Genomic DNA, 72,089 nt, shown 5'->3' with positions numbered 1-72,089 from the left:
GAGCATGAGCACCCTAGTGAGTCTATTGTAAAAAAACAAAAATCTCTGTGGGGGTTTGTCATTACCACTGTTGCCAATATGGGCAGCACGGTGGCTTAGTGGTTAGCACTGTTGCCTTGCAGCAAGAAGGTCATGTGATTTCTTCCCACCTGTGGCCTTTCTCTGTGGAGTTGGCATGTTCTCCAGGTGTTTGCATGGGTTCCCTTTGAATGCTCCAGTTTCCTCCCACATCCAAAGACATGCAGGTTAAGTGGATTGGAAACTTTAAACTGTCCGCAGGGGTGCATGCGGGAGTGAATGTGTTTGTCTGTCTATGTGTGGCCCTGTGAGAGACTGGCGTTCTGTCCAGGGTGTACCCCGCTTCATGCCCTATTACTGCTGGGATAGGCTCCTACCCCCGTGACCCTTAATTGGAGTAGAGAACATGGATAGATGTCTGCTGCCAATGTGGTTGCTCATGGTGTGGGTTAGGTCTCCACCTTACTCCTGGATAACGCTATGTACTGATATTATAACAAAATTAAATAAAAACAAAAACCTAAGTATTGAACAGAGAAGCAGCAATACCACGTTCTGTGTCACATTCAGCACAGAGAAGTCAGAGACAGAGATTGTGATTTAGTGTCAATTGATCTGAGGTTAGCGAGCAAATTTTTAGCCTAAATTACTCAGAGGCCCAGAGTGTCTGTTTGCTCCAGCTGTATATTTTTACCTGAAATTGACCGCAACTCTCTGTTCTGACCTTTGATGAAAATGAAATCACTTCCCCCCTCTATCTCAATAACCACTGAGGTTAGCGAGCATGTTTTAGCCATATGTGACTCAGCAAAACCAAATTTCACTTGCTGGTAGAATTTCTGATCAATTCAAATCAAATCAATTTTATTTATATAGCGCCAAATCACAACAAACAGTTGCCCCAAGGCGCCTTATATTGTAAGGCAAAGCCATACAATAATTACGGAAAAACCCCAACGGTCAAAACGACCCCCTGTGAGCAAGCACTTGGCAACAGTGGGAAGGAAAAACTCCCTTTTAACAGGATGAAACCTCCAGCAGAACCAGGCTCAGGGAGGGGCAGTCTTCTGCTGGGACTGGTTGGGGCTGAGGGAGAGAACCACGAAAAAGACATGCTGTGGAGGGGAGCAGAGATCAATCACTAATGATTAAATGCAGAGTGGTGCATACAGAGCAAAAAGAGAAAGAAACACTCAGTGCATCATGGGAACCCCCCAGCAGTCTAAGTCTATAGCAGCATAACTAAGGGATGGTTCAGGGTCACCTGATCCAGCCCTAACTATAAGCTTTAGCAAAAAGGAAAGTTTTAAGCCTAATCTTAAAAGTAGAGAGGGTGTCTGTCTCCCTGATCTGAATTGGGAGCTGGTTCCACAGGAGAGGAGCCTGAAAGCTGAAGGCTCTGTCTCCCATTCTACTCTTACAAACCCTAGGAACTACAAGTAAGCCTGCAGTTTGAGAGCGAAGCACTCTATTGGGGTGATATGGTACTATGAGGTCCCTAAGATAAGATGGGACCTGATTATGCAAAACCTTATAAGTAAGAAGAAGAATTTTAAATTCTATTCTAGAATTAACAGGAAGCCAATGAAGAGAGGCCAATATGGGTGAGATATGCTCTCTCCTTCTCGTCCCCGTCAGTACTCTAGCTGCAGCATTTTGAATTAACTGAAGGCTTTTCAGGGACTTTTAGGACAACCTGATAATAATGAATTACAATAGTCCAGCCTAGAGGAAATAAATGCATGAATTAGTTTTTCAGCATCACTCTGAGACAACACCTTTCTAATTTTAGAGATATTGTGCAAATGCAAAAAAGCAGTCCTACATATACTCAACAAAAGTATAAACGCAACACTTTTGGTTTTGCTCCCATTTGTATGAGATGAACTCAAAGATCTAAAACTTTTTCCACCATACACAATATCACCATTTCCCTCAAATATTGTTCACAAACCAGTCTAAATCTGTGATAGTGAGCACTTCTCCTTTGCTGAGATAATCCATCCCACCTCACAGGTGTGCCATATCAAGATGCTGATTAGACACCATGATTAGTGCACAGGTGTGCCTTAGACTGCCCACAATAAAAGGCCACTCTGAAAGGTGCAGTTTTGTTTTATTGGGGGGGGGATACCAGTCAGTATCTGGTGTGACCACCATTTGCCTCATGCAGTGCAACACATCTCCTTCGCATCATCCGTGAAGAGAACACCTCTCCAACGTGCCAAACGCCAGCGAATGTGAGCATTTTGCCCACTCAAGTCGGTTACGACGACGAACTGGAGTCAGGTCGAGACCCGATGAGGACGCCGAGCATGCAGATGAGCTCCCTGAGATCGTTTCTGACAGTTTGTGCAGAAATCTTTGGTTATGGCAAACCGATTGTGCCAGCAGCTGTCCGAGTGGCTGGTCTCAGACAATCTTGGAGGTGAACATGCTGGATGTGGAGTCCTGGGCTGGTGTGGTTACACGTGGTCTGTGGTTGTGAGGCTGGTTGGATGTACTGCCAAATTCTCTGAAACGCCTTTGGAGACGGCTTATGGTAGAGACATGAACATTCAATACACGAGCAACAGCTCTGGTGACATTCCTGCTGTCAGCATGCCAATTGCACGCTCCCTCAAATCTTGCGACATCTGTGGCATTGTGCTGTGTGATAAAACTGCACCTTCAGAGTGGCCTTTTATTGTGGACAGTCTAAGGCACACCTGTGCACTAATCATGGTGTCTAATCAGCATCTTGATATGGCACACCTGTGAGGTGGGATGGATTATCTCAGCAAAGGAGAAGTGCTCACTATCACAGATTTAGACTGGTTTGTGAACAATATTTGAGAGAAATGGTGATATTGTGTATGTGGAAAACGTTTTAGATCTTTGAGTCCATCTCATATAAAATGGGAGCAAAACCAAAAGGTGTTGCATTTATATTTTGTGAGTATTGTTTAATATGCGCATTGAATGACATATCCTGATCAAAAATGACTCCAAGATTTCTCACAGTATTACTAGAGGTCAGGGTAATGCCATCCAGAGTAAGGATCTGGTTAGACACCATGTTTCTAAGATTTGTGGGGCCAAGTACAATAACTTCAGTTTTTATCTGAGTTTAAAAGCAGGAAATAGAGGTCATCCATGTCTTTATGTCTGTAAGACAATCCTGCAGTTTAGCTAATTGGTGTGTGTCCTCTGGCTTCATGGATAGATAAAGCTGGGTATCATCTGCGTAACAATGAAATTTAAATAAATATAAATATGATTCAAACCACCGCAGCGCAGTGCCTTTAATACCTATGGCATGCTCTAATCTCTGTAATAAATTTTATGGTCAACAGTATCAAAAGCAGCACTGAGGTCTAACAGAACAAGCACAGAGATGAGTCCACTGTCTGAGCCATAAGAAGATCATTTGTAACCTCTCACGAATGCTGTTTCTGTACTATGATGAATTCCTAAAACCTGACTGAAACTCTTCAAATAGACCATTCCTCTGCAGATGATCAGTTAACATGTTTACAACTACCCTTTCAAGAATTTTTGAGAGAAAAGGAAGGTTGGAGATTGGCCTCTAATTAGCTAAGATAGCTGGGTTCAAGTGATGGCTTTTTAAGTACTGGTTTAATTACTGCCACCTTAAAAGCCTGTTGGTACATAGCCAACTAATAAAGATAGATTGATCATATTTAAGATCGACGCATTAATAATGGTAGGGCTTCCTTGAGCAGCCTGGTAGGAATGGGGTCTACTACACATGTTGATGGTTTGGAGGACAGTAACTAATGAAAATAACTCAGACAGAACAATCGGAGAGAAAGAGTCTAACCAAATACCGGCATCACTGAAAGCAGCCAAAGAGAACGAATGTCTTTGGATGGTTATGGAGTAATTTTTCTCCAAAAGTTTAAAATTTATTAGCAAAGAAAGTCATGAAGTCATTACTAGTTAAAGTTAAAGGAATACTTGGGTCAATAGAGCTCTGACTCGTTGTCAGCTGGCTACAGTGCTGAAAGAAAACCTGGGGTGTTCTTATTTTCTTCAATTAGTGATGAGTATTAAGATGTCCTAGCTTTATGGAGGGCTTTTTTTTTTCTAAGAGCAACAGACTCTTTTTCAGGCTAAGTGAAGATCTTTCTAAATTAGTGAGACGCAATTCCTCTCAACTCACGGGTTATCTGCTTTAAGCTGCGAGTTTGTGAGTTATACCATTGAGTCAGGCACTTCTGATTAAAGCTCTCTTTTTCAGAGGAGGCTACAGCATCCAAAGTTGTCTTCAATGAGGATGTAAACTACTGACGAGATACTCTATCTCACTCACAGAGTTTAGGTAGCTACTCGCACTGTGTTGGTATATGGCATTAGAGACCATAAAGAAGGAATATATCCTTAAAACTAGTTACAGTGCTTTCTGAAAGACTTCTAGTGTAATGAAACTTATTCCCCACTGCTGGGTAGTCCATCAGAGTAAATGTAAATGTTATTAAGAAATGATCAGACAGAAGGGAAGTTTTCAGGGAATACTGTTAAGTCTTCAATTCCATAGCATAAGTCAGACAAGATCTAAGATATGATTAAAGTGGTGGGTGGACTCGTTTACATTTGAGCAAAGCCAATTGAGTCTAATAATAGATTAAATGCAGTGTTGAGGCTGTCATTCTCAGCATCTGTGTGGATGTTAAAATTGCCCCACTATAATTATCTTATCTGAGCTAAGCACTAAGTCAGACAAAAGGTCTGAAAATTCACAGTGAAACTCACAGTAACGACCAGGTGGACGATAGATAATAACAAATAAAACTGTTTTTTGGGACTTCCAATTTGGATGGACAAGACTAAGAGACAAGCTTTCAAATGAATTAAAGCTCTGTCTGGATTTTTGATTAATTAATAAGCTGGAATGGAAGATTGCTGCTAATCCTCCACCCCGGCCCGTGCTACGAGCATTCTGGCAGTTAGTGTGACTCGGGGGTGTTGACTCATTTAAACTAACATATTCATCCTGCTGTAACAGGTTTCTGTAAGCAGAATAAATCAATATGTTGATCAATTATTATATCATTTACTAACAGGGACTTAGAAGAGAGAGACCTAATGTTTAATAGACCACATTTAACTGTTTTAGTCTGTGGTGCAGTTGAAGGTGCTATATTATTTTTTCTTTTTGAATTTTTATGCTTAAATAGATTTTTACTGGTTATTGGTGGTCTGGGAGCAGGCACCGTCTCTACGGGGATGGGGTAATGAGGGGATGGCAGGGGGAGAGAAGCTGCAGAGAGGTGTGTAAGACTACAACTCTGCTTCCTGGTCCCAACCCTGGATAGTCACGGTTTGGAGGATTTAAGAAAATTGGCCAGATTTCTAGATATGAGAGCTGCTCCATCCAAAGTGGGATCGATGCCGTCTCTCCTAACAAGACCAGGTTTTCCCCAGAAGCTTTGCCAATTATCTATGAAGCCCACCTCATTTTTTGGACACCACTCAGACAGCGAGCAATTCAAGGAGAACATGCGGCTAAACATGTCACTCCCGGTCCGATTGGGGAGGGACCCAGAGAATCTACAGAGTCCGACATTGTTTTTGCAAAGTTACACACCGATTCAATGTTAATTTTAGTGACCTCCGATTGGCGTAAACCGGGTGTCATTACTGCCGACGTGAATTACAATCTTACCAAATTTACGCTTAGCCTTAGCCAGCAGTTTCAAATTTCCTTCAATGTTGCCTGCTCTGGCTATGGTTGCTGGTGTCGCTAACTTCACATTTCTCAAAACAGAGTCGCCAATAACCAGAGTTTGATCCTCGGTGGGTGTGTCGCCGAGTAGGGAAAAACGGTTAGAAATGTGAACGGGTTGGCGGTGTACACGGGGCTTCTGTTTAGGGCTACGCTTCCTCCTCACAGTCACCCAGTCGGCCTGCTTTCCCGGCTGCTCGGGATCTGCTGGAAGGGAACTAACGGCGACTAAGCTACCTTGGTCCGCACCGACTACAGGGGCCTGGCTACCTGTAGAATTTTCCATGGTGCGGAGCTGAGTCTCCAATTCACCCAGCCTGGCCTCCAAAGCTACAAATAAGCTACACTTATTACAAGTACCATTACTGCTAAAGGAGGCCGAGGAATAACTAACACATTTCACACCCAGAGCAGAAAGTGCAGGAGAGACAGGAGAAGCCGCCATGCTAAATCGGCTAAGAGCTGCGGTAAGCTAGCGGATTCCTAAAAACACACAAAGTGAATAATGTGTAAATAATTTAGAGGTGATTCAGCAGAGGGAGTGCTTTAGTTAAGGCACGTAAAGATTACACTGTGAAACAAATCGCTATCTAGTTAACTAGATCAATCTAACTGCGCAGATTAAACAGCTAACAGATACAGCAAAACACCGCTGTGCTCCGGAACAGGAAGTGATACAATACTGCAGTGAGAGACAACCACCAGTAGAGGCAAGCAAGAGGCGGCAGGTCACACAGCTTAAGGTTTATCTTTGTAGTTATCTAACCTTTATTTTACCAAGATAATATCTTGGGATTAAAGCCCTGAATGTAAATGGACTGCATTTATATAGTGCTTTTCCATCCAATGTAGATGGTCAGAGTGCATTATAATGATGCCTCACAAACGCACACACACACACACACACACACACACACACACACACACACACACACACACACACACACACACACACACACACACACCACACGCGCACGCGCACACACACACACACACACACACACACACACACACACACACACACACACACACACACACACACACACACACACACACACACACGTTGTCAGTGTGCTAGCTCTCAACTGCACAACTTGGGGATTCAGGAGGACCTTGCTTCAGACAACATTCAGAGTGGGGTTGGCAATTCATCTTAATCCAGATTCGACCCAAATCCATTCTGAATCTGAATGGCACTATTCGGATTTAAACCATATTATTTTCTATCTGGCTCAACCCTTCTCTTGGAGGTGGGTTGAGCTGGATTTGTTGAGGTCTGAAAGCAAACGTGGCTTGAATCCGACTAGGTTGGGGATCATGACTTCATTCTTCTGGGTTCAGCATTTGGGTCATGTGCACAACCCCAGCCATATTTGGAAGTTAATTTTTTCACAAACCTTCATAGCATCTGTTTGTCTACTTGGTGATAGATGTGAAAAAAATCCACTTTGAGTGCATTCTGGTTGACAACACCTCGTTGTTGTGTTGTTTGGAGACTAGGAATGGAAAACAAGTTTGGTGAAATGTATCAGAATCAATACGCGTATTTGAGGACATCACTGCCACGCTAGCAATGCATGGGTATGAGAAGACAGTAAGCCCTTGCTGTGGTGAGAAAAAGAACCTCAAGGCTAAGTATAAAAAGGTGAAGGATCACAATGAAGTAGAAGAAACAGGATCAGCATGGACGACCCCAACGACATTTTTGATGCTTGTGTGTTCTCATATGATGCTGACATGCTGACAGGTTTTGGTGAAAACTGCAAAAAAAAAAAACAACAAAAAAAACAAAAACAAAAAACGGCTTGAACTGGATTGAGTTTGGATGAGTGGGATGAGTTTGAGTTTTGAGTCAAGCAACCCAGTGCAGTTGAAGATTCAAGCTTTATCTACTATGGAAACCACCTGGACAACTGAGAGCCTACACAGAAACCAAAAGGACTGAGTTGGATGCATGGGTAGGCTGAGCAGGATGGAGTTTGGATGCGTGTGTAGGATGAGTGGTATTGAGTTTGGATGAGTGGGAAACTGAGTGGGATTGAGTTTGGATGCGTGGGGTAAACTGAGCCGGGTTGAGTTTTGGATGTGTGGGTAGGGCTGAGCAGGACTGAGTTTAGATGCATGGGTAAACTGAGTGGATTGAGTTTCATTGCGTGGGTAGGCTGAGCCGGATTGAGTTTAGATGCATGGGTAAACTGAGTGGGATTGAGTTTGGATGTGTGGGTAAACTGAGCCGGGTGAGTTTGGATGTGTGTGTAAACTGAGTGGATTGAGTTTCGTTGCGTGGGTAGGCTGAGCGGGATTGAGTTTAGATGCGTGGGTAAACTGAGCGGGATTGAGTTTAGATGCATGGGTAAACTGAGTGGGATTGAGTTTAGAGCATGGGTAAACTGAGTGGGATTGAGTTTCGTTGAGGTGGTAGGCTGAGCGGGATTGAGTTTAGCTGCATGGGTAAACTGAGCGGGATTGAGTTTGGATGTGTGGGTAAACTGAGCCGGGTTGAGTTTGGATGTGTGTGTAGGATGAGCGGGATTGAGTTTAGATGCATGGGTAACTGAGCCGGATTGAGTTTGGATGAGTGGGATTGAGTTTGTATGAGTGGGTAGGCTGAGCCGGATTGAGTTTGGATGAGTCAGAAGTGCCTGACTCCGTGGTATAACTCACAAACTCGCAGCTTAAAGCAGATAACTCGTAAGTTGGAGAGGAAATGGCGTCTCACTAATTTAGAAGATCTTCACTTAGCAAGCAGATAACCCGTAAGTTGGAGAGGAAATGGCATCTCACTAATTAGAAGATCTTCACTTAGCCTGGAAAAAGAGTCTGTTGCTCTATAAAAAGCCCTCCGTAAAGCTAGGACATCTTACTACTCATCACTAATTGAAGAAAATAAGAACAACCCCAGGTTTCTTTCAGCACTGTAGCCAGGCTGACAAAGAGTCAGAGCTCTATTGAGCTGAGTATTCCTTTAACTTTAACTAGTAATGACTTCATGACTTTCTTTGCTAATAAATTTTAACTATTAGAGAAAAATACTTCATAACCATCCCAAAGATGTATCGTTATCTTTGGCTGCTTTCAGTGATGCCGGTATTTGGTTAGACTCTTTCTCTCAGATTGTTCTGTCTGAGTTATTTTCATTAGTTACTTCATCCAAACCATCAAACATGTCTATTAGACCCCATTCCTACCAGGCTGCTCAAGGAAGCCCTACCATTATTTAATGTTTCGATTTAAATATGATCAATCTATCTTTATAGTTGGCTATGTACCACAGGCTTTAAGGTGGCAGTAATTAAACCATTACTAAAACAGCCATCACTTGACCCAGCTATCTTAGCTAATTATAGGCCAATCTCCAACCTTCCTTTTCTCTCAAAAATTCGTGAAAGGGTAGTTGTAAAACAGCTAACTGATCATCTGCAGAGGAATGGTCTATTTGAAGAGTTTCAGTCAGGTTTTAGAATTCATCATAGTACAGAAACAGCATTAGTGAAGGTTACAAATGATCTTCTTATGGCCTCAGACAGTGGACTCATCTCTGTGCTTGTTCTGTTAGACCTCAGTGCTGCTTTTGATACTGTTGACCATAAAATTTTATTACAGAGATTAGGGCATGCCATAGGTATTAAAGGCACTGCGCTGCGGTGGTTTGAATCATATTTATCTAATAGATTACAATTTGTTCATGTAAATGGGGAATCGTCTTCACAGACTAAGGTTAATTATGGAGTTCCACAAGGTTCTGTGCTAGGACCAATTTTATTCACTTTATACATGCTTCCCTTAGGCAGTATTATTAGACGGCATTGCTTAAATTTTCATTGTTACGCAGATGATACCCAGCTTTATCTATCCATGAAGCCAGAGGACACACACCAATTAGCTAAACTGCAGGATTGTCTTACAGACATAAAGACATGGATGACCTCTAATTTCCTGCTTTTAAACTCAGATAAAATGAAGTTATTGTACTTGGCCCCACAAATCTTAGAAACATGGTGTCTAACCAGATCCTTACTCTAGATGGCATTACCTGACCTCTAGTAATACTGTGAGAAATCTTGGAGTCATTTTTGATCAGGATATGTCATTCAAAGCGCATATTAAACAATATGTAGGACTCCTTTTTTGCATTTACGCAATATCTCTAAATTAGAAAGGTCTTGTCTCAGAGTGATGCTGAAAAACTAATTCATGCATTTATTTTCCTCTAGGCTGGACTATTGTGATTCATTATTATCAGGTTGTCCTAAAGTTCCCTGAAAAGCCTTCAGTTAATTCAAATGCTGCAGGTAGAGTGCTAACAGGGACTAGAAGGAGAGAGCATATCTCACCCATATTGGCCTCTCTTCATTGGCTTCCTGTTAATTCTAGAATAGAATTTAAAATTCTTCTTCTTATTTATAAGGTTTTGAATAATGAGGTCCCATCTTATCTTAGGGACCTCATAATACCATATCACCCCAATAGAGCGCTTCGCTCTCAGACTGCAGGCTTACTTGTAGTTCCTAGGGTTTGTAAGAGTAGAATGGGAGGCAGAGCCTTCAGCTTTGAGGCTCCTCTCCTGTGGAACCAGCTCCCAATTCGGATCAGGGAGACAGACACCCTCTCTACTTTTAAGATTAGGCTTAAAACTTTCCTTTTTGCTAAAGCTTATGGTTAGGGCTGGATCAGGTGACCCTGAACCATCCCTTAGTTATGCTGCTGTAGACTTAGACTGCTGGGGGGTTCCCATGATGCACTGAGTGTTCTTTCTCTTTTTGCTCTGTATGCACCACTCTGCATTTAATCATTAGTGATTGATCTCTGCTCCCCTCCACAGCATGTCTTTTTCCTGGTTCTCTCCCTCAGCCCCAACCAGTCCCAGCAGAAGACTGCCCCTCCCTGAGCCTGGTTCTGCTGGAGGTTTCTTCCTGTTAAAAGGGATTTTTCCTTCCCACTGTCGCAAGTGCTTGCTCACAGGGGGTCGTTTTTGACCGTTGGGGTTTTTACGTAATTATTGTATGGCCTTTGCCTTACAATATAAAGCGCCTTGGGGCAACTGTTTGTTGTGATTTGGCGCTATGTAAATAAAATTGATTGATTGATTGAGGGAATTCAGTTGGATGAGTGGGTAGGCTGAGCAGGATTGAGTTTGGATGCGTGGGTAGGCTGAGCAGGATGGAGTTTGGATGTATGGGTAAACTGAGCCGGGTTGAGTTTGGATGCGTGTGTAGGATGAGTGGTATTGAGTTTGGATGAGTGGGTAACCTGAGTGGGATTGAGTTTGGATGAGTGGGTAAACAGAGCCGGGTTGAGTTTGGATGTGTGGGTAGGCTGAGCGGGGTTGAGTGTTTGGATGAGTGGGTATGCTGAGGGGTAGACTGAGCGGGATTGAGTTTAGATGCGTGGGTAAACTGAGAGGGATTGAGTTTGGATGCATGGGTAAATTGAGCCGGGTTGAGATTGGATGTGTGGGTAGGCTGAGCAGCATTGAGTTTAGATGCATGGGTAAACTGAGTGGGATTGAGTTTGGATGCGTGTGTAGGATGACTGTGTAGGCTGAGCGGGAATGAGTTTAGATGCGTGGGTAAACTGAGCTGGATTGAGTTTGGATGAGTGGGATTGAGTTTGGATGAATGGGTAGCCTGAGTGATATTGAGTTTGGATGCATGGGTAAACTGAGCTGGGTTGAATTTGGATGCATGTATAGGATGAGTGGTATTGAGTTTGGATGAGTGTGTAACCTCAGTGGGATTGAGTTTGGATGCGTGTGTAGGATGAGTGGTATTGAGTTTGGATGAGTGGGAAACTGAGTGGGATCGAGTTTGGATGCGTGGGTAAAGAGAGCCAGGTTGAGTTTGGATGCGTGGGTAAAGAGAGCCAGGTTGAGTTTGGATGCATGGGTAGGCTGAGTGGGTAGGCTTAGTGGAATTGAGTTTAGATGCGTGGGTAAACTGAGTGGGATTTAGTTTGGATGAGTGGGTAGGCTTGAGTGGAATTGAGTTTAGATGCATGGGTAAACTGAGCCGGGTTGAGTTTGGATGCGTGTGTAGGATGAGTGGTATTGAGTTTGGATGAGTGGGAAACTGAGTGGGATTGAGTTTGGATGAGTGGGAAACTGAGTGGGATTGAGTTTGGATGCATGGGTAAACTGAGCCGGGTTGAGTTTGGATGTGTGGGTAGGCTGAGCGGGATTGAGTTTAGATGCGTGGGTAAACTGAGCTGGATGAGTTTGGATGAGTGGGATTGAGTTTGGATGAATGGGTAGCCTGAGTGGTATTGAGTTTGGATGCGTGGGTAGGCTGAGCAGGATGGAGGTTGGATGCATGGGTAAACTGAGCTGGGTTGAATTTGGATGCATGTGTAGGATGAGTGGTATTGCGTTTGGATGAGTGGGTAACCTGAGTGGAATTGAGTTTGGATGAGTGGGTGAGGTGAGTGGTATGGAGTTTGGATGCGTGTGTAGGATGGGTGGTATTGAGTTTGGATGAGTGGGTAACCTGAGTGGAATTGAGTTTGGATGAGTGGGTGAGGTGAGTGGTATGGAGTTTGGATGCGTGTGTAGGATGGGTGGTATTGAGTTTGGATGAGTGGGAAACTGAGTGGGATCGAGTTTGGATGCCTGGGTAAACAGAGCCAGGTTGAGTTTGGATGCGTGGGTAGGCTGAGCGGGGTGGAGTTTGGATGAGTGGGTAGGCTGAGTGGGAATGAGTTTGGATGAGTGGGAAACTGAGTGGGATCGAGTTTGGATACGTGGGTAACCTGAGTGGGATTGAGTTTGGATGCATGGGTAGGCTGAGCAGGTTTGAGTTTGGATGCATGGGTAGGCTGAGCAGGATTGAGTTTGGATGAGTGGGTAGGCTGAGTGGGTAGGCTTAGCGGGATTGAGTTTGGATGCGTGGGTAACCTGAGTGGGATTGAGTTTGGATGCGTGGGTAGGCTGAGTGGGATTGAGTTTGGATGCGTGGGTAGGCTGAGCAGGAATGAGTTTGGATGCGTGGGTAGGCTGAGCCGAATTGAGTTTGGATGCATGACCGGATTTGAAAAATAGGTCTGAACCCTATCCAGATAGAAAGTCATCCGGATTCAATCGGGCTCAAGCTTGATTACCAACCCCAGGCTGAATGGGGTCTTTGAGACCTTTGTGATTTTCCTGTGTGGCAGGGAATTGAACCAAGAACCCTCTGGTCACAATCCTGCGTCTCTAACCTCTGACAAATGTGGACCTTGTAGCCATTTTTCTCCATTTCCTTGCAGTTCAGATGTGCACTTACTTCCTAGCAGAGGTCAAAATGCAGAATGAACTCTGCTGAGGGAGGCTGACTTTGTTTTGAGTCGACCACGAGCGGCGTGAACATGAAAAGGATCAGCCACAGTTGAACTACCTCACTGAGCAGCAGAGGGGAAATTCCCTCCAACTGCATAATGTAAACTTGGCTCCAATAAAAGTATCTGTTGGCATTTCAGTGGACAACAGGAAGTCTTTGTTTACTGAAAAACATCCTGTTGCAGAACTCTGGGAGCGCGGTTCCTCTTGGTGTTGGGCGGCAAAGCATCATATAGAAGCCACGGTGGAACCCCGTGTTTAAAAATGTAACTGTACCAAACAAAGCTACATATCTTTAATATAAACGAAGTCAGCATGAAACTTGCGTGAGCATGTGTGTGTGTGTGTGTGTGTGTGTGTGTGTGTGTGTGAACAGCAAAGGTACGTTCCACTCCAAGACTTCACAAAACAGCATCCGTGTGCAGAAAACACATTTGTTGACTGCTTTCCAGCTAAATTCCAGTAAAGCGTATGTATATCCACAATGACACAAGTGCCCAATCTGTCTAATTCACCCAGTCAATGGGTTTTTATTACATTTCCAGCAACAGATGCACTTCATTCACAGTGAGTTGAACAATTTTAACATTTTTCACCATGCCTTCACATACATATATATTATATTGTTTACCACAGATCAGTGTATTGTAAAAGAGCAAAGAAAGCCAGTGTAGCACTACTGTTAAATGAGTAAAAATATACAGTATGATGAACAGCAAATATCCTTATTGTTCTACAGGTTATTGTTCAGTCAGGCAACACACATAGCATAATTAGTTATTACCTCTACCCAGGAGATAATGCTTTCAGTCTTGTTTGTCAGTAGGATACATGGAACGGAGGACTGAAATTTGGTGGAAAGATAAAGTTAAAGCTGAGCTAGATGCTTCCATGGCTGAGTGATCCCACAACACTTAAATTAAGACAACACTAGCAAACACAGAATAGATCTGCAAATACATAAAAAATAAAACAAACCCTGCAGGAATTCTACAATAGGCAAATGCATGAAAAATGTCTTGCAAACTGAGAAAATGCATACAAACAAATATAGCCTACAACACGTGCAATCATTTCATTTGATAGCATGTCCACTGCAAGTTCATAGTGAGCAGGCAAAAGCATCCAGGGGTGCCCCAGTTCAGTCCTCGAGATCTACCTTCCTGACACTCTTGTCTCCCTCTTCCAACATACCTGAATCCAATGAAAGGCTCATTAAAAGCCTGCTAACGAGCCTTTCATTGGATTCAGGTGTGTTGGAACAGGGAGACAACTAAGAGTGTCAGGAAGGTGGATCTCAAGGACCGAACTTGGGCACCCCTGAGTACTGCAAAAAAGAGCGGTTCTCATTCAACAGAAGTATTGACAACACAAAAAGGTTCCTGCACTGAGGACTTTTACTGACTGTTCAATGCATTGCAACGCTGAATAAGTTGACTTTATTAATGATTTTAGTCTTAAGCTAGCAATATTTTCACATTTTACTATTTTATACACGATACATTGACTGGTCAATCATTAAAAGTCTTCCAGGCAGAAACCTCTTTTTGTGTTATTGGTAGTTCTGTTGCATTGTGGATCAGTGTTCGTGTTGTGAATATTTGCACCATGCCTATATTTTTGCATTTGCATTAGCAAGCATGCTATCAAATTAAATTGCTGCATGTGCTGTAGCCTACATTTGTTTGTTCTTCCTGTGGTTGCAAGAGGTTTCTCAATTTGCATTACATTTTTGATGCAACTACCTGTTGTAGAATTAATGGAAGTGGGTTTTATTTTTGTTCGATTTCTGCAGTTAGAGGGATTAATGCTCATATTGAGTTCCGTATTGTTTGTAAAGTTACAAAACAGCCAAGCAGGTTGTGATTTCTGTCGACATTTCTCTGTTTATTAGAGGATTATTCAAAAACTACTAAAGGGATTTTTAAGAAACGTTTAAGAAATATAGGTTATTCTACAACAAACAACCTATAACAATTTTAGAAATGAATTATAAATTGTATAATATTGAGATATGTGTCGTAGTTTAGGAGGTTGGTACAGAACCCAATGCTAATTGTAATACATTATGATGTGAATTACATGAGTGAATAAATTTTGTGGAGCGACTGCCTGGCATTTCAAACCTGTTATCACATGATGATGAGGCAGTATCATTTTATCTTTTATTTATTAGCACTTGGTAACTATTTATGCTGTCCCCACTAGGTGGCAATTTAGAATATATTCCTGAGTGACAGTTATTGAGAATACGGTGGTCGAAAATGCATCAAAAGTCCATGATTGTAAAAGTGAAGCTCTCCCAAATTGTATGACTTGTTCGTCATATAAATATCAACCTCATGCAAAATTGTATGTTCCTATATACATTTGCTTGAAATATATTCTTGCATTAAAATCTTCAATTGTTTTACTGCCAAACAAACTGTGGTTGTATGAGCTTTGTATGAGGTTGTATGAGAATATATTTGTTTTAATTGTTTTTGGCTGAAACTTAAAAACATATCCATATTTTTTTATTTTCATTAAAACAAGTTAACGCATGTCACATGACTAGTTGACCATAATTGTAATTCCTTTCCAGTTATGTCACATTGTTGGCAAAAGTATGAAACTTAATGAGTGGTGCTCTATTTTCTGAAATACTTTGAATGGGAAGAAAAAACAGTGATTACATTTCAGTTTAAAGATATTGTTTATCACATCCTTACTTCTGATGTTGATTCATTTAAACTACAAATCGTGATGATTTTTCACTGAAAATGATAGAGTATAACACGTGACAAATGTCACTAAGCGTGTACAGTATGAGCAGTACCTGAGGTCATGTATGTTTTTTTTTTTCCTTTCAAATGGTTTTGATATCACTGGTAATATTTGGTACAATCAGTTTGTTGTCAAGGTGCATGTTGTCAGTGTGTCTCCTCTGTGCATTGCATTGTTAGTTTTCTCTGTGATGTTTATTTGTGTCTTCCAAATTTTGTACATCAGCAGGTTTAGTTATTGATTTGACACTCGTCCTATGGTTTCGTCTCAGCCGGTGCTCTGAGAACCAGTTGGTGACGGTCATGGCGAGGCGAAGGAGACCCAGGCTGATGCAGTGCATCTCTGAGATGATGGGGATTTCGGAAAAGAGGGCGTGGTCCCGGGGCACGAGGGCTGCACTGCATTCAAAGTCTTTGACAATGTTTCAGGATCTCCTGACGCTCTGCTTGCCGTGTCATCCCCCTTACATTCAAAAGGGTGGCTACATGCTTCTTCCTGTGGAGAGGAAGAAGGAGAAGAGGGGACAGGGAGCCAGGTGTTAGTGAAAAATGTGCATTTTTAATGTTAATGTTACAATTAGTATGTGATTTAATTAAATAAAAGTTTGAATTTGTTGGTCTTTTCTTATGATTGTTGTATTTTTATATTTCCATTTTAACGTTTTGTTTTAATATGTAGAAAATGGATCTGAATGTGCTTTGCGAAAAATTATTATTAGTTTTTATCATTTTTTAAATTCTAACTATTACAGTCACTTCACACAAAGGGACCAGAAATCATTATCATAAACTAATCACTTGAGCGACATTTTATTTCCATCAGTACAAGAACCACTGGGTGGAGCATGAAAGATTGGATGCATCTGAGCCCATGTGAATAGCCATAATCAGCAACTACCCCATATAAAACAAAACTGCAACAAATCTGCATACGTAAAACAATACAACCATGGGACACAGAAACAGAAAATTCAACATGAAACTGTCCAATCAGAAATAGGTGTAAACCTTTATGCAGACGATGTTGAAAATGTTGAACCAGAGCTGAGAAGCAAATGAGATAGAACTTCATAAAAACATTTTTTAGTAATCAAGCTTAGTGTTCTACTCACTGGGGCCATCGTTTACATTAAAGATATGCTGATTAATTATTTTTCAGTTACTCGATCAATTGTTATGCCCTGTGACAGACTGGTGTCCTGTCTAGGGGGTACCCAGCTTCATGCCATAATGCCATATGGCTGCTGGGATAGGCTCCAGCCCCCCCTCCTCACCTGTGACCCTTAATAGGAATAAGCGGGTATAGAAAATGGATGGATGGATTAGTTGTTATGGCCAAACAATGTCAAGAAAATGTCAGTCAATGTTATCTGAAGCCCAAAATGATGCTTTCAAATGTCTTGTTTTTGTCTACAACCCAAAGATGGCTAACCTTGACCTATTTTAAGAGGTTAAAATGTCAATGCTTAGTTTGTTTTTGAGTGGCGGGGGTGACAGCCAATCAGAGTAGCACTGCACCATGATGTCAGTGGCTGGCCTCTCCAAAGCCACTTCTTTTTGTGTGTTATATACGTTTCTCATATATTATATCAAAGCTAGTGAGAAATAAACACTTCTGAAACTGAAAACGCTGTTTTTGGAGCCTAATAACACCCCTGAACTTATTTCATGGATGTTAGCATGGTGATGTCACAGGCTGTTAGCTAGCTGCAAAACTCTGTTTTGTTTGTGTGTAACCTCTTTGTCATATATTATGTAAAAGCTAGCGAGAAATAAACAATTCTAAAACTGAAAACCCTGTTTTTGTAACCTGATAACACCTCCAGAGTGATTGAGGTATTAACAGGCTCGCTAACTTCCGCTAACTCAAAGCTAACTTCCTATGGAGTTAAATTTGTCTCATTAAGACCAGCAAATGTACAGAGTTTGATCTACAAATATTCCTTGCACTCTTGTCAAAAGTTCATGTACACTGCAGATGCCGTTAAAATGTAAATATTGTTTTTGATTGATTGATTGATAGAGGGGCTTTATTGAACATATACAAATTGTATGTAAGACAATAGGATCTTAATATTTAATTGAACAACTGCAAATTATAAAGAACACATTGCTCATATGGCCAAGGTGATATTTTAGCATTGTGTTATAATGAATCATAATGCAGCTTAATTTTACTTGAGCCTCTATGTAGTGATTTCTGGACATGTGCAGTCTGTGTGCATGTAGAAGGTCACTGCACATGCACAGTGTGATACAAACAGCTGAAGATTATATTTGGAGGAATTTGCATACTCACAGATACAGAAAGCATCATTTGGATATACTTGTACAAGGATAAGGGTTCCATTTCTTTCATTTGCGTGGGACTGAGACATTAGAGAGCGCATGAGGAGACCTGACAAAAATGTTTGGGAATGACTCCCTTTGCCCAAAGCCAACAGCCTAGATTTCTAAATACCAGCAGGGGATGCTATAAGTAAACAAAGAGGGTGACTCGTTAAGAGGGTGAGTTAGCAAGTCTCCAGCCTCGAGCTGTTTTGCTCTCCTTGTCTACACCTCTCCCTCTCTCATTCCAGTCTCTTGGCACCAGACTGTCTCCTTCAGGGTGGCAGGAACAGGAGGTATTCGGCCATCGTTTCCTGTCTGCACCACAGTGGGTTATGCGTCACACGCGTTGTAAGCTGACAGCTGTCACCTGACTCTGGATGTGTGGACAAACAGTCTCGGAGGCCGAGGCTCCTCCTGAGGCCTCACACCCTCGTCCAGTCTTAAAATAGACGATCGAAACAGACCCAAAAATAGCACAGCTATGGTAGATATGTTTCCAGCTTCCTTTCCATCTCTTGATGCATTGGGTCAACGTATGTTAGCTAAGTGCCAAAAAGAGCACTTTGCATGTGTGCAGGAAGCATTACAGAACACAGGAGACATTACAGACAAACTGTGCTGTTAGAAACATTACTACCCCAATTCCAATGAAGTTGGGATGTTGTGTAAAATGTAAATAAAAACAGAATGCAATGATTTGCACATCCTCTTCAACCTATTCAATTGAATACACCACAAAGACGAGATCTTTAATGTTCAAACTGATAAACTTTATTGTTTTTGTGCAAATATTTGCTCATTTTGAAATGGATGCCTGCAACACGTTTCAAAAAAGCTGGGACAGTGGTATGTTTACCACTGTGTTACATCACCTTCTAACAACACTCAATAAGCATTTGGGAACTGAGGACACTCATGATTGGGCATGAAAGGAGCATCCCCAAAAGTCTCAGCCATTCACAAGCAAAGAAGTCCAGCAGTTTAACAACGTTTCTCAACATTCAACTGCAAGGAATTTAGGGATTCCATCATCTACAGTCCATAATATAATCAGAAAATTCAGAGAATCTGGAGAACTTTAGACACGTAAGCGGCAAGGCGCAAAACCAACATTGAATGCCCATGACCTTCGATTCCTCAGGCGGCACTGCATTAAGGAGCATCCCCAAAAGTCTCAGCCATTCACAAGCAAAGAAGTCCAGCAGTTTAACAACGTTTCTCAACATTCAACTGCAAGGAATTTAGGGATTCCATCATCTACAGTCCATAATATAATCAGAAAATTCAGAGAATCTGGAGAACTTTAGACACGTAAGCGGCAAGGCGCAAAACCAACATTGAATGCCCATGACCTTCGATTCCTCAGGCGGCACTGCATTAAAAACCAACATCATTGTGTAAAGGATCTTACCGCGTGGGCTCAGAAATCAGGATGTAGCGACAAACTGTGTTTGTCGCTACATCTACAAGTGCAAGTTAAAACTCTAATAGTAAATGGACTGCATTTATATAGCACTTTTCCATCTGCATCAGATGCTCAAAGCGCTTTACAATTATGCCTCACATTCACCCCGATGTCAGGGTGCTGCCATACAAGGTGCTCATACACACCGGGAGCAATAGGGGATGCCTTGCCCAAGGGCCCTGAGTGATTTTCCAGTCAGGCGGGGATTTGAACCCATGATCTTCTGGACTCAAGCCCAACACCTTAACCACTAGACCCCTTGCACCATCACTCTACCATGCAAAGCGAAAGCCATACATCAACAACATCCAGAAACGCCGCCACTTCTCTGGGCTCTGAGCGCATTTGAAATGGACAGACACAAGTGGAAAAGTGTGCTGTGGTCTTCAAAGCTTCAACAATAGTGTCCTCAGTTCCCAAACGCTTTTTGAGTGTTGTTAGAAGGAAAGGTGATGTAACACAGTGGCAAACATACCACTGTCCCAGCTTTTTTGAAACATGTTGCAGGCATCCATTTCAAAATTAGCAAATATTTGCACAAAAACAATAAAGTTTATCAGTTTGAACATTAAATATCTTGTTTCTGTGTTGTATTCAACTGAATATAGATTGAAGAGGATTTGCAAATCATTGTATTTTGTTTTTATTTACATTTTACACAACATCCCAACTTCATTGGAATTGGGATTTTTATTTATAAATCAAAACTCACCTTATGTCTGGAAATTCCTTCACCAGAACTGCCACCTCCATCTGGATGGAGGGCATGTCCTCCAGGAGAATGATATCTGCTAGGTGAGAGAGAACAGTGTCCAACCAGGATGACCCCGATTCCTAAAACACAGAGAAACACTCAACAGAATGCTTTAAAACAATCAGGAACCTGATCTGTCTGACACCTTTGGACAGATGTATAGTTATATATCCGTCCCACTAGACTCATTTAGCCCAGGTGGACAAAGGTGACGGGATATCTGTCCTTTTTTCATTTCAGAATTAGGTATAACATCAAGGCCTGCTGATAAAAAAAAAAAAAAAAAAATGGAGCACATTTCTCTTAGCACAATCCAACACAGAAATGCCTCATTGCTTAGGACCTAAGCAATTAGAAAGGACCAAAGTGTTTCCCTCGGTTCACCTGGCTGTGAGAGGATACATGGTGCTTGCCCCAATTCAGGGGCTACACCCTTCTAAGACTACATTTGTTGGCATCAAAAGTGGTGCGACAAGGCTGTCTCATTGGAAGGCTCCTTGAGATTGTGGTCAACGATTACAGCTTTATTTCCCCTGAAAGAACGGATACAATCTTTCACGGCCCAAATGACCCCATGAGTCATTGTGCAATTTTTTTTCTCCATGAAAAAATGGTTGGTAAATTTTAAAAACAAACAAAGGACAATCCCGGGCTCCATAATATGTACATTTTAAAATAAATCATCTTTATAAATAGAGTACAAATAAATATTAAAAATGATCACTAAACTACGGGTTATGCCCACTACTCTATTTGTTTTCATTTATATAGCGCCAAATCACAACAAAGTTGCCTCAAGGTGCTTCACACGAGTAAGGTCTAACCTTACCAACCACCAGAGCAAGTACACAGGCGGCTTTGGTAAGGAAAAACTCCCTCTGATGATTTGAGGAAGAAACCTCAAGCAGGCCAGACTCAATGGGGTGTGTGCGCCGCTTGGGCCATGCTACCAACACAATTTACAAAACAATTTAAAAATGAATAAACAGGAAATTTTGCCAGTGCATAGGACAGGAGGGTTGCAGAAACAGACACCACACCCATCTCTGGATTGAGTATAATTAGTCAGGATTAAGCAACCAGAAAAACAGAAGAAATACTAAGGTATTACTAATGCTCTGTCACGTGCAGCTGTTTAGTTTCCAGGTGTCAGGGGAGGTAGGGGCAGGAAAAGCTAATGATGCAATAGTAAATTAATCCCTGGTTTAGACTGTTTCACTTCAGACTCTTCAATCAGGAAAAAGGATGATTCCGTAGGGGTTTAAATGTGGCAATGCATAGCACCAGTGCATGGTCCCTTACTTGACGTGGTACTGACGAGATATGGTTTCTATCTGTCAGAGGCCAAGATTGAGTTGAAATACAGCTTAACTGTGCTCAAACTGCCAAATCTATTTGGGTCCTTATCCCTGGAAAAGATTACCAATCCAAACTTATGACACATGGGAGTGGACACCTGAAACATTTCTCTCAGGTCACACCAAGGTGTTTCACATGGGTAAGGTCTAACCTTACTAACCTCAATCTTCAAGGTCAGTCATCTGCTACTGCTGCTGAGTGACCTTGGAAACCTCTGCATTGTGGTGGCATCACTTGCTGAGACCCACAGACCTGGAAATAACCATATCTCAGTGGGAGAATACAGCTACTTTTGGTTGAGTGCTACGTATTTCTGGATCTTTTTTTTCAGCATCCACAGAAGTACCTCTGGGTTTGGTACTCCAGTACTGGCTGTACAACTAAGGAGGCTGGTCATGTTCTCATGGGAACACACTGGAGACTCCTGCCAAACTGTAGGGTCTATAGAAATTCCCAGTTTATGACCTCTGACCACAACTGAATCCTTCCTTTTGGCCCCTTAACACATAGTGTGAAGTTTGGACAGCGTTTGGATGAAAATGCTGAAACAGTGTGAAACAGTTCGAAATTAACGCACAAAACATCGCGCTGACGGGCAGGCATGCAGGAACCCGGTGCGAGAGTTTGTGCATGTGCCGGTGTACATCGAGCAGGAACAGTGCCAGGTGCACCACATGGCGCCGCTTATGTGGAATAATTAAAAAAAAAGAAAAAAACACACCAACCCAACCCGCGCCTTTCAAAACCTGACTCCCAGTCAGAGACTTTACCACTGAGTTACAGAGCTGTTCTTTGAAAGCTGCAGGAAGCTGCCTCATATCGGGAAGGACATGGAATAGTATTACAAAAAAAAAATTAAATCCCACATCATATAAAACACCCGCATTTATCAAGCAAGCAATACAATATGATCTGTCTGTTCCTCTGGTGAGACCCATGGTCACAGACACAGTCATGAAATGACATGAATGAGAAGCAGTGTGCTTGACGTCCACATCTACTGGTCTGCTGCGTCCTGTCGGCCATGCGCTGTGTTCTGCACGACATGTGTCTTGTGGTGGCGCACCACAGCACAGACACCGCATCACGTGGAACTGAGCTCACGTGGGTGACGTGACGGTTAGATCGCCCACTGCGTGTTCTGATCTGACGGTCCATTTCAATACAGTCGCTTGCTGCAGCTTGTCGTCACCACAGCAATATATATGTTTTTATTTATGTCCACATAAATACAGCAATCAGACACATGCGCCTCACAGTGGACAATTGTTAGTCCATGACTGTCCAAACACAGTAGGTGTACAACCGCAATTCCAACGAAGTTGGGACATTGTGTAAAATGTAAATAAAAACAGAATACAATGATTTGCAAATCCTCTTCAACCTATATTCAGTTGAAAACACCACAAAGACAAGACATTTAATGTTCAAACTTGACAGACTTTATTGTTTTTGTGCAAATATTTTCCCATTTTGAAATGGATGCCTGCAACACGTTTCAAAAAAGCTGGGACAGTGGTATGTTTACCACTGTGTTACATCACCTTTCCTTCTAACAACACTCAATAAGTGTTTGGGAACTGAGGACACTAATTGTTGAAGCTTTGTAGGTGGAATTCTTTCCCATTCTTGCTTGATGTAGGACTTCAGTTGTTCAACGGTCCGGGGTCTCCGTTGTCGTATTTTGCACTTTATAATGGGCCACACATTTTCAATGGGTGACAGGTCTGGACTGCAGGGAGGCCAGTCTAGTACCCACACTCTTTTACTACGAAGCCATGCTGTTGTAACACGTGCACAATGTGGCTTGGCATTGTCTTGCTGAAATAAGCAGGGATGTCCCTGAAAAAGACGTTGCTTGGATGGCAGCATGTGTTGCTCCAAAACCTGGATGTACCTTTCAGCATTGATGGTGCCATCACAGGTGTGTAAGTTGCCCATGCACTAACACACCCCCATACCATCACAGATGCTGGCTTTTGAACTTTGCACTGGTAACAATCTAGATGGTCTTTTTCCTTTTTTGTCCGGAGGACATGGCGTCCATAATTTCCAAAAACAATTTGAAACATGGACTCATCAGACAACAGCACACTTTTCCACTTTGCGTCTGTCCATTTCAAATGAGCTCAGGCCCAGAGAAGGCGGTGCCATTTTTGGATGTTGTTGATGTATGGCTTTCACTTTGCATGGCAGAGTTTTAACTTGCACTTGTAGATGTAGCGACGAACTGTGTTAACTGACAATGGTTTTCTGAAGTGTTCCTGAGCCCACACTGTAAGATCCTTTACACAATAATGTCGGTTTTTAATGCAGTGCCACCTGAGGGATCGAAGGTCATGGGCATTCAATGTTGGTTTTCGGCCTTGCCGCTTACATGTAGAAAGTTCTCCAGATTCTCTGAATCTTCTGATTATGTTATGGACTGTAGACGAAGGAATTGAACATTGAGAAACATTGTTCTTAAACTGTTGGACTATTTTTTTATGCAGTTGTTAACAAAGTGATGATTCTCACCCCATCTTTGCTTGTGAACGGCTGAGCCTTTTGGGGATACTCCTTTTATACCCAATCATGACACTCACAATTAGTGTCCTCAGTTCCCAAAAGCTTATTGAGTGTTGTTAGAAGGAAAGGTGATGTAACACAGTGGTAAACATACCACTGTCCCAGCTTTTTTGAAACATGTTGCAGGCATCCATTTCAAAAAGATCAAATATTTGCACAAAAACAAAGCTTATCAGTTGAAATATTAAATATCTTGTCTTGTATTCAGTTGAATATAGGTTGAAGAGGATTTGCAAATCATTGTATTCTGTTTTGGGCAGCACGGTGACTTAGTGGGTTAGCACTGTTGCCTCACAGCAAGAAGGTCATGTGTTCAATTCCCACCTGTGGCCTTTCTATGTGGAGTTTGCATGTTCTCCCCATGTTTGAGTGGGTTTCCTCTGGGTGCTCCGGTTTCCTCCCACATCCAAAGACATGCGGGTTAGATGGATTGGAATCTTTAAATTGCATGTCGGTGTGCGAGTGGGTGTGAATGTGTTTGTTTGTCTGTTTGTGCCCCTGCGACAGACTGGGGTCCAGTCCTGGGTGTACCCCGCCTTGCGCTCTATGACTGCTGGGATAGGCTCCAGCCCCTGTGACCCTTAATTGGACTAAGCGGTTTGAAGATGAGTGTGTGTGTATGTGTGTGTGTGTGTGTGTGTGTGTGTGTGTGTATTTTATTTACATTTCACACAACGTCCCAACTTCATTGGAATTGGGGTTGTAGCTGGAATGTCCAGAATGACAGATCACCACAGCTGCTGTGATGTTGGAAGCCACGCCTCCCGTGAGTGGAGCGCACACACCCACATGTCAGTGTGTGTATGCAAACTCACAATTGTGGGGAACATAGAACAATTTCACAGCAGTATGACAGTGATTGTCTGCAGTCTGTTATTGTGTGAAGAGTGCGACTGGCCACACATTTTCTAAGTGCCATGCGAGCGGTGTTAGATGTTTGTGCATGTCACCTTGGAATTTGGCCAACTTTGTCTTTCAGGCGTGCGCAAATAGTTGTAGCAACAGGTGTATGAGACGTTGGCGGCAGGGACGACATTTACACAGTTTACACACGATTCCTGTGTCATGCGCACTAAGTGTGCACTTTGTCCAATCTTCACACTATACAGTGGGGCAAAAAAGTATTTAGTCACCCCTGACTGTGCAAAGTTTTTCCTACTAGAAAGATGAGAGAGGTCTTTAATTTTTTAACATAGGTACACTTCAATTATAGAGACAAAATGAGAAAAAAAAAATTGAGGAACATCACATTGTAGGATTTTTAAGAATTAATTTGTAAATTATGGTGAAAATAAGTATTGGTCGCTACAAACAAGCAAGATTTCTGGCTCTCACAGACCTGTAACTTCTTCTTTAAGAAGCTCTTCTGTCCTCCACCTGTTACCTGTATTAATGGCCTCTAGTCGAACTCGTTATCCTGTTAAAGACACCTGTCCACAGCCTCAAAACAGTCCGACTCCAACTCAACCATGGCAAAGACCAAAGAGCTGTCGAAGGACACCAGGAAGAAAATTGTAGATGTGGACCAGGCTGGGAATCTACAATCGTCAAGCAGGTTGGTGTGGAATAAATCAACTGTGGGAGCAATTGTAAGAAAATGGAAAGACATACAAGACCATTGATAATCTCTATTCGATCTGGGGCTCCACGCAAGATGTCATCCCATAGGGTCAAAATGATCATGAGAACGGTGAACAAAAATCCCAGAACTACACGGAGGGACCTGAGGAATGACAGCAGAGAGCTGGGACCAAAGTAACAAGACTACACACTATGAGAGAGGGCCTCAAATTTGCAGTACCAGGTGTGTCCCCTCCTTAAGCCAGTACCATGTCCAGACCCATCTGAAGTTTGCCAGAGAGCATATGGATGATCCAGAAGAGGACTGGGAGAATACCTTGTGGTCAGATGAAACCAAAACAGAACATTTCGGTAAAAACTCAACTCGTCGTATTTGGAGGAAGAAGAATGCTGAGTTGCATCCCAAGAACGCCATATCTACTGTGAAGCATGGGGGTGGAAACATCATGCTTTGGGGCTGTTTTTCTGCAAAGGGAACAGGATGACTGATCCGTGTTAAGGGAAGAATAAACGTGGCCATGTATCATGAAATTTTAAGCCAAAACCTCCTTCCATCAGTGACAGCCTTAAAGATGCAACGTGGCTGGGTCTTCCAGCATGACAATGATCCCAAACACACCGCTTGGGCAAGGAAAGAGTGGCTCTGTAAAAAGCATTTCAAGGTCCTGGAGTGGGAATTGAAAGTCGAGGGAATTGAAAGTCCATGTTGCCCAGTGACAGCCCCAAAACATCACTGCTCTAGAGGAGATCTGCATGGAGGAATGGACCAAAATACCAGCTACAGTGTGTGCAAACCCAGTGAAGACTTACAAGAAACGTTTGACCTCTGTCATTGCCAACAAAGATATGTTACAAAGTATTGAGTTGAACTTCTGTTATTGACCAAATACTATTTTCAACCATAATTCACAAATATATATTTTTTTAAATCCTACAATGTGATTTCCTGTTTTTTTTCTTCTCATTTGTCTCTCACAGTTGAAGTGTACCTATGTTGAAAATTACAGACCTCTCTCATCTTTCTAAGTAGGAGAACTGCACAATCAGGGACTGACTATATACTTTTTTGCCCCACTGTATGTGAAAGGGCCTAGATGCATTGAAGTCTTTCAGTCTGTCATCTTCTCTGTCTCCCAGACGTATACTGAAGTCTGTTTGCAATCTGAACTGATGAGTTGGAAACAAGGACACAACAAATAACCTGAATGGAACATACCAGTTCCTGAGTGACGTGATCCTGAAAGCTGCCAGTAACTGCATTAGTAACACCAGTGTTCATAGGAGGAGGTTTTTCATTTAAAAGAGAACTGTGAATATCACACAGAGCAGTTGTACCACAAGGCTTGATGGCAAATACAGGCTGTGTGATATTGAGAAAATCAGCTACACTGAGAAGACAAGATGGTGTGAGCAGGTTACACACCATCTGTGTTCCTGTGTTCTTACTGCGTTCCTCCCACAACTACGCCATGTCCCACTAGAGTTATGACAACTGATGACACGGTTCGGACAGATGACGCGCCTTACTATCCACTTGGGCCAGTTACTATGATGAGTAATATAAGGTTGATTCTGCTGCCTTCCGTGCATGGGTTCTGCTGCCTGATGCATCAGTCAAACCCAACAAGTCAGCCATTTTTCTGACTCCTACTCTGTCCATTATTTGGTCTGGTTGGTGGATAAGGTCATGGAGTCCAGTGACTTGGGTGCGGTTTGCTGATGGGGGATAGTTAACTGATGTAATCTTGTGAAATCAATGGAGCTCTGATTGTAGCACATGAGAAGCTGACTGAGGACTCAGAATGTCTGGGATTGCAGTTGTCTTTGATCATCACTAAGATCCAGGCTCTCAGTGACTCCTTTGACTCATCCATCATCAGTGCATGCATATGTAGTGAAAGTGTTGAACAGTTGAATGATTCATTTATCTCAGTAGTGACACTCATGTCTCTGGTCCTTCGGCCATTGACGTCGAGAGATGCCTGGAAAGAGCTAATGGAGTCACAAGGTCACTGACAGAGGTCTTTAGCAATGCTTATACCTTTACAGGAAAATGAACGCCCAAGTCTTTTGGGTCCTGGTGCTTCCTGTTTCCTGCATGGCTGTGAGACCTGGATGCTAACTAGTGACCTCAGGTGATAACTGGATGTCTTTCACAATAGGTCTCTCTGGAGGATCCATAGATAATGCTGGAAACACGTACTTAGGGGAAAGTCACATGGGCTGTACAATACACATCATGGGGTAATGTCATCTGCAATGTTATGGCCTTGTGTCACGCACTTCTCTACACATGATCCAGCACGCAGGTGCGTCAGTGCTAATGATCCCAGCAACTAGACCCGGGTGTCCATGTAACAGGAGATAAAATGCTGCTGTCTGTCTGGGTGGGTGGATATGGCGTGGTGGATGTGATCATCTGCTGTGCCAATGCATTTTCTCAGACCTGATGTATTCTATAGCAGATCCCTTCATCTCCTTCTTTGTTTCACTTTGGGTCGCCACAGCAGATCCAAGATGGATCTGTATGTTGATTTGGCACGTGGCAGTTTTATGCCAATGCTTTCCTGACACAACTCCACACTACATGAAGTATGGGCAGGGGTGGCCTTGAACCGGGACCCTTCTGCACTAGAATCAAGGGCACCTAACCACTTGGTCACCATCTGTATATAGAATATGTTCAGGTAAATAATACAAATATGTGATTTTAAACATGGAAGAACTATCCAATCAGTCTAATGTCACATTTAGATTGTTGTTTTTGTTGCAGTTATTACCTGATTTATTTTCTTGCCTTGCACCCATGCACTACTAAACTAGAATACGTGAAACCTAAGCTAACCTGGAATAAAATTAAACATATGCCTATTCTCAGGGAAATAAAAACAATGTTATATACAATATTTTGTCTGAAATAGAATTTTCATCAAAATTGTTCACCATACTGCTGAAATTGACCTGACCTTAACCAGCCCTCCAGCCCCGCCCCCGGGGGGGGGGAGTGGTCAGTGCATGTGCTTCCACAACAGAAAGTTCCTGGTTCAAGGTCAACTGTGACCATTTTCCATGTAATGTGAAGTTGCGTCAAGAAGGGCATCCGGTGTAGAACTTGGGTCAAAACAACATGCAGATCCTATCTGGTGACCCCAATCATGAAAGGGAGAAGCCAAAAGAACGTACTAGAGGAAATTTGGACATTTGCATCTTCATTTTTTCTTATTATTCTTCTTCCAAATAGCGTCATCATTTCAAAAGTTCAGCAATTTACAATAACAAGTTCATCAGATGGTTCCCACTTGGGCAAAAGCACAGAATAAAAGCACAGATGAGGCATTGTTAAAAGCCTGGAGAATAATTAAACCTTCAGAGCGAGCACAGATTAACACCTCCACGGGTCAGAGGACACTCATTGAGGTGATTTAAGAGAATAACAAGTTCCACTTTTGTTTTTCTTGGTCATGTTTCCTTTGAACGCTCAGGAAAAAGAAAGCAGAATTCCTTGGCTCGGCATTCACTAAAAATAATGGCTTCGTTTTTAGACAGGCATTAAAAACTCATCCTCCCTCCCCGTTCCCAGTTTCCACAGACACTTCATCCCGCTTCTCGACGAAAAATGCCATCAAGGCCACCGTCGAGCCACATCAAAGCGCGCCAGCTGACAGGAACGGGAAGTTCCTTCTGAACACAGCAGCTTCCTGTTGTCAGCCGAGGTGACGGACACTTGTTTGAACTCGCGCACAGCACAAGGGGCAAATTGCACGCTGTCAAGCGTCGTTGTTTTATACCCTCTTCCCTTTCCACCAATGCTAACGTAAGCCTCGTTCATCCATCTCCATCTCACTGACTGCAGCCATTTGTCAGAGCTCCTCCTGTATCAACACCGTCTGAGTTATTCCTGACTTGGAAGTTTAAGGGTCAGGGTCCAATTATGAGCAACAGAGTTCTTGAGTCATAGGACTGGTTGTGCTCGGAATTTTTTTGTTAGTAATTCTTACTAATCCTTTGGATACTCTCGATCTTGTCCTCATCCAAGAAACTGTGAAGCTACTTTGACACTAAAGAGTCAAATGCAGGTAAATGTGTTTACTTGATTGATTACGTGAATGAAACCTACTGAAACATGTACTAGGAGGTCCACATATAGTTGAACCTATCAGAATGTTTGGTCATTTCTCCTTTCACAGGTATTAGAGTTGAAAGAAAACAATGTGCTGAATTTGTAGTACTGTAAATTAGCTTAAGTCAACGTTAATTATGTCCAATTGGAAGGAATAGTATAGAAATTTCAGTATTTTCTGTGTTGTAAATCCTTTCCTGCCACAGCTTAATTCCCCGGCCAAGCCCAGTACCCATTTACAGCTGAGTGAACTAGGAAAATGGAGCTGAAGTGTCTTGTCAAAGGGCAAGGACAGGTAGCGTGACTCCTACCTAGGTCTATACTTTGGTAGCACAACTCTATGGAAATAAATCTGTGCCATCGGAGTTTGAATTTGTTTAGCATCAAATATTCAGCCTCAAAAAATTCAACCAAAAAAAAAAAAAATTCAACCTCAAAAAAAAAACAAAAAACAAATCAACCTCAAAAATTCAACTAAAAAAATTCAACCTAAAAAAAAAAAAAAAATTCAACACTAAAAAAAATTAGAAAAGCAGGGAGAAGCAATCAAAACCTGTCCTCAATTGTCCAACATCCAGCCAATCATGTTTTGCTCCACATTGGTCATGTGACACCGAGACCAAATCGAAAGAAGAAGAAGAAGAAGAAGAAGACACGATAACACTGCTGAAAGTTGGATGACTGAGACAGGGATTGATTACTTCTCCCTGCTTTTCTATTTTGGAGGTTGTTTTTTGAGGTTGAATTTTTGAGGTTGAAATTTTTTTAGGTTGAATTTTGTTTAGGTTGAATTTTTTGAGGCTGAATATGTTGATGCTAAACAAATTCAACTTTAGAAATTCAACTTCACACTCTGATTTCGATGCTAAAAAAAAAAAAAATCAACCTCAAAAATTCTAATTCAAACTCTGATGGCACAGATTTACTTCCATACAACTCCTCATCCCACTAAGATATCGAAAGTGGATGATTGGAAGAGGTGTTGTGGAACCAAAGAGTCAAAAGCTTCACCTCAGGGAGCTCTGGTAGATGACTGTTGCTCATGTAAACCATTCATGTTACATCCAAAACACACTCATGCCTAATTAAAGCAGAAATGCACTCTCGAAGCACTTTTTGTAAGGATCGTCGATTTTTAGCCGAGGCCAAAATATGGCCATTGGGTATTGCAAAGGCCTTGCGTCCGTCCATCTGTCCGCCTGTGCTCAGCATAAGTCCAGTTCTGTTTGTGTCAGGGTCTTCAAATTCACAGGGAACATTCTTGGGACAAAGACCTTGGAAAAGTTCAAAGATGGCTAACCTTGACCTATTTTAAGAGGTTAAAAGGTCACATTCTGTTTCCTATTTTTAAGCTCATACGGCCGATGGTATTTTTAGCATTGCATTATATTTTTTTCTGTACACTTCAACAGCAATCAAGAAATCAAATCCTCTGACACTAAAAACAACAAAAAATTCTGTTGCTTGTGTCAGCCAGGTCCAACCAATCATTTCATTGGGATGGAATACCTACCTGCCTACATGCACATGCCCTGCCTGCGATTTCACTGTACTGAGCAGAGTTGTCCATGAGGCTAGGTATCAGGGGCTAAACTACACAGAAGATCAAAGAAGCAAAGTTATCTGCTTCAACTATACTGATAAAATAATAATAATAAAAAAAAGCTTTGCACACAGTTGAGGCGTAGCTGTCTTAATTTGTGCTTCAGAATATAACCACTATAAATCATTCAGGGATATATTTTTTTTACTTGTAACCATTGAAATTCTACCTTACTCCTGCCAGTTTGTCCAAAGTAAATACAACCTGCGCTCTGTGCCTTACTTTACACTAAGATGACACGCCCTCTAAATAGCAAGGTAGCATTGAACATGTCCCAGATACACTTGTCTTATGCACTTTAGAGCGTGCACTATAGATCATGAAGATAGGGCCCTTTGTCAGCTGTTGAAAATCTGTGTGCCGCTTAATGGTAACGTATCTTAAAACCAACTCCAGATTCAGGATCTGGATACAAATCCAGATGATTTTGGGGGCATATCACTGGAGCCCAATATTTTCCCACATCATCTCTATTTTTCAAGGATTATTTCAGCATTTCTTGCATCTGGAGAGTTGTCAGACTGACTGGTGAAGACATCTTAATCTGTATCTCAGAAGAGACTTAAACTGATATTTCACCAAACTGACTATGGGACTACATAAAACTTAATTTTAGGGTGGAGTCTGAAGAACATGCACATCTAGATAATTACAAAACTAAATTTTACATTGTGAGAGAGTCTGTTTTTGGACTCACCAGATCCTTAAAGAGTCCTTTCAGCTGTTTGGCCTCATCCTGCAACCGAAAGGCCATCCTCTTCCTCATCTTGGAGGAGGTACAGATGACTCGTCCACTCATGACGGCTCGGACGTACTCCACCAGGACACGCCGATGCACCTCACCCACAAGTGTCTGTTAATCACACCGGAAAGCCGATCACTGATTGGCTCCGTGCAGCCCCGTTATCAAACGCTGCACACGTAAAGCCAGTGAAGTGGTTTTACCTGATAGGGCGGAGAGTCCATCCTCCGGAACTTCTTGAAGTGTTGTTTAATGTTGGCTTCAATGGCCTCGAAGGCCTCGGTGTTGTTCAGCCATTTTCTTTTTATCAGCTTGTCAAAGAAAGGCTAGAACGGCAAAATTACTGATGAACACAGCAGGAAGGTGAAAATGAGACAATACGGACATTTTTCTCTGCTCGCTTTAATAAACAAACGGCAGCAATCTGACTTCTGTCTCACACTTCCTAAAGGCGATAACTCAGGAACTTTAGGAATTCTGACATCTTTCAAGACACTCTTTCAGTCATTAAGTCGTTTATCTGTGTCGTTGAATAAACATGTTTGACTTGTCACTTAGGGTTTTTTTTGTTCCCACAGTGAAGCTAACGTTATCTAAAACCCATTTGTTTGAAATTTTGCTGAACTCCAAAAACAGGAAAGGGTGTTTAAGAGTGATAGATGTTTTCCGTGCAATGGCCATTGTAAAAACCTGACAGAAAAGGAGCAACACTCAAGTGTGCCTGAAAAACAAATGTTCAGATTTGTAAAAATGAGAAAGTATTAAATTGTTTATTCCCGATGACGTCATTTTCTGAAACAATTTAGATTCCGTTTATTTAATTCAATTTATATTATTTATATAATGCCAAATGACACCAAAGCTGCCTCAAGACGCTTCACACAAGTAAGGTCGAACTTCACCAACCCCAATAATAGATGTGAATTATTATTTTATAAATTTCAACAACAAAAACAGTAATAATAACAACTCACTCATTGGACTTTTCACCAATTTTCATATTTGTTAAATGTTTTTATTTTTTTAACCAGGTTAGTCCCATTGAGAATGAGATCTCTTTTGCAAGGGAGACCTGGGCACTTATAAAGATTCCAATTCACTGTTTTAACCCCTTAATGCCTGAATTTATATAGCTGTATATAAAAAAATGTTTTGTGTGTGTTTTTGCCTTTAAGTAGATGGTAAATAATGTTGAGATTATTAATTTCACTTTTGCACAAAAAATAAATAGTAATTTTGGTATTTTGGTAATAATTTATGTTATAATGTTATAATAATAATACTGGTATGTTGCAAATTTGCGACAACAGGCATACTGGTCAATTTGGTATGTTGCATATTTGAGTCAAATATTGTAGCATATATGCGACAATAGGCGTTAAGGGGTTAAATGTGGGAGGAAACCCACACAAACACGTGGAGAACATGCAAACTCCACACAGAAAGGCCACAGGTGGGAATCGAACCCATGACCTTCTTGCTGTGAGGCAACAGTGCTAACCACTAATCCACCATGCTGCCAGGTAGGATTAGTAGGATGATTGAAAATCAAATCTGATTTAAAACATAATGTTTTTGTTGAATAGAGAAAATTACTTATTTTTTTGAAACTGCAAAACATAGTACTACTTATTACATTTGGAACTTCTTGAACAGATTTGGCCTATTCTGGACTAATGTTGAAAGAGCTTTAGTTAAATTTGGGTTTATTGTAGCTAAAGTGGAAAAGAGTCAAGACATTTTTTCAATGCCTCTGGCAGAGAAGTCCTTTTGCGGACTATTCGCAAAAAAATACGTCTGTCCATTTGTCAGTCTGGAGCTAGATCTTACTAAGGGGAGGTGATGGTCTAGTGGTTAAGGTGTTGGGCTTGAGACCAGAAAATCCTTGGTTCAAATCCCCGCCTGACTGGAAAATCACTGAGGGCCCTTGGGCAAGGTCTTTAATCCCCTATTGCTCCCGGTGTGTAGTGAGCACCTTGTATGGCAGCACCCTGACATCGGGGTGAATGTGAGGCATAATTGTAAAGCGCTTTGAGCATCTGATGCAGATGGAAAAGCGCTATATAAATGCAGGCCTTTTGCTAACCGCTCAATGACTTCACTATTTTGAACATTGCCAACAACAGACCATAAAATGTTCAAATGTCAAACTGTGCATTTTGATGTGGGCATTTACTGCCCCCTGCTGGTTGTATGAAGACCATCATGTTTGACAGTCCTTACTGGATGTCACATCTGAGTTCACAATTTTCATTTTAAATGACTAAAATAGTAATAAATTGTTTTGGTGTTGGGTGAATATCCTGGAGGACATCTTAAGATATGACACGCACAGCGGGATCAGCTCACCCTGATGTGCTCAAACAGTCTGTCCGTCAGCACCCTCACAGACTGGTTGATGATCCTGTCCAGGGAGGAGTTTGCTCTCTGCGCCGACTCCTCGCTGCCTTGTGGGTCGCACTGCCTGCAGCGCTCCACAAAGGATCTGCAGAGTTCACAGTAAAAAGAAGCTTGATTGATCTGTGAGACGCTGTTTATCTGAAACATGCTTTGCAACATTATTGTGTGTCTACCTGAGAGGAGGGCAGCAGTTGACCAGAGCTATGGTTCTGGAAACATACCCATCTCCTCGATCTCCAAATTCTGCCTGAGTGTCATGAAACATCTCCACTTTTCTCTGGAAACTGAACACATAAAGAGTGTATTTACCATCTGGGGTGAACTTTAGTGCAAATCCACAACAACCTGTCCTGCAATATAAAGAAATCTTCTCCCCTTAGTGCAGCAGATAATAGAATATTTACAGAGGAATCTTTCAAATGGTGAAACAAGCACCAAATTCAGCACAAATGCTACATTACTCTTTTGAAAAAACTAACTGAAAAAACTTGAATTTTCAATAGGCGTCCAGGTAGGTGTCAATTGAAGAATTTTTCAGGGGGTCAAAATTTTATAAAAGCTCCAATCATATTCAAAACGTATACTACATTATTTGTCATGTTGGGGGAGATGATCCAACATATTGTGGTCAACCAAGGAAAAGACATTTTGCCTGGAGGCCTATTTCACCTACAAATCATACCAATTGGAGCGTAATTTTGAAAGAACAGAGTTTTATGCAAAGTGACCAAGGTAACTGAAAATTTGGGGAATGATTGTACACAGACTGAAGCAAATGTCTTGAAATTTGCTGGACCTTTGTAGGATTTATTACAACTTTTATGGGTTCTGTTTTTTTTTTTTTTTTTTGGGGGGGGGGGGGGGGTCATTCTATAGTCAAGAAGACTTGAGACTGTAATTGCTGCCAAAGGTGCATCAGAAAGTATTGAGCAAAGGGTGTGAATACTTACGTACATTTGATTTCTTAGTTTTTTATTTTTAATAAGTTTGGCAAAAAAAAAATTATGTTGTCATTATGGGGTGTTGTGAGTAGAATTTTTAGGGGAAAAAGAGAATTTATTCCATTTTTGAATAAGGTTGTAACATAACAAAATTTGGAAAAAGTGAAGTGAATGCACCGGATATCGATTGATCGATCGATAGATCAATAGATAGATAGATAGACAGATAGATGGATAGATGGATGGATGTGTTCGCACTTAATGTTATTTTGGTTTGTAATGTCTTCTGTAAAACCTCTCCATGATTGACAGACGTACTTGTAGAGGAAGTCAGCTAAACCAATGAGACTGCAACGAGCCACTCTTGCTCCAAGGAACTGGTTCACAGATGTGGATCTGTCCAGGTCTATCTTCAGCCTCTGGAATTATGAAGACTATGACTAAAAATTGTAGATGTACTTCCACGCTAAATAATCACTAAGTAAGCTGTTGACAAGGTCACTTTTTTTAATGGTTTCTAACAGTGTACCTGAATGATAGAACGTGCCAATTGGCACTGATACTCCTCTATGTGCAGAGCCTGGGCCCATCGGCGTTCTTCTTCATCCAGAACCTGAATTAACTCAGTTGTCACCTTCTCCTGAAAAATGGCAACATCAAGTAAAGATCTGTCTACTGATGAGTTTTCCTGAGTAAGGACCATGCAAAAGTTCTTTCTTACCCTGACTATACTGATGCAGTCTTCTTCCAGCCTGTCTACTGTATCCTGAAGCAAAATTGGTTCCAGTGGAGCATAATTAATGGGACTAGCTGTACCAATGGCTCCAAGCACATCCCTGGTGGAAAACATAAAGCCGTTAGCATTCCACATATTGGGCAACTCTTTGGTCAATCATGAAGGTTTGTTGGCCTGGTGATGTACCTATTGTAGATGTTGTAGAACCAGTCCAGGAGTGAGTAGACATCCGTAATCTGCAGTGGGCCACTAGTAATTGTCCGAAGACGTTTAGCCACTGCACGATGATAACTTTCTACATACACCTGAAAAGCTGCAAACTCTTCAGGGTAAATGGATACCACATTCCTCCTTGCTGCATCTAAGTCATCCACCATCCTACTCTTCAGGCGGTCCAGATATGAGGCCAGCATCCCTGCCTGGGTATCCATCTGATGTGGCAAGCTCCATTCTGCTGCCTCTGAAACAGCCTGCCTCCACTTAAGCTTCAGTCGCCGGGGACGCTGGCTGGTGTAGGTTTGGGACCCCTCAAGCTCTGGTTGCTTGGTCTCTTCTCTTAGAGCCCAGGCAGCATCTGCATGTTCTTCCTGCTGGATTACAAGCACCACCAGCCCAAGGTTTGGCCCAGCACTAGGCTGGCGGAGGGATTCTCGGACAACATCCCACATCTCCTTCTGTAGGGCTTCATAGAGGAGCTCCACATCCTTTGCCTTCCGCCGACTGGAGTCCAGTGTTGCATTGGAGCTCAGGGACTCATTTAAGGATGGAGGTGATAAAGGGAATATGCTGGGAGGGGGGCTGGGAGAAATAATTGGAGTTAGAGTTGGACTTGATGTGGCAGGCATGAGGGACAGCAGCTCAGATTCTCGCTCCAGCTCCTGAATGTGTGTGTCAGCCAAGAGAAGATCCCTGTGGTTGACCAGCTGTAAGATTTCCAGCACTGTAGGATCACAAGGATAAAAAGAACCTTTAGTTTATCAGCAACAATTTACAGATCTTAAATTTGAAGCAGGCAACATGGTGGTGTAAATGGTTAGCAAGTCATACCAAGAAGGTTGTGCTTTTGAACAATCTATACGTGATCTGTTGTTTGCAGCCAACCTGAGGCCTTTCTTTATGGAGTCTGTGTGGTATCTCTGCGTCTGTGTGAGTTTTCCCTGCACACTCCATCTTCCATTCAAAGGCCAAGCACATGATGGTTAGACAAATTCCAGTCATGTCAAGCATAGGAGCATGCGCATGCCACGCATTGCCACATCCACTAAACCATGGAACCGCCTTGGATCCTGCATGTAACCAAGACAATACCATCCATTGTTGGTGTCCCCTTGGTCTTCTCGAACCACTGGGGTCATCAACACTGAGGCACCTGGGTGTGTGATCATGGCAGAGGAACACAAACATGGCTACAATTTCATATCAGGCACTTTCTCACAATACAAGTGACATTCTTCATCTGAGAACCCCTAAATGAGGGCTAGCTTGACACCATGTCATTCCAAGGATCCTCCAAAGAGAAGTACTACCACAGACATCTAGTCTAGCAAGGGAGGTGATGGTCTAGTGCTTAAGCATTGGGCTTTAGACCAAAGGTTCCTCGGTTCAAATCCCAGCCTGACCGGAAAATCACTAAGGGTCGTTGGGCAAGGTCTTTAATCCCCTAGTTGCTCCCGGTGTGTAGTGAGTACCTTGTATGGCAGCACCCTGACATCAGGGGGAATATGAGGCATTATTGTAAAGCGCTTTGAGCATCTGATGCAGATAGAAAAGCGCAATATAAATGCAGTTTAGTAATTCCTGATTTTAATTGATGATAAGTATGAATACGAGTGTAGCAAGGAGACATCCAGGCTGAAATATGTTCTTACTACAAAATATAAACGCAACACTTTTGGTTTTGCTCCCATTTTGTATGAGATGAACTCAAAGATCTAAAACTTTTTCCACATACACAATATCACCATTTCCCTCAAATATTGTTCACAAACCAGTCTAAATCTGTGATAGTGAGCACTTCTCCGTTGCTGAGATAATCCATCCCACCTCACAGGTGTGCCATATCAAGATGCTGATTAGACACCATGATTAGTGCACAGGTGTGCCTTAGACTGCCCACAATAAAGGCCACTCTGAAAGGTGCAGTTTTATCACACAGCACAATGCCACAGATGTCGCAAGATTTGAGGGAGCGGCAATTGGCATGCTGACAGCAAGAATGTCAACCAGAGCTGTTGCTCGTGTATTGAATGTTCATTTCTCTACCATAAGCCGTCTCCAAAGGCGTTTCAGAGAATTTGGCAGTACATCCAATCAGTCTCACAACCGCAGACCACGTGTAACCACACCAGCCCAGGACCTCCACATCCAGCATGTTCACCTCCAAGATCGTCTGAGACCAGCCACTCGGACAGCTGCTGGAACAATCGGTTTGCATAACCAAAGAATTTCTGCACAAACTGTCAGAAACCGTCTCAGGGAAGCTCATCTGCATGCTCGTCGTCCTCATCGGGGTCTCGACCTGACTCCAGTTCGTCGTCGTAACCGACTTGAGTGGGCAAATGCTCACATTCACTGCCATTTGGCACGTTGGAGAGGTGTTCTCTTCACAGATGATGCGAAGGAGATGTGTTGCACTGCATGAGGCAAATGGTGGTCACACCAGATACTGACTGGTATCCCCCCCAATAAAACAAAACTGCACCTTTCAGAGTGGCCTTTTATTGTGGGCAGTCTAAGGCACACCTGTGCACTAATCATGGTGTCTAATCAGCATCTTAATATGGCACACCTGTGAGGTGGGATGAATTATCTCAGCAAAGGAGAAGTGCTCACTATCACAGATTTCGACTGGTTTGTTAACAATATTTGAGGGAAATGGTGATATTGTGTATGTGGAAAAAGTTTTAGATCTTTGAGTTCATCTCATACAAAATGGGAGCAAAACCAAAAGTGTTGCGTTTATATTTTTGTTGAGTATAGATTGCCTAGTGGGGAATTCCCCTTTGGCTGACCTGGTAGATCACTGGCCTCATCACTGAGGAGCATGGTATTTGAATCCCACCAGAGCCACAAAGTTACAGTATATCATTCGGTTGCATACACGAATGTCTGGATGCATTACTCCCAATGTCACTGTTGATGGAGAAAAAGCCTGCAGCCCCTTTCAACTGTCGGCAGGATAACTGATATACAACCCCAATTCCAATGAAGTTGGGACGTTGTGTAAAATGTAAATAAAAACAGAATACAATGATTTGCAAATCCTCTTTAACCTATATTCAATTGAATACAGCACAAAGAAAAGATATTTAATGTTCAAACTGATAAACTTTATTGTTTTGTGCACACTTTTCCACTTTGCGTCTGTCCATTTCAAATGAGTTCGGGCCCAGAGAAGGTGGCGGCGTTTCTGGATGTTGTTGATGTATGATTTTCACTTTGCATGGTAGCATTTTAACTTGCACTTGTAGATGTAGCGACGAACTGTGTTCACTGACAATGGTTTTCTGAAGAGTTCCTGAGCCCACCCGGTAAGATCCTTTACACAATGATGTTGGTTTTTAAAGTAGTGCTGCCTGAGGGATCGAAGGTCACGGGCATTCAATGCTGGTTTTCGCCTTGCCGCTTACGTGTAGAAAGTTCTCCAGATTCGCTGAATCTTCTGATTATATTATGGGCTGTAGATGATGGAATCCCTAAATTCCTTGCAATTGAACATTGAGAAATATTGTTCTTAAACTGTTGGACTATTTTTTCACGCTGTTATTCACAAAGTGGTGATCCTCACCCCAACTTTGCTTGTGAACAGCTCAGCCTTTTGGGGATGCTCCTTTTATACCCAATCATGACACTCACCTGTTTCCAATTAACCTGTGGAATGTTCTAAACAGGTGTTCTTTGAGCATTCTTCAACTTTCCCAGTCTTTTGTTGCCCCGTCAAAGCTTTTTTGAAATGTGTTGCAGGCATCCATTTCAAAATGAACAAAAATTTGAACAAAAACAATAAAGTTTATCAGTTTGAACATTAAATATCTTGTCTTTGTGGTGTATTCAATTGAATACATTTTGAAGAGGATTTGCAAAACATTGTAACATTGTAAAAACATGGTTTTTAATTTACATTTACACCATGTCCCAACTTCATTGGAATGGCATTGTAAGTTTGGATTGATGTATGAAATTTTAACAACAGAGCTGAAAGAAGATCCAAGGCGTCTGAATCCATCTGAGAAATATTATCGCTTCAGTGTGTCCGGGTTCTTCCTGAGGACCTCCTGTCAGTTGGACGTGCCTGGAAGACTACCCTAAGGAGATGGAATTTTGGTATCCTCACCAGATGTCAGATCCACCTCATGTGACTCCTTTTTGATGCAAATAAGCAACAGCTCCACTCAAAATTAATTCCGGATATTTGAGCTTCTCAATCCAATTTCATTAAATATAATATTTATTTATTTTCTATCAGTGAGAGCAGATTTTTATTCATTTGATTGAGTTTGGTTTTTGATTATTGACCATTTTCTCCTTTGTGGTATGGCTGTCCTCCTTTTGGAGGTTACAGGATTGGTCACTGTAGATGAAAGATGCATTATAAATCATGATTGGCTGACTGACTTTATAGTTTGCGCACACCCCGCCGTTGGAGCCACATTCCCTGTGGAACTCTGTAAATAGTAGCTTGCTAGAGGAACATGACCGTGAATGTAGGAGGAAGCACGGTCATTTCCTGGATTTCACAGTTAGTGGTGATTGACCCTGTGACTCAGGGATCGGGGGACCTCTGATCCTCATCTGAGAGTTGTCCTCGGATTTGGAAGGAAATATCGCTGAAGTCGAGCAGGAAGAACAAATACAGTTACTCAAAACAAGCCTTCTTTGTCAAACAACATGCAAACAGTATTTTTTTATCAGACCTGAAATATTTTACCTGAATTTTGATATTTTCTAGATGTGTGTGGTTGAAATACATGGCAAGAACAAAGTATTGTGTTTAGTACTGGTGTGGTCTGTGTAGCCGTGTGACCTCAGTAGTGACACTCATGTTTCTGTGACTTTGGTCTGTGAGGGTGAGAAACATCTGAGAAGAGCCCATGGAATTATGAAGCTGGTGCACAGACGTGTATTGTGATCCTGATACCTTTGCAGGAAGGTTCAAGCATTGACAGACATAAAGCTTCCACTCCTCACTGTATGGTTATTAGACTTGGATGCTAACCACTGACTTCAGACTGACACTGGATGTCTTCTGTACTAAGTCTATCTGGAGAATCTTTGCATAGTGCTGGAATGACTACTGTGTCAAGTGTTTCTGTGTAGGCTCTCAGTTGTCCAGGTGGTTTCCATAGTAGAGAAGCTTGAATCTTCGACTGGAACTGGGGTTGCTTGACACGAGGACGTTTCGCTTCCAAATCACAGAAGCTTCCTCAGCTAAAATTCTTGCTCTGGTAGTCTGACTTCTGTCTTGACTCTTGTAGAGAAGAATAAACAGAAGCCACAAAAGCTGGAGTTTTAAACCTAACTAGACCCCTCCTACCAAGAGGCAGACTGCTATAGGCTAGTGACTAAACAATAGCTCTAATTAGCACCTAGTGGCTCTAGTTAGCACCGTCCGAATGATAATGCTTTGACCTGAGTACCCCATTGTAACAGGGGACAAAGCGTGTCTCAGACCCCCTCCCCGGTTAAGGCTGGGTTTCAACTGTTTCACATAGAATGTCTCCTTGACCCCTCTCTCAAACCATTTCTTCTCTCTCTGGCTAGATTTTAACTTCCTTGTCTTCAGACACTAACCACATGTTTGAAGACAAGGAAGTTAAAATCTTAGCCAGAGAGAAAAATGGTTTGAGAGAGGGGTCAAGGAGGCATTCTATGTGAAACAGTCAAGCAACCCAGTCCAGGTCGAAGATTCAAGCTTCTCTACTCTGTGTCAAGTGAGCAGCTCATGAGGGAGAACCTAGACGAGGGTTACTGCTGGCATCAAGAAGGGGCGTGGGCGATGGTCATGTGGCATGTATTCCGGGTGTAATCCAGCAGTACTGTCATTGCAGAGAACCCCAAGATTGGATGAAGCCACGGGAATTCCAAGTATCACCGGGCTGAGATCAGGATCTGTACCTGTGAGAAACTGCTGTGTGTTGATCACGGTTGTCCCTAAATGTGTTTCAGCAAGTGTTTGAAGATGTAAGGTGCCAGTCAAGTATACAGTGATATAATGTGTCAGACTTATACCACGCAATGTGTTCAAAACAACTGTAGCTTAACCACAGCAACACAGCACGCCCATAGCATAACTTTAGCATAACTGTGGCACATCCAGAAAACCTGTACAACAATCAGTGTTGGCACAGGCTAACTGGAATTTATCTTGGCATAATCAGTAAATCCCTAACTGAAAGGTTAACTTTTATAACGCTAACCGATAAACCAACTAAAAAATTTAGCAGAAGTAACTGCTAACTTTTAGTACTGATTCGAGTCGTGGGCACATCCTGTCAGCAGTATTGTAAGCCAGTTCAAGTTGAAGCGCCGCAGGGGCTGCTGGATTACAAACCAAAAATGAACGCACGAAAACATAAATAAATAAAAAATAAAACCCCAAACCACTGTCAGTATCTTTATCAAAAGCATAAATCGTAATATTAATAGTCACAGTTTATCCCTTTATTATATTTATAAACACAGGAATTGACTCACCCATGTTGCGTTCAATGGGACTGATAAAACCTAAACCTCACTGTTGTGTTGAGTTTCCTTACTGAAGAAAACCCACATAAGTTTTGTCTTTATATAAAAATACAGCAATAGGTGTCTTTTCACTTAAAAAAGTAAAGATTTGCATGTACATGCTGTCTTTAAAGCAGACCACACTAACTGTCGATTTACGCTACTGGGAGTGCATCTTGACAGAACATCGGCCTCACTGTTACAGACACAACAACAGAACAGGAACTAACAAACAAACGTTTTTGACCGTTAAACTTGACTCACTTGCCAGCAAAAAATGTTAGCAGACTAAAAGTTAGCAGAACTAAATTTACCAGAAGCTAATTGGTCCACTGATGATTTTCAAAGTTACCCGAAAATCTGCTAATGAAAAAGTTAGCTTTGCTAATTAGCGGTTAGCAGATTAGCAGGACTTGCGCCCACCACTAACATGGCTCCACTGGCTCCATGGAAATGCAGTGTTTGTTACATGTATCAAGAAAAAGATTTTTTAGACATCTTGAAAAGTCAGCCATGGTCAAACAAGAACCATGGCACAATGGCAGAATATCCTGATTTACCACAGGACACCTTCAATGACCTTCTAAGGTTTCCAAGGTTCACACCATGAGCTTCTAGGATGTCTATCTCCTGCTTTACCTTCAGGATATAAGCATGGACCACATTTCTGTAGGGCTGGCTTCCAATCAGCAGTGTTTCCATATGTGGTGGATGTGGAAAAGATCAGCTCCATCACGTACTCCCAAACCTGGCCTGATCCTGCATGCCTACTTACATTGTGATTGGCCTGAGATTTGACTCAAACCACATAAAAAGGTGTGTAACCATTACTTGTTCAAAATTTCAGATTTACAAATAGAATCTGAATCTAGACCCAGATTAAAAATACTGTATACATTGATAGCTCAGGTTTGTCTCCATCTCTGGTGAAATCTTACACAAGAATGAGTATCTTGAGGCTCAAATCCGACCAGAATTTGCATTCCACAAGTTTTGAACTGTAATCTTTATCTTTTAGGGCCATGATTGGAATTTTAAGCATCTATCCCAATACTAAGATGATGTATAATGAGATTTTCTGATTATTTTTTTGGGGATTTTGTGTCCATAAATGTGTTTTCTGTTATTTGTCATGTTTTGATGGAAGGAATTTAAGAAGGAATTATGAGGAGCAGTGATTTGGGATTCCTCTTGTTATTACCTGAGAGTGGCTCTCTGGTTTTGACCACTAGCTCCTCCTCCACAGATTCCTCCCCTCCGCTTCTTGGGAGGCTTTGTCCGACAGTGATTCCCGCTTCAGTTTCCCAGCTGACCATCCTCAGGAACGACTAATGCCTGGAAGCCTCAGCCTCACTGTCTACGGTCAGATCGCCGCAGGGCAGACTCTCTCTGCGCTCTTCCTTTCGACGGCCTGTAAAGCTGCAAACCATCTGCATTAATGACTGCAATCTGATTAAATAAAGAGTTTGTTGTGATGGTGTGCAGAGGTAAAATTACAAAAATTGTGTCAGTGTCCAACTACTTTCTATCTGTGCTAACACACTGAAGCACATGATGCAATGTTTCAGGAAATAAACACACTATGAAATACACTACGAATGTCACAAACTATTCTACTGAGCAACAAAGGCCACATTTTCCATTTTTATTTGTTCCTCTGAGATTCTCCTCAGTAAATGTAGAATTTAGTGATTCAAAAAACAGTTTCATACTTTTTGCTTGCCTACAGTCAAGGTGCCTCAGTATTAACCTCCGCCAATGGAAGTTATGAGCGGCTGTTATGTCCCCCCCCCCCCCCCCCATTTGTTTGTTTGTCTGTTTGTGAACAGCCTGTATCCTACAATTTTTCATATCTTTCTTATGAGTTCTTTTTTTTTTTTTTTTTTTTTTTTACAGAGGATTCATATCCTGATAGGCATGAACTGATTCAATTTTCAAGGTTATCAGTCAAAGTCAGGAAAAAGCTGGAAAATTGGAAAAATCCCTGTCCTTTAACATTGAATGAATTTTCAAAAATGAATAACTGTCAAAAAGATTTAATTTTTTTCATATTTATCCTTTATTGACTGACAAAGTTTGATCTGGATCTGATCCAGAATATACAGATTTGATGGCCATTTAAATTTAACTTTGAAAACCCCATTTAATGTATATTTTACATTATATCTTAATCAAATGTGCCCCAATCACTCTCATATTTAAAGGTGTGGTACAGACTGGCACTCCCTATCGCCTGACAAAGTTTGATCTGGATTGTGGATTTTGTGGACATTTGAATTTCATATTGAAAAGCCCATTTGGTGTACACTTTGTACAAAAGTGCCTCAATCACTCTCATTTTTCGGTTATGGATTTACCACCAAAAATTGGATGGAGGTTCCAACTCTATGCCTGTTTGTCTGTCTTCCAGTTATCAATCAATCAATCAATCAATCAATCAATTTTTTTATATAGCGCCAAATCACAACAAACAGTTGCCCCAAGGCGCTTATATTGTAAGGCAAGGCCATACAATAATATGGTAAAACCCCAACGGTCAAACGACCCCCTGTGAGCAAGCACTTGGCTACAGTGGGAAGGAAAAACTCCTTTTAACAGGAAGAAACCTCCAGCAGAACCAGGCTCAGGGAGGGGCAGTCTTCTGCTGTGGACTGGTTGGGGCTGAGGGAGAGAACCATGAAAAGACATGCTGTGGAGGGGAGCAGAGATCGATCACTAATGATTAAATGCAGAGGGTTGCATACGAGGCAAAAAAGAAGAAGAAACAGTGCATCATGGGAACCCCCCAGCAGTCTACGTCTATAGCAGCATAACTAAGGGGTGTGTTCAGGGTCACCTAATCCAGCCCTAACTATAAGCTTTAGAAAAAGGGAAAGGAAAGAAGATCTGAATTGGGAGCTGGTTCCACAGGAGAGGAGCCTGAAAGGCTGAAGGCTCTGTCTCCCATTCTACTCTTACAAACCCTAGGAACTACAAGTAAGCCTGCAGTTTTGAGAGCGAAGTCATTCTATTGGGGTGATATGGTACTATGAGTCCCTAAGATAAGAATGGGACCTGATTATTCAAAACCTTATAAGTAAGAAGAAGAATTAGTAAATTCTAATTCTAGAAATTAAACAGAAGCCAATGAATAGAGGCCATATGGGTGGATTAATGCTCGCTCCTTCTAGTCCCCGTCAGTACTCTAGCTGCAGCATTTTGAATTAACTGAAGGCTTTTTAGGGAACTTTTAGGACAACCTGATAATAATGAATTACAATAGTCCGCCTAGAGGAAATAATGCATGAATTAGTTTTCAGCATCACTCTGAGACAAGACCTTTCTGATTTTAGAGATATTGCGTAAATGCAAAAAAGCAGTCCTACATATTTGTTTAATATGCGCTTTGAATGACATATCCTGAACAAAAATGACTCCAAGATTTCTCACAGTATTACTAGAGGTCAGGGTAATGCCATCCACAGTAAGGATCTGGTTAGACACCATGTTTCTAAGATTTGGGGGCCAAGTACAATAACTTCAGTTTTATCTGAGTTTAAAAGCAGGAAATTAGAGGTCACCATGTCTTTATGTCTGTAAGACAATCCTGCAGTTTAGCTAATTGGTGTGTGTCCTCTGGCTTCATGGATAGATAAAGCTGGGTATCATCTGCGTAACAATGAAAATTTAAGCAATACCGTCTAATAATACTGCCTAAGGGAAGCATGTATAAAGTGAATAAAATTGGTCCTAGCACAGGAACCTTGTGGAACTACCATAATATAGTGTTAGTCTGTGAAGAAGATTCCCCATTTACATGAACAAATTGTAATCTATTAGACAAATATGATTCAAACCACCGCAGGCGCAGTGCCTTTAATACCTATGGCATGCTCTAATATCTGTAATAAAATTTTATGGTCAACAGTATCAAAAGCAGCACTGAGGTCTAACAGAACAAGCACAGAGATGAGTCCACTGTCCGAGCCATAAGAAGAATCATTTGTAACCTTCACTAATGCTGTTTCTGTACTATGATGAATTCTAAAACCTGACTGAAAACTCTTCAAATAGACCATTCCTCTGCAGATGATCAGTTAGCTGTTTTAACAACTACCCTTTCAAGAATTTTTGAGAGAAAAGGAAGGTTGGAGATTGGCCTATAATTAGCTAAGATAGCTGGGTCAAGTGATGTCTTTTTAAGTAATGGTTTAATTACTGCCACCTTAAAAGCCTGTGGTACATAGCCAACTAACAAAGATAGATTGATCATATTAATGATCGAAGCATTAAATAATGGTAGGGCTTCCTTGAGCAGCCTGGTAGGAATGTGGGTCTAATAAACATGTTGATGGATTGGATGAAGTACTAATGAAAATAACTCAGACAGAAACAATCGGAGAGAAAGAGTCTAACCAAATACCGGCATCACTGAAAGCAGCCAAAGATAACGATACGTCTTGGGATGGTTATGAGTAATTTTTTCTCTAATAGTTAAAATTTTGTTAGCAAAGAAAGTCATGAAGTCATTACTAGTTAAAGTTAATGGAATACTTGGCTCAATAGAGCTCTGACTCTGTCAGCCTGGCTACAGTGCTGAAAAGAAACCTGGGGTTGTTCCTATTTTCTTCAATTAGTGATGAGTAGAAAGATGTCCTAGCTTTACGGAGGGCTTTTTTATAGAGCAACAGACTCTTTTTCCAGGCTAAGTGAAGATCTTCTAAATTAGTGAGATGCCATTTCCTCTCCAACTTACGGGTTATCTGCTTTAAGCTATGAGTTTGTGAGTTATACCACGGAGTCAGGCACTTCTGATTTAAAGCTCTCTTTTTCAGAGGAGCTACAGCATCCAAAGTTGTCTTCAATGAGGATGTAAAACTATTGACGAGATACTCTATCTCACTTACAGAGTTTAGGTAGCTACTCTGCACTGTGTTGGTATATGGCATTAGAGAACATAAAGAAGGAATCATATCCTTAAACCTAGTTACAGCGCTTTCTGAAAGACTTCTAGTGTAATGAAACTTATTCCCCACTGCTGGGTAGTCCATCAGAGTAAATGTAATGTTATTAAGAAATGATCAGACAGAAGGGAGGTTTCAGGGAATACTGTTAAGTCTTCTATTTCCATACCATAAGTCAGAACAAGATCTAAGATATGATTAAAGTGGTGGGTGGACTCATTTACTTTTTGAGCAAAGCCAATAGAGTCTAATAATAGATTAAATGCAGTGTTGAGGCTGTCATTCTCAGCATCTGTGTGGATGTTAAAATCGCCCACTATAATTATCTTATCTGAGCTAAGCACTAAGTCAGACAAAAGGTCTGAAAATTCACAGAGAAACTCACAGTACGACCAGGTGGACGATAGATATAACAAATAAACTGGTTTTTTGGGACTTCCAATTTGGATGGACAAGACTAAGAGTCAAGCTTTCAAATGAATTAAAAGCTCTGTCTGGGTTTTGATTAATTAATAAGCTGGAATGGAAGATTGCTGCTAATCCTCCGCCCCGGCCCGTGCTACGAGCATTCTGACAGTTAGTGTGACTCGGGGGTGTTGACGTCATTTAAACTAACATATTCATCCTGCTGTAACCAGGTTTCTGTAAGGCAGAATAAATCAATATGTTGATCAATTATTATATCATTTACCAACAGGGACTTAGAAGAGAGAGACCTAATGTTTAATAGACCACATTTAACTGTTTTAGTCTGTGGTGGCAGTTGAAGGTGCTATATTATTTTTCTTTTGAGTTTTTATGCTTAAATAGATTTTTGCTGGTTATTGGTAGTCTGGGAGCAGGCACCGTCTCTACGGGGATGGGGTAATGAGGGGGATGGCAGGGGGAGAGAAGCTGTAGAGAGGTGTGTAAGACTACAACTCTGCTTCCTGGTCCCAACCCTGGATAGTCACGGTTTGGAGGATTTAAGAAAATTGGCCAGATTTCTAGAAATGAGAGCTGCTCCATCCAAAGTGGGATGGATGCCGTCTCTCCTAACAAGACCAGGTTTTCCCCAGAAGCTTTGCCAATTATCTATGAAGCCCACCTCATTTTTTGGACACCACTCAGACAGCCAGCAATTCAAGGAGAACATGCGGCTAAACATGTCACTCCCTGTCTGATTGGGGAGGGGCCCAGAGAAAACTACAGAGTCCGACATTGTTTTTGCAAAGTTACACACCGATTTAATGTTAATTTTAGTGACCTCTGATTGGCGTAACCGGGTGTCATTACTGCCGACGTGAATTACAATCTTACCAAATTTACGCTTAGCCTTAGCCAGCAGTGTTTAAATTTCCTTCAGTGTCGCCTGCTCTGGCCCCCGGAAGACAATTGACTATGGTTGCTGGTGTCGCTAACTTCACATTTCGCAAACAGAGATCGCCAATAACCAGAGTTTGATCCTCGGCGGGTGTGTCGTCGAGTGGGGAAAAACGGTTAGAGATGTGAAACGGGTTGGCGGTGTACACAGGGCTTCTGTTTAGGGCTACGCTTCCTCCTCACAGTCACCCAGTCAGCCTGCTTTCCCGGCTGCTCGGGATCTGCCAGGGGGTAACTAACGGCGGCTAAGCTACCTTGGTCCGCACCGACTACAGGGGCCTGGCTAGCTGTAGAATTTTCCACGGTGCAGAGCCGAGTCTCCATTCGCCCAGCCTGGCCTCCAAAGCTACGAATAAGATACACTTATTACAAGTACCGTTACTGCTAAAGGAGGCCGAGGAATAACTAAACATTTCACACCCAGAGCAGAAAAGTGCGGGAGAGACAGGAGAAGCCGCCATGCTAAATCGGCTAAGAGCTAGTAGCTACGCTAAGCTAGCGGATTCCTAAAAACACGCAAAGTGGATAATGTGTAAATAATTTAGAGGTGATTCAGCAGAAGGAGTGCTTTAGTTAAGGCACGTAAAGATTACACTGGGAAACAAATCGTAATCTAGATAACTAGATCAATCTAACTGCGCAGATTAAACAGCTAACAGATACAGAAAAACACCGCTGTGCTCCGGAACAGGAAGTGATACAATACCGCAGTGAGAGCCAACCACCAGTAGAGGCAAGTCTGATGACTTGACTGATGATTTATTTAATTAATTTAAAGCCTGATTTATGCTTCTGCAGCTCTGTAACTCTGTGTCTTGCAATGATGTGCGTGACAGTTTTAAAGTTCTCCGTCGCTGGATTATGCTTTATTATGGATTAATTTGACCCTCAACAAGCTTTTGTTTCTACAATCATCACCTCCAAATCAAAAATAAGCTGTACAATTTCGTCTTTTTCCAACTGTATGTTGAAAATGTGTGGACTTTTCTGATCCATTTGTAATCAGCATAAGATATACCTTAGTGAATTTTCATGTGCACTGCAAAAACTATTAAAATGATGGCAGATGAAGTAGTGAAAGCAGAAAAGTGTCAAATCACAGCCTTTTGTGTCTGATTTAACAAGTGCACGTCCAGGCTGCAGGTCTGAGTCTGAGCACCCGTTTGAAAAAATAAACAGTGGGGCTTTTAATCACGGAAATGACTCCGGTCCCACATGCAAGTGGTTTTAATGGAAATACATTGCAATCGGACTGGAAATTTTATCCGATGTGAGCGAAAAATCTGTTGTTTATTACATGGAAAACAATGCAAAAACTTTTGGATTTTTTTTTTCTCTTATTTAAAATGCTTTTTGGGGGACTTTGGTTCTTATAGAAATTCCTTCTACAGCATTGTGTGACATTTGCACCACACAATGGTATTATGTTACCATAATGACCATAAAAGGCAACTATTTGTAACAAAATAAGGACTGGAGTGTAAATTTTCTGTGTTATTCACAATACATGACAACCTTAAATCAGTTTTGAATTAGAAATTCTGATTTTTCATATTTGAGTAGGAAACATCATCAGCTATAAAATCTCTTCTTCCCTCTGCCCTCCTCACCGGAGCAGGGTCATGATTCCTTCAGAGCTTCTCCGGAATCCTTTTCTTTTCACCATCTCTGATGGGAGTGTATTCGAGTCTCCGGGGTTGCCGGTCCCCAACATGTTTCTTCCTGATATGCGGAGCCCCTTCCCCAGTTTTCCAAGAGTCTTGAGGGGAGACACCCCACAGATCCTCTCCAGGGTTCCCCTCAGAGGCTTCCCTTTGGGGTTCCCCACCCCGTGCCTCTCTGCATTCACCTCATTCTCCTCTGCTCCATCACGGTAGGTAAACTGGACGTTACCTTTCATATCCCCCATGATGAGACCCATGTCACCTCCGTTCTTCTCGTCGTCATCCAGATCCACGTCCTCAAATGGGTTCAGGCCCTTGTTTAGGTCTTTAAGGTTGTTCAGATCATTGAGATCTTTCAAGTCCCTGAGATCCAAGTCCAGTCTGGGCAGGATGAGTTCACCATTTGTTCTGGGGAACTCAAGGCAGCTCTTGGACCTCCCGGGAAGCTTCTTCAGAATGGGCATGGTTGTTCTTGAGATTTTAACAAACTGTGAAACAAGAACAATTTGTAAGAATAATCAACATATTTAAAACCTGCAATCTATTCAAACATGTCAGATTCAGAATTATTTCCCTTATATAATATGAACATTTTAGAACCAAAATAAAAAAAAAAATGGATAAACAGAGCAGTCAGAGATGTCACGACCCTTTGATCAGCTCACAAAAAGCTCAGTTTGTGTAGGTGCCCATGAGATCTAGAGTCATCATGAATTACTGAACAGGATTGATTCATACTGACCGTAAGACCGCGCCTTCTTTTTATGTCACTATTAACATATACTTTCCCAGAAATAGATCTGGGAAAATACACTGAGTCATTCTAAAGCGAAAAAAAAAAAATTCCAAGCCCCTCAGAAATACGTCACAAACAATAGAAGTGGAAGTGTGGAAAACTACTGTATTTCTCAGCAGTTACAAAAAGTCCAAAACTGCGACAACCTAATCTAATCCCGAAGGTGCATCATCTTGAAACAGGTCAGAGACACGGTGTCATGATACTTTGTCATAAACATTTTCAAGATAAACAAATTTCACCAGCGATGGAGTCTAATATGAGGGCTGCTGGCGCCTGTCATTATCCACAGATTCCATCATGTGAAGGGTACTATGACTTTCCCTGGATGGCACACCAGTCCATCATAGGTTACTTCCCCAGCCACAGCTGGGTGGACTGGGACGATGCAGACGAAATGTTTTGTTCAAGGACGCAGATCAGGAGTGTGACTGAGATTCATACTCAGGTCTACATATTGTTTTTTCCAGCTCCTTACCCCACTGACCTGCAGTGACATCTGGATTGGTTTGATCTTTTAGAACACAATCACAATTTAACATCTAAAAAGGTCTAATCTAAATCAAATTATTTCACCTGAAACCAAAATGCCACAAATAGAGACACGTATTTATTCTGGATCATCCCCAAAATGCAATAATTTGCTGCCGGTGTCCAAACCTTTTTCAAGAAAATGTAATTAATCATGTTTATATCTGATCTACAATGTGCACCAACAAACCAACCAACCAAGGTGACCACAGTTAAAGTCGAGCATGGTTTCTATAAAACCCAGTTTGCACAAAGACGACATCACTGTGTTGTTTTACATTTTTAAACATTTAGAGCACAGAAAACCTTCAGAACGTGACCAGAATGTGAACCTGTGAGATGTGGAAAAGAGTTTATCTGTTGGTGCATCTGACAGTTTATATGACTATAATTCCAAACATCCTTCCACATGTTGCTTATATAAGAAATAAAGGAAATGTGGATTATAAACACTGTCCGGCTTACATGTGCTAAACTGTCATTTTACATAAAAACTGTTACAATTTCCAAATACACACTGTCACTTATAACGTGTCAAAGGTGCAAAAAAAAAAAAAAGAAAAGTTCCACAGGTATGGACTCCTGCTAAAACGTGAAAGAGACATTTTGCGGGGCTTTTCCACAAACTTTTTCAAAAATTGTCCAACTCAATATAGATAGTAAAAAAATAATAAAATAAAGCAAATAAAGTGGATAGTCTAAACTTTCTTCTCATCTTAATATTTTGATCTCAGATGTTTTCAGTGTACAGCAAAAACAAAACAACAAAACTACTTACCAGTAGTCTGATTGTTCCAGTACTTGGGATACTATAGTTGTACCTGTTTTGCAGCCACAGCCTGGATACAAACCTCACAGGCTCTGTGTGGACGGAGTTACCTGGACTTTAAAGTCAGTCAGATAAGTCACAGTAGGTATGAGCTACTGTATATTCAAGTTTTATGAAATTAAAACCTTTCACCCAAGCTTCAAGCAGACCCGTTTCTGGCCCAGATACCAAAACTAGATCCATATTGACACTGTCCAGAACCTGTGACGCTGTGGTCCAGATCTGTTCCAAAGGACTTTGGATTCCTGGGATATGGTCTTTCTGTGAGAGGCTGTAACCATTTCAAAACCCCCTGTACAGTCATGACCAGTGTATTCAAATAAATTTGTGCTCCCGTTACGAAGATTTGGCACTTTTCTTGACAATATCACAAACCGATAGATGAATGTATATTTTGTGATGCTGAATCATGACATGCTGTGAGATATGGTAGTGGGGGTCTTATATTTTTTTCTGTCCTGTGCTTATGTGTCTGTCTGTGTGTGAACAAAACAGCTTGAAGTGTGATTTGGATCAAACTTGGTGGAATGACTGTGAATCATCCAAGGACAGCATGATTTAATTTTGAAAAAAAAAAAAAAAACTGTTTAGAAGTAAAGGTCATTGGCCAAGGTCAAAATTTTGGTCAACTGTATTGGGAATAATTTGAATTGGTATTTGGATGAATACAGATATACCTGTGGTTACTCACTCACTCACTCACTCACTCACTCACTCACTCACTCACTCACTCACTCACTCATCTTCAACCACTTACGCCAATTAAGGGTCGCGGGGGGTTGGAGCCTATCCCAGCAGTCATAGAGTGTGAGGTGGGGTACACCCAGGACTGGACGCCAATCTGTCACAGGGCCACATATAGACAAACAAACACATTCACACCCTCACACACATCTACGGACAATTTAAAGTTTCCAGTCCACTTAACCTGCATGTCTTCTGGATGTGGGAAGAAGCCTGGAGAGAACCCACGCAAACATAGGGAGAGCACGCAAACTCTACACAGAAAGGCCACAGGTGGGAATCAACCCCATGACCTTCTTGCTGTGAGGCAACAGTGCTGACCACCTGTGGTTACTATTAAACACTAATATGAAGTCACGTATCACCTTTCTATTAGTCACTTGACCTTGAAAAGTCAAACTCAAGATCATAATGTTTTAAACATTCAAATAGTTTGAGCTCATATAAACTACAAATGGTGGGAAAAGTTGTGTGTTCATCAAAAATAAATTGCTCAAATATTAAACCTATCTAGAACCATATATGATGGTATCACTGAATCAGAAAGGGTTCATTAGTAGACTGTCGCACATATGAGACACAGGTGTTGCGCTCTAAATGCCCACTCTAATTTCCTGATGGAAAACTGTAAAATTAGATTGTAGAAATATTACTTTCTACAATATTAACTCTTTTTTTTAATATCAAACATTTCATAGCTGTCAAAGACTTTCTAGGGTTTGGATCTAGAAGAGTGCAAACTTCTTCCAAGGCCAAAAAACATCATTATTCTTCAGCTGGAGCCACTCTAAAGTTGAATGATTTTTGAAATGAAATGAAAATGAAAATGAAAAAAACAATTTGAAAAAAAATCTTTTGTTAAAATTCCAGTTTGATAAAAGTTTTGTTGTCAGGTTTAGTAAAAACTGCAAGAGAATAAACCCCACAAAATCTCTGCTTCTGTCAAAGGTTACAGCTGCTTACAAACTGGTTTTTGTAGAATTCTAAATATAGCACTTTTACTTTTATGGAATGTTTGCACAGTTTCTGGCAAAATTATGTGATGCCGTCTTTTTGTTGCTTATTAGATTTTGTACCAGATTAACACATGAAGGGGTTTACAACCCATCTGATGCAAAACCTTTTGTTAGTAAAAAAACAAAGCATCCATGAAGAGTGCACCAATTTCACAAAGTGCCCAGAATTTATAGTCACATTTTAAATATTGCATCAATCTTAATCTTGATTTTTCAGGAAGGCTGCAAAATGCTCATCAAAATATACAAAATATCATCCTGGAGGCTGCTGTTGCCTGCCTCATCTACAAGAAAAAAGCTGATTTTTTTTGTAAGCAGCTTAAAAAACAAAACTACAAAATGAAAATAAATAAATAAATAAATAAATAAATAAATAAATAAATAAATAAATAAATAAAATAATAAAAACACTAACAGCCCCTACAATAAATGGATTTCATAAAGTCACTTCCAAATAAGAGAGAAATATATTTTAAATGTTGATTTGCTCCATATGGTGAAATGAAATTAAAATTTCATCAAAGCAAAATTTCTCCTCCCACACTGAAAAAACAATAAAACTTAAATTACTTAAATTGGCAAATGCATTCAATTTCTTCACATTAAATAAGAAAGTTAGTGTTCATACAACTTAAGTTAATTTTTAATCAACTTAACTGTGTTACTAATTGAAGCATTTTACTATGTTGGTCCAACATTTTAAATAGTGCATGTTAGATCAGCACTAAACACAGTAAAAACCTGCAGTGTTAAATCAACACTTTGCCCAAATCCATTTGGTCTCACTCCAGAGTTGATTTAAAACTGTAAACTTTAACAAAAGAGGATGAAGACGGTGAGCAGAGGAGACAATGGTAAGTTTGAGGGGTTTTTTTTTTCAGAGCTGCAGTCTGTGTGTGATGGACCTACCTGAGGACCTGAGCAGACCTTCAGTACAGTGGCATCCTGGCATGTGCTAGATGTGCATCTGATGATTGAAAGTAACCGCTGGTCCAGAGAGAGCGCTGTGGCCGCCTGCCGTTTCCTGACGAGTTCTATTGTGGTGGAAGGTGATATGTTTTCCTGAGGAAAGGCTTGTCCCGTCCTTTCTCTGCCTAACCTCCCCTACCCGTCCCAACACCCGCACCCAGGGGACATTTCTAATTACACTGATTGCACAGGACAGAGAATTCCCCTGTCGCGTGTGTTTATCAGGACAACCCAAGGATGAGTCAGTGTCTGTGACCTTGAGGCCAGATTCCATTCAAACACCATCACTTTGGATTGTTCCTCAGCGGAAGAGGTGAATGGACTCATAGTGACCATGACCATCTGCTGCTCATTTTTACGACTTTACCGCAAAGCTTCAAGGCCGCTGGAAGAATGGCAAAGTGTTAATGAAGACACACAAAAACCAACACATGAAGCACATGCTGCCACATGAAGGGGATGGAAGCACAAAATTTAAAAGACAAACAGCAGAGCAACACCTCAAACCAATGTTTTACAGTTTTGTATTCACTGTGATGCTGTTCTGCCCTCTACTGTCCACTATGGTGTAAAGCATGACATGATCAGACATGGCAAAGGAATTTGGTAGAAAGACTTAAAGACATCTGGTAAATGATCTGTTGCCATTCTAGCCTGAAGCTGATATTTAGATATTAATTTGTTCTTTTCAATGCAAAATTTCATTTATTGTGTCGTAATTTTTTATAACGTAGAACTTTACAAAATAAATCTACTTGAAAGTGCTTCAAAAATAAATGCAAAAATAAGTAAATAACTGTGCAAATAAATAACCATGCAAGAAGGAGACTAGTGAGGGAAGCCACTAAGATATCCAGAAAGCTGAGGACGACTTCTCTGGATGTGACTGGACAAACGTCTGTTTTTGCATCAACAGTCACAGCTTCAAGGTGAAGTGGCACGAAGAAGGAAGATGTGGAATTTCAACTAAAGTTTGCCAGAAAGCACAAGGGAGACTTGAGCCTGGATTTGATCTGTTTTCTTGTTTTAAAGTCCTTCTCTGTTCCACTCGATCATGAAGCTGCGATTTCCAAGAACAGTAGAAGAAAAGGATATGTATGACATTTTGCATGGTTTTAAGAAAGAAAACCAGCAGAGAGTGGAATGACATTGACATGGTGACAGTGAAGAGTGTTACTGAGGGTATTGTAAATCCATTAATATACAGTGGATCCAGAAAGTATTCACAGTGCTTCATGTTTTACACATTTTTTACAGCCTTATTCCAAATTCTACACACAATACCCCATAATGACAATGTGATTTTTTTTTAGATTTTTGCAAATTAAAAATAAAAATAAATAACATATACACAAATATTTACAGACTGCCATGAAGCTCTGTCAGAGTTCCAACATTCCTCTGTGGAGAGAGGAGAACCTTCCAGAAGGACAACCAGCAATCCACCCATCAGGCCTGTATGGTAAAGTGGCCAGACAGATGCCACTCCTTAATAAAAGGCACATGGCAGCCCTCCTGGAGTTTTCCAAAAGGCACCTGAAAGACTCTCAGACCATGAGAAACAAAATTCTCTGGTTTGATGAGACAAACTTTGGCATGAATTCCAAGGTAGGAATATATAAGTTTATATTTCCACCTACTCCATTTTGAACATGTCAGGAGAAGGAGATGAAAATTGTGAAATGTAAATGTTTGAAAATAAATAAATAAATAAATAAGCTGTTACCAGTAACATCCAAAGAAGCGTGTAAGTCTTTCAGAGCTGTCATGGGAGTCTTGATGGCTTCCCTCACTAGTCTGCTTTACTTTCTGCTTCCAGAAACACTCCCAGTTTTTGAGAACTCCCTCCTCCAGACAGAGCTACCATACTACCATACATATTTCTTAATGATTGATGCAAATGAAATCCAACAAATATTCAGTAACTTGGAAATGTTCATGTATTCATCCCCTGGCTTGTCTAAAGAAAATGTGCTGTAAAAGTGACGATTTACTGTAAAATTTGTGTGCCAGTCACAGTCAAGTAAGTTGTGTTTCACTAGATTTTCTTTGGTTGTTCATCAGTAACTTTGGACACTTTCTTAAATATTGTGATTATTATCCAAAATTGGTTATTTTGCATTTATGTCTTAAGATATTTTAAATCCAGTACCTAAAATTCAGGGGTCACATGAATTCTGACCAGGACTGTCCAAGACCACTTTCATTTTTTTCACTTTTGCAGTTTGAAAGTGAGATGTAAATATGTACATATGGTATTTTCTTTTCAGTTTGGATACTCTATCTCAGTTCAGGGTTATTGACACTGGACTCATAAGTTGGTCATGTTAAAAGGTCACTGTGAAGGTCAATAAAACAACACTTCTTTCTGATGATCATCAAACAAAGCAGTACTGGATTCACTGATGAACATTCAGATGGTCTCCTTGAATTACAGCCAAGCTACAACTAGAAAATACATATTCAGCCAACATCAAAGTAAAGGTCAACAGCAAAGGTCAAATGTGTGTTACTGCATCACAGACTGTTACTACATGGTTTTGATTTAAACTTGATATATTTCATCATTTTTGCAGTCATGACGAACAGACCCCATTTTTCATGTTTAGAGATAAATCCAGAACTGGCAGAATGTTGATTCTTGGTGGAGTTTTGCACTTTAACACCACCCTATATCATTCATTTATATATACATTCATTATATAGATAGATAGATAGATAGATAGATAGATAGATAGATAGATAGATAGATAGATAGATAGATAGATCGATAGATCGATAGATCGATCTCTCTCTCTCTCTCTCTCTCTCTCTCTCTCTCTCTCTCTCTCTCTCTCTCTCTCTCTCTCTCTCTCTCTCTCTCTCTATATATATATATATATATATACATACATACATACATACATATACATACATATATATGTATGTATGTATGTATATATACATACATATATATATATATATGTATGTATGTATATATATATATACATATATATATATATATATATATATATATATATATATATATATATATATATATATATATATATATATATATATACACACATACATACATATATATGTATGTATATATATATATATACATACATACATACATACATACATACATACATATATATATATACATACATACATACATACATACATACATACATATATATGTATGTATATATATATATATATACATACATACATACATACATATATATATACATATATATATACATATATATATATATACATATATATATATGTATGTATATATATATATATATACATACATACATACATACATATATATATATATATATATATATATATATATATATATATACACATATATATACATATATATATATATATATATATATATATATATATATATATATATATATACACATATACATATATATATACATATATATATACATATATATATATATATACATATATATATACATATATATATACATATATATATATATATACATATATATATATATATACACATATACATATATATATATATATATATATATATATATATATATATATATATATATATATATATATATATATATATATATACGAGGTCTATTAGAAAAGTATCCGACCTTATTATTTTTTTCAAAAACTATATGGATTTGAATCACGTGTGATTACATCAGACATGCTTGAACCCTCGTGGGCATGCAAGAGTTTTTTCACGCCTGTCGGTTACGTCATTCGCCTGTGGGCAGTCTTTGAGTGAGGAGTGGCCTACCCTCTCGTCGATTTTTTTCATTGTTTAGGAATGGCTCAGAGACTGCTGCTTTGTTTGATAAAAAATTTTTTCAAAACCTGTAAGGCACAACTGAGTGGACACCATTCGATAAATTCAGCTGGTTTTCGGTGAAAATTTTAACGGCTGATGAGAAATTTTGGAGTTTTACTGTCGCCGTAAGGACGGCCCACGGCGCCTGACGGCAATCTGCGCTCCGAGGCGTCGTCGTCTCGCTGTTTCAAGCTGAAAACTTCCTAATTTCAGGCTCTGTGGACCCAAGATGTCGTGAGATAACAGAGAAGTTTCAGAAGAATTCGGGATCAGGAGTTTATCCAGACATTCCACTGTTAAAGGAGATTTTGTAATGAAAGAACGTGCGGGCAGATTCACATGTCGGGCCGGACCTGACTGTGGGGGGTCGCCACAGGAAAAACACCTCCGTTGGAAACCTTAACGGACAAGTTGGAACATGCCCAAGCTGTTAAACAATTTCTCAGATACTCACTTGTTGAAAGCCATCAAAAGCTGCCTGAATTTTACAAATGGTTTTCAACACGGAGGTGTTTTTCATGTCGCGGCGCAGACGGATTTGCCACATCGTCACGGATCCGACTCGGCAAATTCGTCCGCACGTTCTTTCATTACAAAATCTCCTTTAACAGTGGAATGTCCGGGTAAACTCCTGATGCCGGCTTCTTCTGAAACTTCTCTGTTCTCTGACGACGTCCTGGGTGAACAGAGCTTTAAATTAGGATGTTTTCAGCTCGAAACAGCCAGACGGACGCCACCTCCGACCGCGCCGCGCCGATCCGCTTTGTGGGCTGTGCTTAAAGCGAAAGAAACTCCACAATCTCTCATCAGCCGTTAAACTTTACACCGAAAACCAGCTGAATTTCTCGAATAGTGTCCACACGGATATCCCTCACCGGTCCTGAAAAAATTTGATAAAGCAACGCGCGTCGTCTCCCTGCAGCTTCTCAGACAAAGAGATTCCGACGGGAGGGGGAGTCCACACCTCACTCAAAGCCTGCCCACAGGCGAATGACGTCACCGACAGGCATGACAATACTCACGCATGCGCACGAGGGTTCAAGCTTGTCTGACGTAAAAACATATGAATCAAATCCATTTATTTTTTGAAAAAAATAAAAGGGACCGCTTTTTTATCACAGACCTCGTATATGATGAATGATATTCACGTTTGTTCATGTTTTGTGAGTTTTTTGTCAGTATTCATGTTTTGCAATTAACGGTTTGCAGATAATTCACGATTTGCAGCTGATTCACCTTTTGGGGGTTCACACCCCTCTGTTGTCCTGCAGCAAAACCTGAAGCTGTCATGTAGAACCTACATGTTATACTGCATTTCTTCCTAATCTCTAATCAGCAGCTTCACCTCTGGTTGTGTTTTTGTTGTTATTGTTGTTTCACTTTGTTTGCAGGATTTCTAAAAATAATAATAATAATAATAATATAATAAATTAACCAAATTTGTTGGAACTGTTTAACATGATCTTCTAAAGACCCCATTCCATTTTTAGTAGTATTACCTACCAAGTAATAATGTTGTATGTAATCTAAATCATTAAATAATCAAATTACTAAAACAAATTGTGATAATAATTGTATCAGTGTGGAGTTGCTAATTATCAAAAATTTGTACAATCTAGCTGGAAGTCAGTTTAGCAGTTCTATCGAATATTTGGGTAGGACATCTTTTAGTCTTGGTGGGATTTTCACAGTAATGGTATATTTGGTGTTTTTTTTAAATCAGTGACTCAATATAATCTCTGAACACTCCAACAAAAACGTGACTTGTTCTCTATTTAGTTAAATAATCAATTATGAAGTTACAAACCTCACATTTAAACAAAACAACAAACTCTCTGGTTCACAACAACAAAGAAAGCTGCTGATTACAGACCAGTTATAATTATGTAAAAACCAGATTAACAACCCAATTTTTATAAAAAATGCAGGAGTGGAGTTAACAACAACAAAAAAGTATTGTACTTTATACTTAATAGTAATTTGTATGTTTGGCAGGTTTTCCATTTTTTTTTTAAAAGGTTTTGCATACCATTATATTTGCAGACAGGCAACAAATTCATGGAAAACCCTGAACAGATCTGAATGCCCAAATTTCATCATATCAGGCTTTTAATTTTGTTGTACCTTGTGAATCAGCTGCTTGTGTATAATGACAATAAAAAGCATTCAATTCTATTCTATTCTATTTAGAGAAAATGTTACATGAACACCGTTTGCTGGATCACCACCTTATTGTGGTGGAGGTGTTTCTGTGCTGCAGTGATCTTGGGAGCTGGATTGGCTCCTGGAAGGGCCACCCTTGGCAAATTGGTCCCGGGTGTGACAGACAAAAGGGCGATCCAACAATCTCTTTATCAGGGGCGTCGGACTGGGGGGGTAAAGGGTACTATGTACCCAGGGCCCAGAGCATGGAGGGGGTGCACAAAAAACTGGCATTAAATACATGTTTGTGTTGCATGTTATTAATGTCCATACAATTCAGGTTGTAAAAGAATGTAATAGAATGAATGTATAAATGTTCCATCCATCCATCCATACATTTTCCTTCCGGAGTCGGGTCGTGGGGCAGCAGGTCAAGCAAAGCCGGCCAGACCTCCCGATCCACACACACCTCCCCCAGCTCCTCTGGGGGAACCCCAAGGCGTTCCCAAGCCAGCCGAGAGATGTAGTCCCTCCAGCGTGTCCTGGGTCTTCCCCGGGGCCTCCTCCCAGTGGGACGTGCCTGGAGCTCCTCCCGAGTGACCAAGCTCCTCACCCTATCTCTAAGGGAGCGCCCAGCCACCCTGTGGAGGAAACTCATCTCGGCCACTTGTACTCGCGATCTCATTCTTTCGGTCATGAGCCAAATCTCATGACTATAGGTGAGGATCGGAATGTAGATCGATCGGTAAATCGAGAGCTTTGCCCCCCTACTCAGCTCTCTCTTCACCACGACGGTCCGATACGGGACCACATCACTGCAGATGCTGCACCGATCCGTCTATCGATCTCACACTCCATCCGTCCCTCACTCGTGAACAAGACCCCGAGATACTTAAACTCCTCCACTTGAGGCAAGGACACTCCACCGACCTGAAGAGGGCAAAGCACCTTTTACAGGTCGAGAACCATGGCCTCGGATTTGGAGGTGCTGATTTTCATCCCGGACGCTTCACACTCGGCTGCAAACTGCCCCAGTGCATGCTGAAGGTCCTGATTTGACGAAGCCAACAGAACCACATCGTCCGCAAACAGCAGAGACGAGATTCTGTGGTTCCCAAACCAGACCCCCTCTACACCCTGGCTGCGCCTAGAAATTCTGTCCATAAAAATAATGAACAGAACCGGTGACAAAGGGCAGCCCTGGCGGAGGCCAACATGCACTGGAAACAGTTTTGACTTACTACCGGCAATGCGAACCAAGCTCCTGCTGCGGTCATACAGGGACCGGATAGCCCTTAACAAAGGACCCCGGACCCAGTACTCCCGGAGCAGTCCCCACAGGGAGCCCTGAGGGACACGGTCGAACGCCTTCTCCATATCCAGAAAACACATGTGGACTGGTTGGGCAAACTCCCATGAACCCTCGAGCACCCAATAGAGCGTGTAGAGATGGTCCAGTGTGCCACGACCAGGACGAAAACCACACTGCTCCTCCTGAATCCGAGGTTCGACCATCGGTCGAATTCTCCTCTCCAGTACTCTGGAATAGACCTTACCGGGGAGGCTGAGGAGTGTGATCCCCCTATAGTTGGAACACACCCTCCGGTCCCCCTTCTTAAACAGAGGGACCACCACCCCGGTCTGCCAATCCAGAGGCACTGTCCCCGATCGCCACGCGATGTTGCAGAGGTGTGTCAGCCAAGACAGCCCCACAACATCCAGAGACTTAAGGTACTCAGGACGGATTTCATCCACCCCAGGAGCCTTGCCACGGAGGAGCTTTCTAACCACCTCGGTGACTTCGGCCTGGGTAATGGATGAGTCCGCCTCTGAGTCCCCAGTCTCTGCTTCCTCTTCGGAAGACGTGACGATGGGATTTGTATAAATGTTGCAAAACATAATTCTGCTCTAACAATAATATTGAAAGATCTATATAATAAGAAAGATCTGTAATAAGAAAGTCTGACGGCCCTTCCACCCCTGCACAGTTGTACAATGGTTTAGTCCAGGTGCACAGGCGACACCCCCCCCCCCCCCCCCCCCCCACACACACACACACATCCCAAACATATGACAAATAGAGGAGGTGTTTAGTAGTGCTGAAACAACTAATCGATTTAATCGATTATTAAAATTGTTGTCAACTAATTTAGTCATCAATTAGTTGTTAAATAACTTTGTTTTTACCGCAAATGTTTCGTTTCTTCCATATAAATCAACCGTTTCTGCAGCGCGGCTTTGCTTTGAACCTTGAACCAATCGAAGCAGTGATTCGCAGATCGAATCAGTGCTTCGATCTGGTGCTTTGTCGATTCAGTGTTTCATTTCGCTTAATCTTAATTTGTCCCCACTAAAACCCCAAAGGGCATATGTCTGTGAGTAACATTTACCTTTTTATGTTAATCTGACCTGCTATGGTCTTCTGAAACAGTTGATAGATGTATTTTATAACTTAAAAACGGGACCGATGCTAACGCATTAGCATGTCTATGGCGTTTTCAAAGTTGACGTTAGCATTAAGCTGTTGCAGCTGTCAGCACATTTATTTTCTGTATAATAACTCATGGCTCAGTGTTTGTTGTCGTAAAAGAGTCAAATGTATTACAAATTGTAATATTTTATTCATTTATTTGTATTTATATATCAATAATAATAATAATAGAAACAACAACAATAATAGTAATAATAACTAATAATGCTGCAATACAGTTTTAGAGAAACGGACAAAAAGAATCTGATAAAACAAACCAGAAAAGATTAAACCAACTAACAATGAACATAAATAAATATAGAAATAACTGTTTCCTGTGAACACCTAGTGACTCTTAAACCTCTACTTCATCCCTGTTTTATTAAGTTTAATGACAATTTGTTTTGGTCAAACAACATCTAAGCTGTTTTTACACAAGAAAAAAAATAATACATTTGTGTCTTTTTTCATGAAAATAGCTTATTAAATATAACATATTACACTTTCGTCAGGCCTTTAAAATAGGTTTGTGGACTCTTGCTGTAATATGTTGTCAGTGGTTGAGATAGTTGCTGTAGGCATCTAAACCTGATGGAAATCTCTTTGTGGTGTGTCGGTGATGTATGTCTGTGCAAAATAAAACAAAACACTACTCCAGGTATGTTTTTGACGAGAATATAACATAACTTTGTTACAAGGTCAAACGTTGATGTTGTGTGACAAAGTCCTTTTAATAATAACTCACTTAAAGAAATAATGGCAAAACTCACATGTAAGTAAAAAAAACCCCAAAACGATTAATCGAAAAAATAATCGACTGATGAACTGATTAGTAAAATAATCGTTAGTTGCTGCCCTAGTAGGGGTGGTGGCCAAGTGGTTAATGCACTTGGTTTCAGTGCGGTAGGTTCCCAGTTCAAATCCCACCCCTACCACATTTCTCCATGTAATGTGGAGTTGCGTCAGGAAGGGCATCCGGCGTAAAATTTGTGCCAATTCAACATGCAGACCCACCTTGGATTTGCTGTGGCGACCCCGAGTACAAAACAAGGGAGCAGCCGAAGGGACTTACTGCTGCCCTAGTGTTTAGGCTGAAATAAAATATGTCTTTCTTAAAAAATCAAAGTCCGGATTTCAAAAAAGAAGCGAAAAAAGGACAGGGGGAAAAAAACTAAATGAGGGAAAGCAGCTGCTAACCAAATTCTTTGAAAAGAGAGGTGAGCTTGAAAGCTAGCTATATTGAGTTGGGGGTCTGGGGGACCAAATTGCACCATTTTCTAGAAAAATGGTGCAATTTGGTGCATTCCTGTGCATTTTAACAGATGGGAATGCACCATTTTTCTAGAAAATGGTGCAATTTGGTCCCCCAGACCCCCCAACTCAATATTGCTCCCCCACCTTTAAAAAGGATTCTGACTCCCAGGTGTGATCTAAGGTATACATGACTTAGACCTGGTTTGACTACGCATTAGAAATTTGGTGTTTGCCTTAATAAAAAAGAATATAACAGTGGGGGGGAGTCTTCAATATGGCTAGTACCTAGGACCCAGAATTTGGTGCTACGCCCCTGCTCTTTATGATGAACACAAAAAAAGGACAGCGTCACCTTGCCGAGATTAGGGAAACCTGGGCCTCCTCCTGGAGCCAGGCCTGGGGGGGGGGGAGTTTTCCCCATTGAACAAGAGGACTGCCTCGTTGTGACTTCATGCTCGGAGAGGAATCTGACTGTTGTTTGTGCATATACACCAAACAGAAGTTCAGAGTACCCAGCCTTCTTGGAGACTCTTAGTAGGATCCTGGAAACGGTTGCTGCTGGGTCCTCTTTAGTTCTGTTGGGGGACTTCAGAGCTCCCGTGGGCAACAATGGAGAAACTTGGAGAGGAGTGATTGGCAGGAATGGGCCCCCTGATTTAAATCAGAGCGGTGTTTTGTTGTTGGACTTCTGTGCTGATCATGGATTGTCCATAGGGAACACCTTGTTCGAGCACAAGGGTGTTCATAAGTACACTTGGTACCTGTCCAGAACACCCTAGGTCAACGGTTGATGATCGATTTTGTAATCATGTCTTCTGACTTGGTATGTATTAATGTGGTATGTCTTGGACACTTGGGTGAAGAGAGGGGTTGAGCTGTCAGCTGATCACCACCTGGTGATGAGTAGGGTCAGATGGTGGGGTAATGATGCAGGTTTTCTGGGAATGTTTAGTGGAGGAGCATGTCCAGACGGTCTTCAAGTCACACCTCAGAAGAAGGTTCTCCTACATTCTGAGGGAGGCCGGGGACATGGAAGCTGAGTTGTCCGTGTTGAACATTTTGAGGACCTCCTCCACCCTACTGACATGCCTGCCAGTAAGGAGGCAGGGATGGAAGACTCAGGCAGATCTGGTGCCATCACCCTTGTAGAAGTCACAGAGGGAGGCAAAAAACTCCTCTGTGGCAAGTCACCAGAGTCCTTTATATTTCCCATCTGGCTTGGGAATGCCTCGAGATCCCCTGGGAAGAGTAACAGGACTTGGCCAAGGATAGGCATGAGTGGGATGAAAAATGTGATGCAAATTATTGGTTAATAGGATTTTTAAAAGGAATAGGTTGCAGCATGTGTCATGCTTAGTTGTCATGTTACAGGGTAGCATATGTCATAGAATCCAATGCACGCCGCCATTGTTTGACATTTACCTTGCAGAACAAGTATTCAGCATTGTTTCTATTTATTAAACCTATTAGTTCAACCAGTAATTTGCACGTTTTACCAAAATTGGAGCAACTTTAACTTTTGACTCCTGGTCAAACTGAAATTGACCTTTTTCACCATTCCTAATGTTTTTACCTTATAACTCCACGACATTCAGTCATAGATAGTCCAAACTATCAGACATAATGTGGTATAGTTTTCAATATGGTTGGAGCATTTTTAAATTTTGAACCCTGTGTAATTCTTTATTGACCCCTACCTGGCCGCCATATTGGATTTTCAAGTGGCCAGCACTTTTTACTCAAACACCAATTTATGAAGAACATTCATGCCAAATCTGATGGTTGTATCACCATGTGAAGGATTGTTTCAGTTATCTGCTGCACTATTATGAGATAAAAAAAAAAAAAATAGAAAAAATGGTAAAAGGTCAGTTTCAGTTTGTACAGGATCAAAAGTTAAAGTTGCTCCAATTTTGGTAAAAAGTGATACAAATTATTGGTTGAGCAAGTAGAGTTGTAAAAAGGAATAGTTTGCAATAGTTTGTCATGCTGAGTTATATTACAGGTTAACATATATGTTATTGAATCCAATGGATGTCGACATTGTTTGACCTTTACTGTGGACACCAAACATTCAAGATGGTCAAAACTATTCTATTTATTAATCCTTTGAGCTCAACCAATAATTTGTATCACTTTTTACCGAAATTGTAGCAACTTTAACTTTTGACTCCTGTATAAACTGAAATTGACCTTTTCACCATTCTTAACGTTTTTACCCCCATAACACCATAGAATTCAGTCATAGATAGTCCAAACTATACCATTTTGGAATTTTTATGAGCAGGCAAATAATGTGGTATAGTTTTTAATATGATTGGAGCATTTTTAACTTTTGATCCCTGTGTAATTCTTCAATTGACCCCTACCTGGCTGCCATATTGAAAATTAAAGTGGACTCATTTGAAAAGGCAGGGCCTTTTCAAATGAGTAATGTCTAAAGTGTATTTGTGCCAAATTTGGGTTTCTTTACTGCCACGCAAGTGCACATTTTGTATTTTCTGCAATTCTCCTTGGTGTATTTAAACCTCGCTCTAGCGTTTTCCTGTCTCAGCACGACTTACATAGCTTGCGAAATCTATTCACATTCACCTTCCTAGTGATCTCTCATTGCCGACCAGTGTTTTGTTCTAGCCTCTTCTTTGCCTCTTCATTTGCGGAATTGTTTGCTTAGTGACTGAACTTTGCTGCCTGGTCTAATCCTACACCTCTGCCACACTGTCCAGTCTCCTGTGCTGCTCACTTACCTTACCATCTCTCCTTTGGGATCATCAGTTGCTAGTTCGTGAGTTAGTTTTTCCCCTTTAATCTGTCAACTGTCTGTAAGAATAAACACAATCCTTTTTTTGATAGACGTAATAATTCCAACTAGTACCGCATTAACATTGGATACAGCTCCAAAAACACAACTCAGCAGACTCACCATCTCTGTGAGGGCATTTTTGTTCTTTGTTATGTGGTAGTGTGGAGTGTGCATGCCCTCCCCTACCTGTTTGGAAGTTCTTGGTAGTGCGCACCTGGGTTGATTATATTTGTGCGCACCTGGGTTCTGATTGTGTTTGATGTGAGCCAGGGATACAAATTCAGCATTGTTTTGTGGCTTCATCCTCTTTTGCTTCCTGGTCTCTCCCGTGAGGCAGCATTTGAGTGGCTTTACATGCTGTGGTGACTGCGTGCGTTCATCGTTTTCCTTCCTCTCTGGAGCTTTGGGTGGCTCTTTATTAGTGGCTTGGAGTGCAGCTTTACTCTGAGCATCAGTGCGGCTTACAGCTGCTGCTGTTCGCGGGCGTGTTTGGGCCACCAGCGTCTGATTTGGGGTAAGCGGCCGGCTTTGCCTTTTTGGCCCATTCAGTTGTCTTTTGTCGTTCTATAATGTCGTTTTTTTTATAGCGAGGCACTTTGTGCGCTCTTACGCGCGCTGTCTGGAGGCTGGGAGTGCGGCTCCACTGGGGTCTTGAGCAGACCGGTGCATCTTCTTATTGGTGAGTTGCTGGTTTCTGTCTTACAATTATAAATTATTTTGGTCTGCTAATGTGGTGTTTACATCACAGCGGGACCAGGCTGCACCTCCCGCGGTGGCTGCTGGGGACAGCTGCGTCGGCTTGATCATTTAGAGGCTGGCCATGCCTTGCGTAACTCCTGCTGCTGCTGATTTCCTGGATCCTGGGTATTTGACCAAGCTGCATCTTGTTAATAGTCTGGTAACAAATTGGACTTTGTATGGACATTGTAGGGGTTACAAAGCCAGAGGTGGGCGAAAAAAAAAAAGAAATAACATATCGCGTGCTGGCTTTGTGATCCACATTTATCCCACACCTGTATTTTGAGTGTGTTTTTTTTTTTTTTTTTTATTATCGCCCTACGTGTTTAATGTGGTTTTTAACTGTCATATATTGGTGTGGTTTATTTGCATGTTTTCTTTTTTTGTGTGGATGAGTTTTGTAATTTTATTGAGTTTGGGTTTGTTTTTTTTTTACTTAGTGTGTTTTTTTTCTATATTGGTAAATGGGGTGATTTTAATTAATCAAGGTTGGGAATAAATAAAGGCATATTCTTTTTATAGTTTTTTTTTTTTTTTTTGGTCTCTGTTCCCCTTAATTCAAAAAGGTAAAAACGAACCTGTGTCTGCCTTGTGCAGGGTCCTAGGCCTACCCTAGGTGGTGTTGTCAGCAACTTTGTCAATCTGTTGATATTGGGTCTCCAACCCGAGCGCTATATCGCTCTCGCTCTCTCTTCCAGCCTCCTGCCACATTTTGGCGTTGTCGGCAGGATTACCAGGAAATTAAGGGGGCAGAGACTTTTTATTTTGTTAGTAGTATTGGTGGTTTAAATTGTTAGATTTTTTTTTTATAAAAAGATATCCAGAACAGCGGAGGTGGTGTTAGGACCCAAACTTTTAGGATCCCTTTTTTGGGGGGGGCCTTTTGGTATTTTTCCTCAGTTGACATGGAGGAGGAATTGCAGCAGTTAAAAGATCTTGTTTCACAGCTTCAAGCAGATAATGAGCAACTCCGTCGGGAGCGTGTGGTGGCTTTGGACCCAGATGGGGACGCCTCTCAGCCGTCTGGTTCAGCAGTAAATATAGTGTCCCCTCTTCCCGCTGTCACAAGGCGATTTGTGGTTGTACCTCGGGACCGTAGGTGCCCTATGTTTAATGGAAGGACTGGGCTGGGTGGGTTGAGGCGTGCATGCGTGCCCAACATCTGGCCGCTGCTGACCGTGCTTTGTTTATTTTTGATCATTTGGACGGAGAAGCCAAACAGGAAATTAAGTTCCGCCCACCTGCTGAACGTGGGGACTCTGATAAAATTCTTGCCATTTTGAAGGAGCTTTATGGATGTCATCAATCTTACATCACTTTGCAGCAAGATTTTTTTTTGCTCGGCACCAACTTGAGGGTGAGAGCCTTCAGGAGTTTTTGCTAGCTTTAATGTCTTTGATGGCTCGGGTTAGACAGCAGGCACCAGGTGGGATCCCTAATGCCGAGGTATTGCTTCGAGACCAATTTACTGAACACGTTCTTGATAGTGCCTTGCGTCGCGAGCTAAAACAACTTGTTCGTAGGCAGCCAGACATTAGATTGATGGAGATCCGGGCTGAGGCGATGAGGTGGGAGCGCGAGGGCCTACTAGGTGGTGCTAGAGGCCGTAGTTATTCTGTTCCCTCGGCTTTTGGCCTTCAGTGCGGCGTGCGAGGCAGTGTCCAGTCAAGTAAGCAGGGTGAGCCACCAGAGCCTGGTTTAAGCGAGTCTTTAATCGGCATCAACCCAGGCATGATAATCTGGGCTCAAGTGGGGAACCCTTAGGCTCACAGTTGGATACCGCCAGCGGACTGATTGCACAATGTCCAAATATAGATGTGTCAATCGGGGGTGTTTTGGTCTCGTGTTTAGTGGACACTGGTTCTATGGTTTCTACCATTACAGAAAGTTTGTTCATGAAGCATTTTGCAACATGGGGTCAGGACCGCCTCCATTCCTGTAATTGGCTTCAGCTTAGAGCAGCAAATGGGCTGGCAATTCCTTACATTGGCTATTTAGAGCTTGATGTTGAGCTGTGTGGTAAGGTTATTCCACATTGTGGCATTTTAGTGGTTAGGGACCCTCCTGGTGCTGTCTCTTCAGTTCCTGGTGTTTTGGGGATGAATGTCATCAAGCGTTATGGTTCGCTTTTTACTGCACTTGGCTCATCTCTTTTTGATACACCGGCTGTTTTAGAGGCCCCTAAATCGGTCCTCATTGCATTACAGAAATGCCATGAGGCGGGTCCAGTTGAGGATTTGATGACTAGTATGGTAAAGGTCCGGGGTAGACGAGTGGTGCAGGTGCCTGGAGGTACCATGAAGTTGGTGGCTTGTACTTGTTCAGAGGGGTTTGATGGAGAGTGTTTTGTTAGAGCCACCAGAGACTGGGTTAGCCGCGGGTTTACTTGTTTCCCCATGCCTAGTGAGAGTGGTTTGAGGGACTGCATATATCCCTGTGGTTAATGTGGGGATGAAGGCCGTTTTGCTTTACCCACGGGCCACACTTGGTAGTCTGGGTGTAGCGCAGATTGTGAGCTTGCCAGCTGGGGTGACTGAGGATAGAACCCTGTTGGCGTCTACAAATTCTCATGTTGTTTTGCCCTCTGTGCCTGATAGAATAGTATCTCTGGAACTACCTGCTTTAGGAGTTCAGATGAAGGTGAAGTCATTGTTGCAACGTTATGAGTCAGTCTTTGCCCAGCATGAAAATGACTTGGGATGTACGACTCTCCTATCACATGATATACCCCTGGTGGATGATGTTCCAATTCGCCAGAGGTATCGCCGTATCCCGTCTTCTGAATATGAGGCAGTTAAGGCGCATATAAATCAGCTGCTGGAGTCTCAAGTCATTCGGGAAAGCAGCAGT

At 41.4% G+C, this 72,089-nt stretch overlaps 1 protein-coding gene and 2 long non-coding RNA genes across 3 annotated transcripts in view; 1 reads left to right on the top strand and 2 right to left on the bottom strand.

Moving 5' to 3' along the window:
• LOC117516627 overlaps positions 1–507 on the bottom strand; it is an 18,739-nt gene extending 18,232 nt beyond the window's left edge. Inside the window, exon 1 of the long non-coding RNA XR_004562495.1 lies at positions 496–507. This is a non-coding gene — a long non-coding RNA (uncharacterized LOC117516627). The remainder of the gene's footprint in view (positions 1–495) is intronic.
• A 14,238-nt stretch (positions 508–14,745) lies between these two features.
• LOC117517766 lies at positions 14,746–15,503 on the top strand. Its single transcript, XR_004562825.1, has 2 exons — positions 14,746–14,880; positions 14,912–15,503. It is a non-coding gene; the product is annotated as an uncharacterized LOC117517766 (long non-coding RNA).
• A 358-nt stretch (positions 15,504–15,861) lies between these two features.
• exoc3l2a (exocyst complex component 3-like 2a) lies at positions 15,862–69,349 on the bottom strand. The gene is given in 17 exon segments (XM_034178923.1): positions 15,862–16,245; positions 16,247–16,316; positions 20,329–20,450; positions 32,299–32,454; positions 32,547–32,669; positions 34,693–34,828; positions 34,917–35,027; positions 36,003–36,103; positions 36,214–36,324; positions 36,406–36,520; positions 36,607–37,360; positions 44,345–44,396; positions 44,399–44,450; positions 44,452–44,562; positions 51,059–51,600; positions 55,938–56,345; positions 69,336–69,349. Coding segments are annotated over 15 exon segments (2,781 nt in total). The 5' UTR covers positions 51,577–51,600; positions 55,938–56,345; positions 69,336–69,349; the 3' UTR covers positions 15,862–15,996.
• Between the last annotated feature and the right edge of the window lie 2,740 nt (positions 69,350–72,089).

The sequence above is a fragment of the Thalassophryne amazonica genome, chromosome 9 (assembly GCF_902500255.1).
Source record: "Thalassophryne amazonica chromosome 9, fThaAma1.1, whole genome shotgun sequence".
In the NCBI taxonomy this organism is placed as follows: domain Eukaryota; kingdom Metazoa; phylum Chordata; class Actinopteri; order Batrachoidiformes; family Batrachoididae; genus Thalassophryne; species Thalassophryne amazonica.
Note: the sequence above shows the minus strand (reverse complement) of the source record. Positions and strands in the feature narration are given on the sequence as shown.